General features: G+C 43.1%; 3 protein-coding genes across 3 annotated transcripts; 1 reads left to right on the forward strand and 2 right to left on the reverse strand.

The window, feature by feature from the left end:
• Positions 1-8,227: 8,227 nt before the first annotated feature.
• LOC122021270 (APETALA2-like protein 3) lies at positions 8,228-13,098 on the reverse strand. The gene is made up of 10 exons (XM_042579376.1): positions 12,440-13,098; positions 12,328-12,353; positions 12,202-12,232; positions 12,015-12,102; positions 11,764-11,909; positions 11,275-11,319; positions 11,070-11,173; positions 10,848-10,969; positions 9,242-9,343; positions 8,228-8,688 (listed from the first exon to the last, which is right to left on the reverse strand). Exons 1-10 carry the CDS (start codon positions 12,946-12,948, stop codon positions 8,455-8,457), a joined length of 1,407 nt encoding a protein of 468 aa, XP_042435310.1. The 5' UTR covers positions 12,949-13,098; the 3' UTR covers positions 8,228-8,454.
• Positions 13,099-37,564: 24,466 nt separating this feature from the next.
• Positions 37,565-41,457, reverse strand: LOC122021282 (mRNA turnover protein 4 homolog). Its single transcript, XM_042579386.1, has 8 exons — positions 41,303-41,457; positions 41,022-41,187; positions 40,835-40,925; positions 40,707-40,765; positions 38,437-38,497; positions 38,277-38,367; positions 38,072-38,148; positions 37,565-37,927 (listed from the first exon to the last, which is right to left on the reverse strand). The coding sequence occupies exons 1-8, from the start codon at positions 41,328-41,330 to the stop codon at positions 37,814-37,816; spliced, it is 687 nt and encodes a 228-aa protein (XP_042435320.1). The 5' UTR covers positions 41,331-41,457; the 3' UTR covers positions 37,565-37,813.
• Positions 41,458-59,093: 17,636 nt separating this feature from the next.
• Positions 59,094-60,086, forward strand: LOC122021291 (PRA1 family protein B1-like). Its single transcript, XM_042579396.1, has one exon. It carries the CDS (start codon positions 59,164-59,166, stop codon positions 59,830-59,832), a length of 669 nt encoding a protein of 222 aa, XP_042435330.1. The 5' UTR covers positions 59,094-59,163; the 3' UTR covers positions 59,833-60,086.
• The last annotated feature ends 12,003 nt before the right edge of the window (positions 60,087-72,089 follow it).

Below are 72,089 nucleotides of genomic sequence, written 5' to 3' on the forward strand. Positions count from 1 at the left end.
AGTAGTAAACACTTAAATTAATTTTCTTGTAAATATTTAAAGCTTAAGTGTATTTTTCAGTTTTTGGAGCAGATTTTGAAATGATTTTCAACATCATTTTTAAAGGGTTTCAAAATGAGTTTCAAAATATTTTTCAAAGTATTTTTAATAAGTTTTTCAAATATTTTCAAATATTTAAGTTTTTAAATATTTTTAGTGATAAAGCGTATTGGTATTTGAATAAGTTTTCAAATGATTCCTTGTATTTTTAATAAGTTTATTCAAATATGGCGGTTTCAAGGGAAGAAGTTTTGGCCAAATATTTTTCAAAATAAGTTTTTCAAATATTTTTTAAAAGATTTTGAATAAGTTTTTCAAATATTTTTCAAAGTATTTTTAATAAGTTTTTTCAAATATTTTTCAAAAGATTTTGAATAAGTTTTTCAAATATTTTTCAAAATAAGTTTTTCAAATATTTTTCAAAATAAGTTTTTCAAAAGATTTTTAAAGTGATGGTTGATTGAGTTTAGTTGATTATAATTAAATTTGTTTAAATTTTGATCAATCTGAACTTATTTGAACATAGATCCATCTCACCCGATTCTAAATTATCAATCAGGTAATCTTAAGTAATTTTGTGAGATGGTTATCTTGAATTTAGGTTATTTCTAATGAGTAATTTACATTTGAGTTAAACTTAGGTTTTCCAAATATTCAATTAAATATATCTTTCCATGATTGATTCCCAGGTCAGGGCGAGGCTCTAGGCCTTCTTGGGTATGAGATCATCCACCCCTTCCTAGACAGAATTGCTCAAAGAAATATATATTTAATTTTCTTTTTTAAACTCCTAGATTTAACTAGCAAGTGTAAATTACGCCTAGATCCTTAAGCTATCCTAGTCTAAGCATGTATATTGCAAGAAAATAAATAAACAAGCATCAATCAATTTATATATTTATTGAGATGGTTTTTCTATTGGCTCCCCCTGGATCATAGCCTTGATATGATCTATCAAGGAAATGGATCTGATCCTTAGGGACCCAATAGTGACCAGGTCCAACTTGATTAACTAAGTTTGACTTAGGGACCCATGCTTGAATTATGCTTCTATTCTTTCTGTTTACTAAAGATAGATATGATTTATACTTACTTTTGGTTCTAAATCCAAGTCCGAATTTGTTGTACACGGCTTGCTGTTTTCCAAGAATCAGATCCAAATTCTTGGAACTAGGTGAATCGTTCAATGCTCTTGAGTTCTTTAATTTGAGCTTTCAGATTAAATTTTTTTCCTCAAGTTGTTGGACTTGAGTTGAGTTTCAATTTGAGTGGTTAGAGTCGAAGTCGTACCGCCTTAAGAGATGTTACCTCCTTTAGCGACTTAACTTGGATGTTGGATTTAGCCAACTTTTACTAAGTAAGGTAATAATTCATGCAAGTTATCTAATTGAAATGCGAGTAGTGAACTTAGGTGGGGTTTGGTCCTCGGAAATGAATGCGATTCATGGCTTTGCTCTCGCTCGACTCGGCTTGAGCTACGCCTTAAATTCGGTGTACTTACTCAATGACTCGGTTTCAATGTCTGCGAGGAAGCTCGGTTCTTCTTTGTCGGACTCGGATTGCGTCGACGACTTGGACCGTCAAGTCGCCTTCTTTCTTTTCTTCTTGTTTGACTCGATCCCTTTAGTGAGTGGTGCAGACGCAGACTCCGTCTTGTCCTTCTTGGTTGTTTGAGTTTCCTTTTGACTTGCATATTTTCCACAAGCTTTATCGGTTTGGAAATAACCGATCTTTTTTGGACTTGGGCAAATGCTGCAAATTGGCTCACAGACTGAGGAGGTTGTCATGAAACACATGGGAAATATCATGGGTTTATAGAGAAAAGATATCTCCATTGGCATGGGCCTTTTGGGAGAGCCCAAGGCAAAACCATGAGGCTTAGGCCAAAGTGGACAATATCATGCTATTGTGGGATATCTAAATTCTTCGATCCTACAATTGGTATGTAGGTTCGCGAAGGTACATGCGCCTGGCACAAAGATGGTCATTGAACCATGTGGATACAATATTGACCTCAAACAAAAGTGGGGCTCTATGTTCGGATCAAGAGGACCAGACGAGGCGAAGTCTAGTTGCGGCTAGGCGAAGTCCTAGTAGGTCGGGGGTGGGTGGGTCGAGATCGGGCGGATGAAGCCTGGTCCTTTGTTTGGGGATTGTTGTTAAGGTTGCAAACATAGTCCCATTGAAACACATGGAAGATCATGGGTTTATAAGAGAAAAGATATCTCCATTGGTGAGAGCGGGAGGAGCCGAGCAACAAACCATGAGGGCTTAGGCCCAAAGTGGACAATATCATGCTATTGTGAGATATCTAAATTCTTTTCGATCTACAAGCAACACCTTTCGACGGTATTAATTGCCGCTCATGCAATTCTAATTCGGAAAATAATTCATCAAGTTTTATTGAAGATAAATCTTGGAAACTTTGTAAGCATCCACCATGGATGCCAAAGCGTTCTTGAAAGCGCTTACACGTATTACATGCGGTTTTCCACCCGATGCATAGCTCTGTGAGGGTTGAGCCCTGTGCATGAAGGCGGTTCGCCATCTCACCTTCCTGCATTTTAATATTATACAATTTATTTAAAATTAAATCACGCTACTTACTTTAGCGTCGCGCGTGCTCGCATGCATGTTCGATTAGTTTGTTCGGCGCGCCGAAAATGGTCCGACTCTATTCGGTTCTTCTTTTGTCAACCGCATTGTAGCATGCAAGTGGCTTTGGCATCTGCTTCCACCTTCTTCCCGATCTGGTGTCCCGGTTGGTGCAGGCGAAACGCTCCCGGTGTCGCGTAGTAGCTCGAGACCGGTGCGGATGATGATCCACATCTCAACTCTGCCTTGAGATGGTAGAGCATCCGGTTCTTCCAATAGGCAAAGTCTTCGCGGGAGAAGGAGGCGGGGCGGTAGTGCTCGAGCCTTCTGAAAGGCCATTAAAAACTTGCACAAGGAAGAAGAGAAAATGTGTAGGGACTTGATCTGGATTAGCGATCGGTAAAAAAATAACTCAGTGATGTTGCACCAACCTCGCGAAATTAATCTGACGATAAAAAGCGGAATATATCAATAATACTAATTTGATTGACGAAAAAAAATAAAAATACCACGACAAAGATGCGTGATTGGTGGTTGCACCGGATCAACGCGACCCGCTCCGATACCAATTGTTGGATCGAGGCGCGCTAGTGAATAGCGCTCGTGGCTATTTCGTTCGATTTGTAAAACTATCGGAGTTAAAAAAGCAGCGGAATAAATAAACACAAACACAGAGACACGATGGAATTACTTTTTGAGCCTTGATCGACTCCTACTCGAAGGCCCGCGATCCTTGATCGCTCGGTGGGCAACAATTATAAGCTCGATAATTACAAACTAATTACAATGAAAGAATAATAACTTTATACGCAACTAAAGAAGAAGCAAAGCTCGTCGGGTCGGAGGTTGTTGCAACACTACGGATCGGTATGTTTAGCGACTATATGCAAAGGAATCGCTTGGAGTGAATTGTTGAAACTCTCTTATAAAGGGTGTTCACGCCCATCCAGGCTCTAAGGCGGATCCCTAAGTATTATCCGTAAATAATCTGATGAAGCTTTGACCTGCCTCTTATCGACAGGCACCTTCATCGGTGTCAGGCGCCTTAAACTACTCCTTGGCGCTCCAAGCCTGCCAAATTGCGCTGGCGCCTCCAAGCTCCATGGGCGCCTGACCTCCTGCTCAATGAGGTTAACTTGTGCTCCTTTGGTCTGCAAAAGTGTTAGTCCCAAACACTTACCCTACAAAACAAAGTTAGCACAAAATAACGGTAAATATGATAATATGATATAATGACAGTCTCGGCGCGTCTGCGGTCGACTTGCCACGGCATCTCGGCGGCTTCAGGGAAGCTCGAGCTACTCACTGATCCTTCGGGTTTCTTTACCTGGCGCAGATCCCGGACCCGGCGAGGCCGACCACGGCTACCCGGCCTTCATCGGCGTCAGGTCCTCGCCCTTCTTGCTGGCCGGATGCAATTTTCTCGGGTTACTCTGCACCTTCTTCGTGCCCGAGTCGAAGCGAAGACTCTGGCATAGGGTTACCACCCCCTATGACCTAGGGTTACCACCCCTAGGGTTTTTCACCTACCTAACCACAGTTAGGACTTTCCTAAAACACTCACTCAAATACATTAGATAACAAGTAAGCTTAACTTTGAACCCTTTGTCATTATCAAAACTCAGGTTCGATCGTCGGATGCTTCCTGCACCAACACACACACACATATATATGTATATTAGCTTGCTGTGACGAATCCATGGATTCGACGTAGAATAATTTTTTTTATTTTTTTATAAATTTAAATTTTCTGAAGCCGGTTGAGGTACCTAAAATTTCGGAATAACATGAACACAGTTTCTATAGGTTCATATTGTTAGGGTTAAATATAGTCTCATATTGAAAATACATGGGAAATATCATAGATTTATTTTAAAAAAATATCTCCATTGGTATGAGGCCTTTTGGGTAGATCCTAAAAATAAAACCATGAGGGCTTAGGTCCAAAGTGGATAATATTATACCATTATAGAAATATCTTAAATTTTTTTTTGTCCTAATACCTATAAATCACCAAATTATATAAAATACCCTCAAATACTAATTTGACTTAATTGATTATTTTTTAAACGCAAATGTGCCCAAAAAATCTAAATGGAACTCATAGAAATTGATTTCGTGTCATTTCGAGCTTTCTAAACTGGCTTTGAAAAGTTTAAATTAAAAAGAAATATTATTCTGTGACAAATTCCACATTTGTCGTAGATGTTGCGACGAATCCTAGATTCATAACAGATTTTATGATGAACTAATTATTTGTCATAAAATCTGCAATGAATCCGTGATTCTTCGATCTTAATATATTAGGTCAAATAAATATTTGATGATATTATTTAATTAGGAGATTTATACGAACTCATAGAAACTAATTTCATGTCATTTCGAGCTCTCTAAACTGGCTTTGAAAATCTTAAATTAAAAAAAAAAATTATTATCATGTGACAAATCCAGAATTTGTCATAGATGTTGCGACGAATCCTAGATTCATAACAGATTTTACGATGAACTAATTATTTGTCACAAAAACTTCGATGAATCTGGGATTCGTCTCAAAAACTACGACGAATCCTAGATTTGTCGCAAAATCTGGGATGAACTAATTATTTGTCGCAAAAGCTACGACAAATATTAAATTTGGTCGCTAATCTCTAATGACTTTTTCGATAAAATATATTGTAACGAAAATATTTAGTTACAAAATTTATTACTAATTTACTATAATTTATATTTTTATCGTTTTATTTTAGTGCAATTTATATTTACTCCCTACTTTTCTTGACCTTAAATTTATTGGTTTCAGTTTATATATATATATAAACATATTTGATGAAATTCTTGATTTTATATAATTTCTAAATTTCTTTTATTATACTGATGAAGCGGGATATAAGAATTATATCTTCAGTCCATCACTACTAAAGTTATGGAATCTATATCATTGTGGCCTTCAAAAAGTAAATGTTTAAGAGTTCTTCCACCAGAATTATCCCTACCATTTTTGAATTCTCGAATTTGAATCTAAATTAGAGGCTCAAATCATCCATATTTCTTTTATCTATTTTGAATAAAATTGAAGCTCCAACTCTAAGCTAGATTAGTAATTCGTGAATAGAAGGAAAACCACAACCATTTCTCCAATAATAACCGCCTTCACTGCTATAAAATCGACCTCTCCTCGATTTCAAGAACAACAAGCTCTCTCGACATCCTCAGAACCGACCCAACCGGAAAGACCAGAGTAGCAATAAGCTGCAATCAATGGCGGCAGCCGTTTTGAAAACGAACTCCTTCGTGGCCCTGATGATGTGTTTGCTTCTCTTGACAACGCTGGCAACCTCAAACACCGTCTCACTGGCGCCGGCGCCGGCCTCCCTCTCTGATTGCCATGAATAGTGCGTCGCTAACGGTCAATGGAAAATCATCTGTAATATTAAATGCTTCAGCAAGCACACCGGCTCCCATTTAATATTACAGATAATTTTCCATTAGCCATCGGTGATGCACTGTTCATGGCAATCAGAGAGGAAGGCTAAGCACCAGTCCTCATGATGTAGTGCAATTGAAAATGTATAGTCTTGTGACTGAGAGATCCAGAGTTCGATTTTTAGAGTGTCACGGCCTAGGTTAACATTCTGGTATGCTCTTTCAATTGTGTATCTGAATTTATTTCTCTTTATATTCATGGGACCGATTTTATGGGGATAACTGATGTGACGATTATACAAGGAACGTAAGTTGACTAAATGCACGCTCTCTGTGCCAATCTCCGGCCGGCTTTCTCAAATGATCTCTGCAACTTTAGTTGATTGTACAAACAGAAAGCCATTCGATTTATTTAATCTTTGCTATGACTGCTTGTAGATCACCATGCTTCTGATGAGGCCAAGGGTCCAAGCCCGAGCTCAAATGAAGGATCTTATTGAAGGTATATGGAGCTTTGATTCAATTTATTTGTTGATGTTGAGCGTGATTTTCTTTTTACTGAATTCATTATTTGTGTTAATTAATTCCTATAAAAGAAATATATGAGAGTGTATCTTCTTTATCTTTCGTACATTTTTCTATGCATCCGAATGATGGATGCAAATTTGAAGGGCATTTTAAATTTAATAAAACATCAAAAGGAATTTTTTTTTTTAAGATAAAAGGGCACCGTAAGATATTTTATTTCATTTTTCAACGTTATTAAAATAGCTACCACTAACGGCTAAAATATGTAAAAATTATTAAGTATTTACTATCATGTCTAACATTATAGATCAGCTATTTAGTTTTACAGTAAATGATGATTACATTTATGTTAGATATTTTTTACAGTCTATTTTTAAATTATATGGAAAGAAATAAATCATGAAATTAATTAGTTTATAACCGACCACTAAATAATTAGGAGGTGGGAGGAATCTTTTTTCTCGAGGACATGTATCCATCGAAAATTGATCCCTTGCGTAAGTATATTCTATGGGGATTGTATGAGCTACTTTGTAGTTTTCACATGTTGTAGCAACTATTAAATAATTATTATAATTATGTTTAAGTGATTTTAATTAATTTTAAATGATTTTGATGATATGTAAGTTTGTGTCCCCATGCAAACGACGAAGAGAAAACTCACAACTTCTCTCGGAATTAGTGGAAAGAAGATCTGGCATAACTGCAACGGTGGTGAGGCTAAAGGTTGTCACTGGACCTATCGTAATCCATCCATCACTTATCACTTCAGTGGATTTAACTTGACGTCTTCATGCAGTGTTGTAGGATTTATAGGTTCATGTGTTCACTGAGGTGGTACAGACGAACAGTGCAACGTATTCTTTCCAGACAATTGGGTGCTCAATTGCTTAAAAGGATTGAATTTCTATCAAATATGGTCTTCCTATTCCTATTTCTTAAGCCACACATTAAAGTTATCAGATATCTAACATACATAGTTAGTCTTGTGCCAATGAAATATTATAATTCAGTTCTATTGATACATACCAAACATTTGTATAAATATGATTTGGAAAGATAAAATAAAATACAAGAGTTTAAAGTTTCTTTGCTTTGACAAGATATAGCGACTTAGAAATAAATAGTAGCTGGTAGTTATGATAGTTTAAGCAGTGGCGTACATCACATAAAGCTACTGTTCATGAAATTTAACTAGTCACAAGAAGGCATGTGTAGCCCTCGTTTGCACGTAGGACAAAAGACTCCGAGGGCACGCAGGACAAAAGACTCCCCTTAGCCCATTAATGAAGATAAAGGATTACCTTCAGATCAATGGAGGAGTTTCGTGCTCATCCAGGAAAAGGCCTCTGGAATCCAGACAGGCCACAGCCCCTCACAATTTCCAAACAGCATGCAATGCAAGCACATAACTCCTAGGAAGGGACACCGACAGCACCAGCGGACCAGGAGCAGGTTGTAAAGTCACACTACCACAATAGCCAGTCTTTTCTTCGGGCCCAAAGACTGCTTGAGCCTCAATCTGCCATGAGTTAATGAGCAAAGAACCAAAGAGAGGCGCCCAAGAAGGAACAGTGCAGCTTTTTGAAATCCACATGTAATTAAGCTGCAGGTGCAGGTAAACAAGACAAATGACACCGAGTTGAAGGGATAGCCATAGCAGGTTCAAAGCATACTATTTTACTACATTGGAATATAAAAGGAGAGCCCACTCCAATGTCTACTTGGCATATTAAGGCAGCTCTTTGCTTGAGCTAACCAGCTAGAGTGCAATATCATACAATTCAAGTACTACCCACACCAAGAACACAGTGCCAAAGCTCGCAAATGGTAAACGGCAACCTTTGATATTCATCATCGGATGGGTAATTAATTTCTGCAGTAGTAACTAGTAGTGGTTGCTGATGGAAGGAAATGGAGCCGACCGGAGTTTGGAAGTGGTTGCACAGGCGGCAGCGACGGATAGGCAGCCGCAACAGTGGCAGTAGAGAATCCTGATGATGCTGCAGAAAAGCCTAATGGCAATATAGGTCGGCCACGGATGTGCCATGTCCAGTTGGGGAGCATTTGGGAACCTACCATAGGCCTCTGTGTGCTCCTTTCCTGCATCAATGAAGACTGTCTATTGACATTGATGTCTCAGAAGACTTGCAGGTGAACTTAAAAATGGATGGATAGTGATGAAATATGTGCAAAGCACTGGTAACCCCTTTTCTAGGAAGAATTAAATGCTTATATGTAAAAGGGGTGTCTTCATAATGATATCTGAGGAAGTAGGCTGATTTAGAATACAAGAAAGCCAAGGTACAAAGCCACATAGGGGCGCATTTACCCACTCAGTTCAGGTCTGAAATGATATTCTTCGATTCCAACCCTGTTTTTTTCTCAAAGAAAAATAGAAAGAATAGAAGCCCATAAAATGTCAAGAGCGCATAACAGTTCGTCGCCTTGATTAATATTTATATGAACTAATGTAAGAATCATTCTTATGCAGGAACAGAGCTAAAATGCTGGGGAAAATTTCTCTAAAATGGCATACAGATGATAAAATTTGAACTAAGAAAAACTAGTGAGAAGGAAGAAAGAGAACAGCAACAAGAACATAGCTGTTACTCTGAAAATTTTCCAGAATGAGGAATAAAACAAACTAAAATACCTCAGTGGAAGGAGAGAAGCCCAGGTAATAATTCCAAGAATGAGGGTGCTGAGATGCCATAGCCAAACGAGGATCAGTAGCAAGTTGAATGGGGTTTTGAGTCTGCAAAAGCAGAAAAGAAATCGCAAAGCAATATGACTGATTAAAATTTTTTCAGTAAAAAATGTGATGAAAAGATAATTTTACATCATTAACATTGAAGAAAAGAATTTGTTTCCTACACATCACAGCAAGGACGAATTGATGAGAGCCTCTACTATTATATCTCCACTTCTTATGGAAACCAAACACAATTTAAATCGAACAAGAACAACAATGAAAGTATCATGAAGTTGTGGAAACCAATTCCTGAAAGTAATATTCCAAAAATAAGTCTAGACGCGCCCCCTTTTTGTGATTGTGTGTTTAAAAAATCTGTAGTCCATACAGGGTGCCTAGTTAGTTAGAGGGTGACAGCTTTGCTATAATAGGACAAAGGGTCAATTCCCACCGAGCGTGTGCCCTCGGATAAAAAAAATCTATCCCACCCTCTAACCACTTGGTTATCAACTATAAACTAACCCGTGATTTACCTCGGGCACCTGGAGTGAGCGTAATCATCTTTCGCTACAAAAGTATTTAAAAATTAATGTATAACTAGATCAAGCGGTTAATTTATTCCCTTAGATCAGTCCACAATCATGAAAATTCAAACGGGCAATCTCTAGATCCAGTTAAAGTAAGCTTCGTTTGTTCTTTAACTTATAATGATGCAGGAATAGCTTTTGCGCTGCAAGCCATTGGGGAAAGGAAATTGCACCTGGACACTCAAGAGTTTCAGTGCCACTCATCTAAAATTGACTCACAATGGTTGAAGGTTAAGCAGTACTAAGGCATACAATAGTGTCGTAAAGAGAATTGGGTAAACCACACCACACGCAATGAATATCTGAAATTGGTAAAGATACCTGAAGGTCAAGCTCTATGTAGATGATGCTTACAAGACTGTTTATATTTTGCAGCCATCATTTCTATCAAAAACTGGAACCATCTCTGAGAATTGACACACATACATTGAACAATTGGCACTTCATCGTAACAGATTTGCAGCAAAAAAGGTTGAATCCGCCACCCTAGCGGCCCCACACAGTCGGCCCTACAACCATCTGTGAGGAGGTAAATCGGAAAGCTGTAATTGGCTAGTACAAGGGAGGGTTTTTTCCTCGACTTTGCCGAAATTCGAACCCTTGCCCTATTGTAGCAACTCTACCCCGCACTAGCCAACACAACCTTGCCCCGGGGGCTAAATCAAGTGCCTAAGACACTTCATCGTAACAGAGGATCAACATCTGATTGATTTTGTACCTAATTTCAGTTAATTTAATATATTTTTCTTTCAAAAAACTTCAGAATTTCGACTAAGGTGCTAGGTTGTTCATTTCAAAAAAAAAAATTCTAAAGCTATTCTGAGTAATTCTGGATGCATAAAACACAAACCTAAAAAAATTTATGGTTCACAAGTATGGTGTTTTGAAACATTTTCACACCAACAGAGGAACAACTCTACAAGCCTGCATTTCTCAGAAAATATAAACATGGAATATCCTGATAATGGAATATTATTTACCTGAGCATTTGCAGAATCCATTGAGCCACAACTGATATTGGTTCTAGTGTTACCGCACCTCTTTGGGCTATGGATATTAGGTTGAGAAATTCTCAAACTTAAATCAACATCTTCCATTGCATCTATCCAAAATAAAAGATCAGTTCCGTCAAGTAACGACTACCTAAAAGAAACAAAGGGAGACAAGCAAAGAACAAAAAAAAAACAAATAACAATAGGCACCTTCATTCTCAGTCTCAAGGAGCAACTCCCCCTCATATAGGCTCGGCTCGAAATTGGTGATAGCTTCTCTTCCATTGCATCTGATAGCAGCCTTGTCATATGCTCTAAAGTTCAAAATATGGAAAGAATTTCAAATATAATAAGTTTACAAGTCATTAATGTGTTCAGCAGCACAATACTTATCACAGCCAAAGAGAAATGAAACCTTGCAGCTTCAATTTCACTATCAAATAAGCCGAGATATATATACCTGCACAATAGACAACTCTTTTAGGTAACCAAATAAGAAGATCAAATTGTCTATTTGCATCAAGTTAAATGTTCTCTTTCAAGAAATTTCATGGGGTACTTCTGCTTATTTATTGAGAGCATCAAACTATAAATAAGAAGATATTTCGAAAAAAAATTCTCTCAAAGAATACATTACATGTTATTGAAGAACAAGTGTTGTTATTCTTTCAGGTATTTCATTATTTGTATGACATTTTCCCCCATTGGATTTTTGCACTATGGAATTTCGATGCCAATTTTTTTTTATTAGCAAAATTCTATTTCTTCAAATTATATAAACTGGACAGTAAGTTCAATAATAAGTAAACACCTGGAATACATTTGGCTAAACTTAAATGGACATATTGCGTCAGTAATGTTTGAAAATAAAGAAAGGGCATCAAAATATGCCACCACTCCATACTTTTTTCCAAGGAACTGCCCCATGCGAGCCTCCCAACGGCCACACTTGTGAAGTGTCACCCCTCTGTATTTGGAACTTCCCCTTGCAAATCCAGTGCTTTGCCTACGAAGAATATGCACAAACTCTTCCTTGGAAAGGTTCCTCATCTAAAATTAAACGGAAACAGAAAGCGTAAGTCAAATGATGCGTCCTACATATGATTTTGAATAATATAGCATCAACACCTGCATCCACATACGTGGTGTAGTTACCTGCTTCAAATCCTCATCATAATCACTGAGAGTAAAGTTGATGTCAGCATCAATCCCCCGGAACTTGATTGCTGCACGATCGTATGCTCTGAAATGCATTTACAGTACTATAGCTGATTTTCAATCCATGAACTACCATGTAAAGTAGATAAAAAGAAACCGTGTTTAAGCGGAGGGGAAAGGAAACCTTGCTGCAGCATGAGCAGTATCGAAGCCTCCTGCAGTTTCCGTCAAACGTACAACTACAGCTCAGAATCAGTGGGAAAAAAAGACAATCTTTCCTCAGTTTAAGCCAAAGGAGTTGAATTCTTACCCAAATAGACCTGCTTGCCGCAATCCCTGGTCAAAATCAAAGGACAAAAAACATTTCATATCAAACAAGGAAACCTTGAAAGATTAAAGAGCAATAAACAAAACGTGCGAACCATATGTGGGATTCCCATCTCCCAGTCCTCCTGTAGAAGGTAACTCCGCGATACTGCGAACTGCGGGACCTCGGTCCTCGTCTGCTCTTCTTCTCCAGTTGTTGCTGCCTCAGCATCAATGCGTTCATCTCCACCTCCACCGTAGCCCCGGGACCCACCTTCTCCTTATCCTTACCAAAGCCAAGTTCGCCCCGGCGCAAGGTCGACGAAATGGCTGCGGGTTCGTGAAGGTGCTGGGCCGAAGATAGGGGGAAAAGCTGCCGAGTCACCTTGCTCGTCTCCAGAGATAAACAACCAACCTCCACCACCTCATTTTCGTCTTCGTCGTCGTCAACATCAGCGACCGTCTGTTTTAGGCGGCTCGCAAGAACGTCGAAACGGCAGCTACCCTCGTTGGCTGAGTGGGAATCCTCGTCGCAGGCGGAGGATACGTTGCTCGAAGATTCAAATGCATTAGGCAGCGGAGTGTGGGACTCGTCGGCAGAGACAACATTTAGATCAAACTCCATCTTCCCTTCCAACCTCTTCCCGAATCCGATGCAAGATTACGTGCTGTACCGATCGGAGAGGAATCGGGCGGAGGCGAAAACGACACTTCGAACTGAGGCGATCCCTGACGACGGTGGACGGGGCGATGGATTGGTGGGGAAGATGAGAAGACGCGCAGAGAGAGAAATCAGGTAAACAATTGATATTTAAATAATTTAATCCAAATATTTTATTTTATTTTAGTTTTCTTTCTTTCTTTTTGGTGGGAAAAAATATATAATCCTGAGTACTGCGTTTCAGGTACGTACGGAGTCTACAGGTGACCGCCGGTCATTCGGTTTGGGTTCTTGTTTTGCCCGGTCCCATGTCACGTGCCGCGATGCCCTGGCTGACCCTTCGTAGGTTGTTTCACGATATTCGTGCCAGTATCACCATGGACGGAAAAACTGCACGGCTGTCCGTTTTCCTATTTTCTTAAAAAAATTAAATGTTTTTTTTATCTTACAAGTTAACATGGCCTGATATTTATTATTATTTTTATTATTATTATATTTACTTACATTTAAATGAATTTTATTCGATTAATTTTTTTTTTATTTTGCTTTCTTAATTAGTGTTTATTTCTCGTATAGGTTTATATTAATAGTCTAAATGCATCCTCAACTTTTTCTTAATTTTTTTTAATAGATATAATTTTTATTTCCTTTTTAATATTTTGTTTTTATTTTATCCATTCTTGTATCCACTTATCCTCATTGTTATATATATATATATATATATATATATATATATATATATATATATATATATATAACCTTTTTAATTAAGTTTGAATATATTTTTTCTACAAATATATCGTTTGATCTTATATCAAAAGTAACAAATTGTATAAGATAATCTAGCAAGTATAGTACCAACAAGTATGATAAAATGAAAAAATTATATTAAAGTACTCGAGAGGAAAAAAAAATATGGTATTTAACCCCTTACAACTCTTTTATAAGAGAGATTTGAGAGAGAGTTTAGAGACCCACAGATGATAAAATTCTCTATCAAAATTTAACCCTTAAACTATTACAATCATTATCTCATATATTTATCAACTGAATCCGTCCTAAGAACATATTAAAATACATAAGAGGAAAAGTAAGAAGGTGACAAATAACTTGATTGTCATTTTTCAAATGTGCATAAATTTTACTTTAAATTTATTTAATAGATAATTTATTGTCTATGCCTATGATTAATCGAATAAAACTTAAACACCTATAATATTAAAAAAAAGTCAACAGGTTATATCAAAACCTATGCGTTTAAAAGCGGTTCAATAGCTAAACCAACCATTGCATAACTGTTCTACTGCAAAACTTCATATGGGAACTATTAATTCAGAGTTCAAGTAAAAAAAAAGTATACATAACTCGATCCTTTTACAGCTACAATTGCTACTCATCAATCATCCCACCAAGTGCTTGTTGCTTCACCAAAAGCAAAACTAAATGGATGCTTTCTCGCCCCCATGGGTATAGTGTGGCTAAGGTATAATGGAGATAAAGTGAATATCATGGTTCGATCCTCTGTTGGGATATTTGTTGGCAGTGAATTTAGTAGAAAAATTTGGATTGAGCAGTCTTAACCGAGGTACCCATGAGCAGAAAAAGCCTACGAGTTTACCTTCACGAATGTATTGATTCAACATTGGATGGTCACAAGGACTGTAACGACCACGGGAGTCAACTACCGACAACTTACTATAGTGCTTTACCCTTAGGGGACTGGTAAGAAATTTCCGTGAAACAGAATTAGTCCCTCCAAATTAATCAAATCTTAGGAATTAGATACCTAAATTATATATATATATATATATATATATATATATATATATATATATATATATATATATATATATATATAAAGAATTCTTTCTCTCTATCGTTTTCTAAATAGGTATAAACCATGCTATGAATTTACCACCTGATAAAGGAAAAAAAATCCTCTATCTTGAAAATTAGAAGAAAAAAAAAAGGAAAAATAAATACTAACCTATCACATGAGATCGGTTAAAGATGCCAACCATTATAAATAGCAAAAAAAAAGCACAGATACAGTATCCTTTAATAGAAGGAAACATCAAAGCCATGTTGAGGAAAAGGAAGTGGGCACCCAGGGCTGTAAATTTCTAACCCTTTTTGTTTTTTACAGCAATTTGTATCGAAATAATTACAAAATCACAAGACGTGGTGGCAGTGCCAACATAACCAGTTGCAGGTAACTGTTCTAACCAGAAGGAAGAGCTTGCTTCCACACTTTCCATCGTTTTCCACAATTGTTATATCTTGAACGGATTGATGGAGACTGCACTGGTTAAATATTAAGAGATCAATGAAACCTGAAAGCTACTTGTCGTACTGTAAACAGATATCGACCCTTCCAGTGATGGATCCTGATCGCCAAAAACATAAGCGTCGTCACATGGGTCCTTCATCGTTGCATGATCCCTGTTTCTATAATTCCATTCTTCCCTAAGCTCTTAGCTTGAGGTAGGTGATACGTTGGCCCTCATTTGGCACGGCTCATTTTGACAAGTTACAAGGCATATATAATAGTCTCGAACCATGGTCTATTGCCTATTTGTTATTGTAAAACCGGAGGAAAATAAATCAAAGCAACATAGTGAAGGATAAGTATAAAGTCTTCTTTTCACGAGAAATGAAAAATTTTCCCTGCATCCAAAATCACGTACAAGATCACATTTAAAGATTCAGGTTGCCAGCTCAAACTTTTTCATTTGAATAAAGTTGGTACACTGGCTTTCTCCAATTTGCTTTCGAAAATGTCATATCAAAGCGACAGAAACTTTTAATGAGAATGATGATCGAGAGCACGAGTCCAACAAACCTCAAATTCTTACAAATACTTTAATTTCAATGGTTCATCGCAGGTGATCCTATTCAAAATCTAAGTCAAACATATAATCAAATGAGATAAATAGAATATTGATCGAATTATGATAATTTAGAGTGAGGTATATTGAGATATTTTTTATGTTGATCAAATAGATAGAAATCTTCTTATTAACACTACCTGCAGTCAATATCGGGTCGTCCCGGTCCCTGGTACCCCGATCCTTAAGGTAGATCCATTGAGTATATAAGTAACAAACTAAGACGTATAATAATGAAATGAATGTAGAATGAGTACGGAGAACGTACCATGGCCCAGGGGGCGCCCTCGGGTGGATCGATGAGCTGGTCGGGACATTGCTCGAGTTGTCGTGACCCGGAAGAGCAGATGACTCTAAACCAGATGAAGAGCTGAATGTGACAACGCAGAGCCGGATACAGTGGCACGAAACCAGATGTGACCTCGGCACGCAGGCCGGGATATAATATCGGCGCGCAGGTTGGAATACGATAGCGGCACATAGGTCGGGATAGGACACTGGCACATAAATCGAGATAGGACATTAGCGCGTAGGCTGAAATAGGAACTCGGCACGTAGGCCGGGAAATAACAACAATAAGAAGGCTGAACACAAAGCACACAATCCGAAATACAACCGCGGCTCGAAGGTTGGAACACAACAATGGCTCAATGGCCGGAACACAGCGGCAGTCCGATCGGAGCACAATGACAACGAGGGCTCAGGGGCCCGATGGTGTATACAATGCAGATGACCAGAGGTGGCCTACGATGAGGTGGCAAGAGAGGTGGTGGGTTGTCGCTGTTGAGGCTGTGCAAGGGAGGAGAAGGCGGCGCTTAGTTGCTAACGACCCGAAAGGCAACGACCATGTGAAGCGGTTATGGACGCCGGCACGCCAAGGGAGAGGGAGGCCTCGTGTATGGCAACGACTCGACATAAAGTGAGGCTGAGAGGCCTGCTAGCGTCGGTAGCAAGAGTGACATGAGGAGGAAGGAAAGGCGCTCTCATAGGCAACAGCGGTGGGGTGGAGCCGATGGTGTCGAGAAGGGCCAAGAGATAGTGATGCTTGAGATTGTGCCAAAGCCATGAGGGAGGTTGACCAGAGGGGAATCGATCGGGGTCAGAGGCGAGGGAAGAAAGGAGGCATCAGCTAGCAGGCGATGGCAGTGGCTACGCGACGAGGGAGGCGGCGATGGGAGCTGTCGATCGATGTCTTACAGGAGCGTGAGAGGGGGAGAAGAGGTCGTAGGCGACAAAGACGGCGTCGGCAGGAACCTCCCTCAGTGGAAATGGCGATGGAGAGCACGAAAGGAGGGCAACCAGCCTCGGCAAGGAGAGAGGAGCATCAGAGGGAGGAGTTGGCGAAGTCCTTGACAATGTCAAGCTGCGTCCGCCGGCGTCAGCTGATGGGTTCCGGCGGAGCTCGTGTTCCCCCTGTGGCGGCGCCCCAAACTCAGCCGACCCCCTAGCGGCGACGAAGAAGAACCCGAAGAAGGAAAACGCAACCCCCCTTGCTACAATGTCTCCTCACCCTATTAATGCTCTAACAGTGATTTGACCAAATTACCCCTCCCTTTCTCTCTAATTCCTTCTGGGCCCTTAATCAATATCCGCATCACAAGCCTCCCCTTCAAGTTTAGTCGAAGGAAGTGCAAGTTTGACTGACTAGACCAAGCCCAACGTAAAATAGTCACTACTGAATGCGGAACCAGATCACTGTGCTCGCCTTATAACGTAGAACAAGTAGCTATGGTGATGCCGAGCAAATGACTAAAATAGTATCAAGCGAGCGACAAGAAATAGTGCAAAGTGCATGCCGAGCAAGCGATCAATCAGATGCTGAGGGAGACCGAGTGATATTGAGAAGACAATCGAGCGATGCTGAGCAGAGCGATCGGGCGATTATGCAAATGCTAAGTAAAAAAACAGATGCCGACCAAGCAGCGAATGCGGGGCTAAGCAACGAGTGAGTGGCGAGTACCAAACAGAATGACGAGTAAGATGCAAACGATGAGTGCCAAGTAGAGTGACAAATGAGGCACGAGTGATAAATGAGATGAATGTCGACCAGGCAACAAGAGTCGAATAGAGTGGCAAGTGAGATCAACACCTAATCAGGGAGAGAATCCGACTGACTAGTCATTGTGCCCGACCGAGAGGTTGTGGCCATGAGAACCTTACTCGGTTATAACTCGCTATCGGGTGAGAATCTGGAAAGCCGACGGAGAGAATTCAATCGAACGGTCAAATGGTACCCAGCGGATCCCACGCGAAAGAATGCCAAGCATGCATATAAACGGAACAAAGCAAAAGACCGAGTAGCGCCGAGTGAGCAATCAAAGAAATGTCGATTAAGCGACCAAAAAATATCGAGCGATGTAAAGCGAACGACCAAGCAATGCCAAGCGGGCGGCTGAGAGAATGTCGACTAAGTAACAACAAACCGCGACCGGGCGATCGAAAATTATTGACCAGGCAATAGGGAGAATGTCGAGCGGGTCGAAAGAGGATGGGCGATCGGTGTCGAGCGCAAGACCGAGAAAATGTCAACTGAGCAGCAGTAAACCGCGATCGAAAAAATGTAGACTGACCAACAATAAACCGCGACCGGGTGATCGAAAAATACTGACCAAGCAATAGGGAGAATACCGAGCGGGTCAAAAGAGGATGGACAATTGGTGTCGAGCGCTCGACCGAGAAAATGTCTACTGAGCAACAGTAAACTGTGACCGAAAAAATGTCGACCGAGCAACAATAAATCGCGATCGGGCGATCGAAAATTACCGATTAGGTAATAGGGAGAATGTCGAGCGGGTCAAACGAGGATGGGCGATCGGTGTCGAGTGCATGATCGAGAAAATGTCGATCGAGCGACAATAAATCATAACTGGGCAATCGAACAATGTCGACCAAGCAATTAGGAGAATGGCGAGCGAGTAGAAAGACGATGGGCGAGCGGTGTCAAGCGCGCGACCAAGAAAATGTCAACCGAGCGATAATAACCGTGATCGGGCGATCGAAAAATGTCGATCAGGCAATCGAACAATGCCGACCGGGTGATCGGGAGAATGGCGACTGGCAATAGGGAGAAACCCGAGTTGGTAGAAAGACGACGGGCAATCGGTGTTGAGCAAGCAACCAAGAAAATGTCCGTTGATCGACAATAAATCGTGACCAGGCGACCGAACCATGCCAACCGGGCAATAGGGAGAACCCCGAGCGAGCGGCAAGACGACAAGCAAGCAGTGTCGAGCGAGCAACTGAGCAGATGGTCAATCGATACTGATCGGTCGACTAAGAGAAGGTCGACCGGGTGATCGAAAAAATGTCAAGTGGGCGCGAAGCCTATGCGCTAGATAGACACGGAGTTTATGAGACCAAATGAGAATGGGAGCAGAGCCCGTGGATTAAGCGCGAACGTGAGCAGAGCCTGTGGATGGAGTGCGAACGGGAGCAGAACAACCAGGCGGTTATAAGAATGCCAAGCAAGGAGGAAAGCTGGTATCAATCGAGCAACAAATGCAGAGCAAAGCGATGAGTGAGACGCGAGGGACGAGTTCCGGGCAAAGCGGCAAGTGAGGCAAGAGCGGTGAGTGTCGGGCAAAGCGGCGAGTGAGGCAAGAGCAGTGAGTGCCGAGCAGAGTAGTGATTGAGACGAGAATGTGAGTGACGGGTACAGCGGCAAGTGAGTCACGAACAATGAGTGTCGGGCAGAGTGGCGAGTGGAGTGAGTGTGATGAGTGTCGAGCAAAGCGGCGAGTGAAGCGAGTCCCTGACTAGGGGGGAACCCATCCGACTAGTAGTTGATCGTGAGAGCTTGACCGGGAAGCCGTTAGTCGTGAGAGCATGCTCACTTATAACTCACCCTAGGGCGAGAGTCTGGAACCCGACTGAGAGGTCGATGGTCACGAGAGCATGCTCGCTTATAACTCGCACTCGGGTGAGAGTCTGGACGCGTGAGAGCATGCTCACTTATAACTCACCCTAGGGCGAGAGTTTGGAACCCGACCGGGAGGTCGTTGGTCGCGAGAGCATGCTCGCTTATAACTCGTACTGGGGCGAGAGTCTGGAGGAATGAGAGCATGCTCACTTATAACTCGTGCTGGGGTGAGAGTCTAGAATCCTAACCGAGAGATCATTGGTCGTGAGAGCATGCTCACTTATAACTCGCACTGGGGCGAGAGTCTGGAGCCCGACCGGGAGGTCGTTGGTCGCGAGAGAATGCTCACTTATAACTCGCATTGGGGCGAGAGTCTGGAGGCGTGAGAGCATGCTCACTTATAACTCGCGTTGGGGCAAGAGTCTAGAACCTGACCAGGAGGTCGTTGGTCGCGAGAGCATGCTTCCTTATAATTCGTGTTGGGACAAGAGTCTGGAGCCGTGAGAGCATGCTCACTTATAACTCGTGCTAGGACGAGAGTCTGGGAAGTCCGATCGAGAGGTCGGTAGTGATATTCCAGTCCGAGACCGGTGGCGATACTCTGGTCCGAGACCAGTGACGATACTCTGGTCCAAAACCAGTGGTGATACTCCTGTCCGAGACCGGTGGCGATAATCCGGTCCGAGACCGGTGGCGATACTCTGGTTCGAGACCAGTGGCGAAACTCTGGTCCGAGACCAGTAGCGATACTCTGGTCCGAGATCGGTGGCGATACTCTAGCCCGAGACCAGTGGAGATACTCCGGTCTGACACCAGTGGCGATAGCTCAACCCCGAACGGGGGAGATAAGAAATCCAATAAACTGGTCCGGCACTAGTGAAGACTGCTTGACTCCGAACGGGGGAGATAAGACATGAAGTCCGTAGAAGCGGAGCCTGTAGAAATAAGAGGGAGCAAAACCTTTATCATACCTGATCATGAAGTGGTGTCGACCAGTTGAGGATCTGACTTGATTCCTTAACTCTGAAATGCAGGTGAAGTCGAAGAGAGAAATAGTGTCAATCCCTTAACCCCCAAATGTCCGCAGAGTCAGGGAGAGAATAATCTGAGCCCTGACCGTCAAAGGGAGTAAAGCCCATAGCTGTATAAGGGAGCAGAGTCCGTAACAATAGAAGGAAGTAGAGCACCGTGGGTGAAGGAGCAGAGCCTTCAGACTTAAGAGGATGAAAAATAGGTGGAGGATGCAAATCATATAGTAGTAATAGAGTGAAGCGCTTATAGCAGTAATAGGATGCAGAGCCTCATGGTGAAAGGTGCAGAGCCTGTAACACACCTGATCAGGGAGCTATGTCCCTAATCGCTGATCGAAGAGTAAGGCCCCTAACCTGTAATCAAAGAGCAAGGCCCCTAAATCCTGATCAGGAAGTTGTACTGCGAGTCATTGATCAGGAAGCTGTGTCCCTAGTGTCTGATCGGGGAGTTGTGCCCCTAATGTCTTATTGGGGAGTTGGGCCCTTAGTGTCCGATAAAAAATCGAAAGCCCTAGTCTTTGATCAAGGAACTAAGATCTTACTCTCTTATCAGGGAGCTATAGCAGATCCTATAATCGTAAAATGGGAGCAGAGCCTGTAACGTACCTGATCAAGGAGTTGTGTCAACCGGTTGAGGGTTGGTCTCAGTCCCTTGACTCCCGAATACCCGTGGAGTCAGAGAAAATACATAATGGAAAAACTAACCTGTCAACTAGCTGAACCTCCAACTCAATCCCTCGACTCCCGAATACCCGTGAAACGAGAGTAGAAAATAGTATGTTCGTCAGGATCCTCCGGGACTGTGATAATGGAAGAGAACCTCCCAACATCGTCCATCTTCACATTCCAGAACAGGTGGAGAAGAATCCTACAGACAATACCAAATTGATCCTGTCCAGAATCTAAGTCATATGAAGGTCGGATGAGCTATTGCTGGCATTGACAGAGAGGCGACTGGGACATCCTTCTCGTATGCGCCTACAAGAATGGACCCCCACGTGGTGTTGAGGACGACGATGACTGAACCGGTGGTACTTGAACTCTGCACATACTCAGACAAGCACACGGAACGTTAGAGGCCAGAAACCAGGAAAAAAGTCCTCGGAGCAGACCCTCCAACACTCAAGTCGGGTACTTTTTCCCCATAAGAACAGTGTATGGAGAAAGAAAAGTAGAAGACAAGTGGGAATGTGCGAGAGAGCGTACCTGCGCAAGAGAGAGGACCTCCCTTTTTATATGATAGTGCGTACCTCTGGAGCCTGATTGATATCAGGGAATGTCAAGTGGCAGGACCTGTCTGGTGATGGAGGACGTATGACACCCTTTTGTGGGTTGGAAGAAGGTTCCATTCGTAGATGACCGCAGACCGTTAGGATATTCCCTGACATACATCAGTTATTCTCTGACAGACAGTTACGATTCCATGACCTTGTTATCATGTAGCACATTCTCTCCCGACCATCTGTCTCGACTAGGTATGAATAAGGCATCTCAGGATAATCTATCAGGTATAACACCTGGCCTAAACCTTGAGGGGCCAGGAGCTATGGTGAGATTGTCCAAGAGCCGAACAGGAGTTGGCTGATCGGGAGTTAGTTGATCGAGAGTTAGCTAACTGAGAGAACCAGGCTTGGATATAACCGAGCCGTGAGAACCCGACCGGTCAGATCTAGGTCAGGTATCACCCCGACTATCCACCATATCTTAGATCAGGGTATCTTAGATCTGGGATCTTGATCTGTGAGAACCTGACCAAGAACAATGTTGTTGACGTCGTCATACGGTCCTACTTCCTCTTTCCCTACCTGCTGACTGCCACATCGCCTTGACCTCTGACTGTCATGTCCCCTGACTTCTGACTGTCACATCCCTTGATTCTGACTACCATGTCTCCTTGACTTCTGACTGTCACTGACTGTCCGGCTTTATTGAACTCTACCATTATGCACCGTATCAACAGACTTAATAACCTTGTAGCTTCTTAGTGTCCACCACCCAAATTAGCAAATATAATATCACAAAAGTAGAATCAATATGCTGGAAAACCAACAATAAGACTCCTTTATGTATGGATTTAGTTTTACATTGGAAGTTTTAAGGTATTATGGTTAGTTTATATTATTGCACATGCATTGATGATATGAATAAATGCATAAGGAGAAGCTCTCTGTCACACATGGGTGCGTAGGGGGTGCAAATCCAGGGCCTAGATTACACTGAACCAAGTTGACTTATGTGCGAGCATGACATGCTTGCGTCGAATGTCAGACTGATCGAGGCAAAATTTGTCCAAGCGAATGAACCAACGTTTTGTCTTTTAAGTTGGATGAGTTAATAGGTAGTAAATGGCTTTAATTCGGTCATTAAATACTGCAAGGGTATAAGCTCCTATATAAAAAGGTTGTGACCAAGAGAAATAAGAGAGCTAATCAATCGGGTACTTCCTTAGTTCTCCATGAACAATCCGTTCTTGGTTGTATATGTGGTTCTGTCATTGTATTCTGAGAAACAGATGTAGACATCTTCTTTTTAGCACTCAGGACTCTTCAATAGGGATTCTACAATCAGGAGTCTGCAGTCTTTTACAACTCGAACTCTACAATCTTCTACAACTCAGACTCTCAAGTCAGAAGCCTCCGGTCAAGACTCTTAAGTCAAGAGCCTCCAGTCGGGAGCCTTCAATCAGGACTCTTCAGTCGGGACTCCATACTCGGGAGTCTCAAGTTGGGAGTCTGTACTCTAGAGTCTGCACTTAGACTCTACACTTGGGAGTCTGTACTCTATTCCATCCAACTCAGTCATCCTAAGCAACTCTTCCTTCCCTACTTGGTAGCCTAAGATTATCAGCTCAGGTCAACTCAATAGATATATCTGATTTGATTTTGTAATTTCAATTTAGACTACCCTCTATCTTCGGCAAGATTGTCCAACAATCTTAAAATATATTTGTTTTGTTGAGATTGTCACAGAAAGTATTGAGGCGCAACAAACTCATCATGTGAAGGCCCCCTCCGCCCCCATTAGGAATGTTCCAATCAACCGCAGGGAAAGGCTAGAGAAGTTCACTTGATTGAACTTTAAGAGGTGGCAGCGGAAGATGCTCTTCTACTTGACCATGTTCAATCTAGCCGTGTTCTTGACCGAGAGCCCTCCCATCTATGTTAAGGCTGATGCAACATCAGTGAAGTGGAGGCATGGACTCATTCTGAGTTTCTTTGCCAAAACTACATTCTCAACTATCTTGCCAACTCGTTATATGTTGTGTATAGCACTAAGAGAATAACTAAGGAACCGTGGAAGTCCTTAGATAAGAAGTACAAGATGGAGGATGCGAGAGTCAAGAAGTTCATTGTGGGTTGATTCTTAGACTACAAGATGATTGACTCCAAGATAGTGATCAACTAAGTCTAGGAGTTTTAGATGATCTTACACGAGATCTACTCAAAAGGTATGGTTCTTAGTAAAACCTTCCAATTTCCAAGTGGTTGCTATCATTGATAAGTTGTCTCCAGGCTGGAAGGACTTTAAGCACTACTTGCAGCACAAATGGAAGGCGATGAACGTGGAAGAATTCATTGTTAAAATTTAAATTGAAGAAGACAACAAGAGTTCAAAGAGAAAATTGTTCTCTTAGGATATTGTGAAAGCAAATGCGGTTAAGCACGTCAAAACTCAAAACGAAAGAACGCCAAGACTTCCAAAATGGGACCTAGAGGAGGCATAAGCAAGAAATTCTTTGGGAAGTACTTTAATTGTGGCATAGTTGGTCACAAATCTTCAGAGTAAAAAAAGTTGAAGAAGAAGAAGGACGTCAACCTAAACGAGAGACCAGAAATGGATGCCTTCTGCGTCGTGGTCTATGAATTAAACCTGGTAGGTTCAAACCCGCGACAATGATGAATCAATACTTATGCCACCAAACATATGTGTTGTAATAAGGAACTGTTGGGGCAATCCTAATGGTCTGTGCGACCATGTGTTTTGGTGTTTGGGAAAAAAATTTAAGTTAAGTTCACCCTTGTATTTGATATGTGTATTTGAGTTGTGTAGGTTTGCAGGATATACATATGACTCAGGTTGATGGCTTTGAGTCTAATGAAGGATGGAGCATTCAGGTGTAGGGGATCGGTGGCCGGCTAGAAGGGGGTTGGATAGCTAGGTCACCCCCAATTTTGATTCTTCTCTACAAGGTTAGTTACGCAAGCGGAATACGAAAACTAAAGCAATGAAAATAAACAAGTAAGAGCAAACGCTAACACAAATCCTTTATGTTGTTCGGAGATTGCTTGCTCCTACTCCACGGCATGTTCTTGAGGTGGACGAACCCTTGATCCTTCGGTGGATCAATCCCTGGTAATCTCTGGCTAGCTCTTACTCCTTCTCGGTGGAGTACAACCTCTCACAAAGCTCTCTTCTTCTTACAAGAAGAAGACTTAGATTAAGAGGAAGAGAATGGCTTGGAAGCTTTGAACAATTGCTAAGGAGTTATTCAACAAGCATGAGTAACCTCCTTCAAGCCCCAAAGCTTCCTATAAATAAAAGGAGAGAGTTGATCATCATATCAACTCATCTCGGCACCAGTCTACTGGCAAAATCATCAGTCAACTGGTGTTACCGTTAGAGGTAGCCAACGGCTACTTCGTAGCACCAACAGTATGCCAACGGTCATTTACTAGTTGATTGCTAAAATATGCAGTCGACTGGTCCAGTCGACTGGTGTAGTCGACTGCTAAAACATGCAGTCGACTGATTCACACTGACCGAACGAATAGAACCATTCTATTCTCACCCAGTCGACTGCTAAAACATGCAGTCGGCTGCTACAGTAATGCTACAGTACTGCTACAGTAAAATCCTAAAAATAGGATTTTGCTCCGAGTACAATTTCTCATGAACTCGTACCCTCACCCTTACGACTCATTTGACGCTTCCTTTGCAGCTTTAACCTCTTGCCTTCAAGCCTACTCCTTTGGCTCTCGTCCCTCGGATGCATTCAAGCCCGTGGCTCGTCCCCAATATCATCCTTCACATATGTCTCAAAGTTTCTTCCCTCGACCCTTGTCCTCGCTGCCTTGTCCACGGTCCCTCGGATGCTTCATCCTTTACCGGACCCGAAGCCATCAACCTGAGTCGCATGTGTATCCTACAAACCTGTACAACTCAAATACACATATCAAATACAAGGGTGAACCTAACTTAAACTCTTTGACACACACATCAAAACTATGATCGTACCGATCAAAACCTAGGTCGATTGCACCAACACCAGGGACCATGGACAAGGCAGCAAGGACAAGAGCCGAGGGAAGCAACTTCGAGGCATACGCGAAAGATGACATTGGGGGCAAGCTGCGGGCTTGGATGCATCCAAGGGACGAGAGGCAAAGGAAGTAGATTTGAAGACAAGAGGTCAAGGCTGCAACGAAGAAGAGTCAAGTGAGTCGTAAGGGTGAGGGTCCGAGTGCTGAGAGACTGTACTTAGGATACCAGTAGACTGATGGAAATAGCAGTCGATTGGTATAATTGACTGGGCAGTCGACTTGAAGCAAACAGAATATTTCTATTCTCTCAGTCAGTGTGGAGCGATCGACTAGTACTTTCACCAGTCGACTGGTATCGAGTCATTGGGTTGTAACTGTCGAATCTCCACAGAAACCAGCCGACTGGCACTTTCACCAATCGACTGGTAGGCGGGGATTTTCAACCCATGACCTATATAACCAAGGCTTAGAAGCTTGGTTAAGGTTGATAAAATAGAGGTGGTTAACCCCTATTAGTAGTCTACCAAAGTTGTGATTGGTGTGTGGTATATTAATCAAGGTTGTGCGAGGTTTACTCCATCAAGAAGGAGTTCGTGCTAGCCGGAGATCCGGGGTTTGATCCACCGAAGGATCACAAGGATCGTCCACCTTATGGACAACGGTGAAGTAGGAGCAAGTTATCTCTGAACCACGTTAAACGGGCGTGTTAGCAATTTGCTTGTCTTTAACTTTCCTATTTACATTTCTTTGTATTTCCGTTGCGCAAGCTAACCATTGTAGAAAGCTATCGATTTGGGGGCACCGACTATTCAACCCCCCTTCTAGCTGGTCATATACAAGATCTCCAACAATTGGTATCAGAGCGAGGACGCTCTTCATTAGACTAATCGCCATGGAAGCAAAAGATGACCGATTTGATAGCACCTCCAAAGTTTGAAGGAGGAAGCTTAGGGGGCATCACATTTTGGATGATGAAGATGGAGGTCTTCTTCGACACGGATTGGGACACCATGATGGTGATCAAGGACTTGTTTGAAGTCCCAAGAGACAAGAAGGGAAAAAGACTCCAACCGTGATATTGGACGAAAGAGCAACGATCATGATCAAAGGTAAATTCAAAGGTAATATCTATTTTAATTAATATTTTGCCTAATGATGTTGTGAGTTGTGTAGGTGAGTATGAGAACACCTACGAGTTGTGGAGCAAGGTGAAAATGGTTCTACGAGAAGAAACTAAGCCTCCATAAGAAGAAGAAGAACCCAAGGAGATGAGTTTAATTGCTCAAGTAGAGGAGGAGCAAACGGAAGTTGAGCCATGCTCAACATCCGAGGAGGAAAAGGAAGATGAGGTATCATCTACATCCTCAAGGGTTGAAGAATCCAAGACAATTGAAGAGGAAGTCTTGGAAGTCAACATAGCAAGCACCTCCATCGAAGTGAAGTCAAAGGACCACATAATATGCTTCGGGTGCAATGAAAAGGGACACTACAAGAGTAGGTGTCCAATGGGTAAGAAGAATGTATCTCCTAAACTCAATCAAATTATTTTAAATACTAACATGGGTTGTAGGAATGAAGAAGTCCAAAAGTGGAGAATGTGCATCATATGTTTCACGTGTAGGGAGAAAGGTCACTACCACACCAAATGCCCCAAGAAGAGGGAGATCAAGAAGCTAGCGCATCTAAAGAAATGGGAGAAGAAGAGTGGCTCATGTCAAGGGAGAGCTTCAAGGGTAAGGGAGGTATTCCCTAATTTGAATTGTAATTCAAATTCTTATGTTCCCATGCATGTTAGGAAAAATAATAATTATCATTATGTAGCAATGAAAAATTTTGGTTTTAAGTATCATGATAGTGTTAGAATGTATACTAAAAGTCTAGATTTTTGTATAAACACTTAGTTTGAAATAAGAATCACATTGGTCAAATATCTACATTTATGTTAAATGCAGTTGTCTATTTAATTTATATTGTAGATAACATGGTGTGAGGTGTCACACAGAAGATCATGTTATCAGTTCCTTATAAATTATAAATAGTAGCTCACAACCAAGATGGAATGGGGCAAACCATTAGAGTGGTTGTAGTGTAATTTGGTATTAGTTTATCTTAACTATAAAATTACACTAGTACACTAGGTGTGTATTGAGCAGGACCATTTGAGGTAGTTCTTTTTATACTGACTTAATATAATAGAACAAGATTGTTATTATTATCAGTATATATCTTAACCGATGCATCGATACTTAGTATTTATATTTATGGGTGAGATTTAGTTCGATAAATCAATGAAGGGAAATAATATTATTTATATAGTAGAAGAAAATGTCTTGATAATCTAGGTTGATAATGTCCCTTGAGGAGCTCATAAGGATTGTCATGTAAACTCTGCAGGTGGACTTGGTCGACATGATAATAAAGTTTTGTGGTACTACTGAGCTAGATATTAATTAAGTGAGTTGTCGGAATTCATTTAATTAATGGACATTCGATATCTTAAACATAGGAGATTAATGCACATGATAAGAAAGAGCTCATAATGTAATTTGGGATTGATGTGGTTTCAATAATAAATAATCTTTAGTGGTATGAGTTATTATTGATGAACTTGAGTTGGGTGTTCGGCAACACAGAGACTAAGCTCATCGGGAGACCAAACCAATTTCTCTTCTTCCCTTAGCCTTTATAATGCCTTGTATCCACAAAGTTCACTTCTTACCCAAGTAATGGGTCGGATATCCTCTTAGCAAGGGGCCAAGCATTATTTTGAGTTCATGTAGTGTCATGTATAGTCGGCTGCCATTCTTGGTGGCCGCATATAATATAAAGTAAAAAGGAAGTTTTGTTTAAAATAAAATTTTGTTAAAATCTTTCCTTATTTGTAGTTATCTACAATGGTTAAAAGAAGAATTTTATTTTGTTAAAATCTTTCCTTTTTTGTAGTTATCTACAATGGTTAAAGAAAGATTTTAATTTCCTTTTATAATCATCCTCATGGTTTTAAAAGAGAGTTTTAAAATTTTAAAATCTTTCCTTTTATAGCTATCTATAAAAGATTAAAGAGTGATTTTAATTTTGTTAAAATCTTTCCTTATTTGTAGTTATCTATAATGTTTAAAAGAGATATTTTAATTTTTGATAAAACTTTCTCTTTTTGTAACCATGATTTAAAAATGAGAAGTTTTAATTAATCTTTCCTTTTTTATAGTTGTCTATATGTTTTAAAAGAGAGAGATTAATTTTAAAACTTTCCTTTATTGTCATGTACAATAGGAAATTTAGAAAAGAGAGATTTTAATTATTGTTAAAATTTCCTTTTTTAAATGGGAGGCCACAAATAAGGAAATTTTAATTATGTTTAAGACTTTCATTTTTTGCCGTGACCAAGGATTAAAGAAGAGAGGTAGAAGGTGTCTTATGAGGATGGATCTCTCTTAGCTCCTCTCTTTTCCTTGGTGTGGTCGGCCCATGCTTCTCATCTTTCTCCTTGGTTTCTTTCTCTTGTGGTCGGCGGCACCCTTTCTTCATCCTCCCTTTCTTATCTCTAGGGTCGGCGTCTCATCTACTCATAGTGGCTGGAGCTTGGAGAAGAAGAAGAAAAGGAGAAGGAGCACATAGGTGGTCGGTTGCTTGGAGGAGAAGAAGAGGAAGAAAATTTCCTATTTTGGCATCCCTTGGTGGCTCGAGAGTCTTGGAGGAGAAGAAGTGTTTTGAGTGGATTCCATCTTGGTAGATCATTGCCCAAACAACGTCCAAGAGGAGGAGAGGAATACAACAGAAGATCAAGAGGTCTTTAGCTACAAAGAAAGGTATAACTAGTTATTTGTTTCCGCATCATAACTAGTTCATGTTCTTTGTGTAGATCTTGAAAAAACAAACACAAGAGGCTATCGATTTTATGCTATCATTTTTGTTATCGATTTTGTGTTTCGATTTCATGTTTCGATATTGTGCTTCTATTGAGGTCTCTATAGTTAAGCCTAGTTTACTGTAAGAAGTTAAATATCTGATTTCTTTGAAAGGCTTTGTCTAGGAAGTGGTGGATGATCTCATACCCAAGAAGACCTAGTGTCTCGCCAAGTTTAACCTGAAAGCCGATCTTTGAAATAGATATTTAATTAACTTATGTAATATGGTTTAACTTAAGAAGATCACATCGATTAAACTTGAAGTAAAAATGTTAAGTATCGTTTTCAATCCAAGTTTAACTTCTAAAGAGCAACTTGGATTAATAATGTTAAGCATCGTTTGCAATCCAAGTTTAACTTCAGTAGAGCACATGGGTAGCTAGGTTAAGTTCTATGCTTGTACAAATTTTTGTACAGGGGAACTAGAACGGTATTCTGAGTAGCAACCAACAATTGTTATCAGAGCTAGGTTTTAGCCTCTGTGTTTGGTTTTTAGTTTAATTATACACATGTCATACATAATTTAGGCATGATAATAGTAGGATGTGCAAATAGATTAACTCTGTGGTTGCAGACATCCTAGATCCAACTATTATGGTCATGTTGTGTTTGTGTGTGATTGGACCCTCGGACATGTCGAGGGCATTTTATGTGTGTGCATGATTGTAATATTAAATACAGCATGAGCTGTATTAGTTATTAGAATTTTACATTTTGTTCGATCTAGATTATATTTACATTCCTTCGTGGAATATAAGATCGATAAATGTAAAATTTTATTTTTGTCGCGGATTGTATCCTTGCGAGGCGTGAGACTATTTGAGAACCAGAGGCACAGCGGAAAAAGAAGCCAGATAGGTGCGACGACTAGACCCGATGGCGGTGGCTAAAGATGGCAGTAGCTAAGGTTGATGGCACACAGACGACAGCTATGGATAAAGATCATAATAGTTGAAAAATTATTTTTCTTATTTATTGCCTTTTATGCTGTGTGTGCTTATGTTTATGTGCTTGTGTGCGTGTTAAAATTCCTCGTTCTAAATAACTAAGTGGAGAGAAATTTAATTAAATTTCATGGTCTCCATTACTGGTTTGTAAGTTATGCATTCAAACTTGCGCGTTGGCTCTGAGTGTCTTCCTCCACATCAGATGAGTTTGTTTGCGGATCACTAGATCAAACTTCCTTAATGGATGATTATAGGAAATTATTTAGGATGTGTGTGATCTTCTCTATCTGAAGGGGCACAATTCTATTTAGTGGACTGAGTATCAAGTAATGGTATACACTTAGGCACATTTAATAGTATCCTCCCCATCGGAGTCACTGCTATTATTTGTGTGATCGAAGAAAAACCAACTATTAATTTATCATAAAGCTAGGTAAAACCTCCTCTTACAAATTATTGAATTTGTATATGTCCACACTATCGTGGCATACCAAATTCATGATGTTTGAGGTAATTTTATTTGTCATAAAGTTAGGTTGACAAAATAAAATTATTGGTAAAACCTCCTCTTACAAATGATTGAATTTGTATACGTTCACACTATCGTGACATACAAAATTCATGGTGTTTGATGTAATTTTAGGTTGACAAGATAATTAATGGGTAAGACCCTCCTCTTACAAATGTTTGAATTTGTATACGTCCGCACTATCGTGGCATACAAAATTCATGGTGTTTGAGGTATTGGTGAATTTAAATGATATTGTTTGAGGAATCAATATTATTTTAAATTCTAAAGTTTTGACTAAATATTTGATCGAAGACAGACCAACTATTAATTTTATTTGTCATAAAGTTAGGTTGACAAGATAATAAAATTAATGGATAAAATCTCCTCTTATAAATGTTTGAATTTGTATACGTCCACACTAACGTGGCATACAAAATTCACGGGGATTTTGAGGTGTTGGTCTTGACCAAATATTTTGTGATTATTAGGATTTCAAATGGTTTTCAATTCCCTAGTTGAGAATACACTTACAAGTCCCAATTATAATGATTGGAAACAAAACTTAGACACTAAGATGGGTTGTCCTCTCATAAATGAGAACAATAAAGGTGTATCTTATTCATTAGTTATTGAAACATGTTTAGTGGTGTTATATACTGGTACCTGGTGTGTAGATACGAGAACCACTGATCATGTCTGTAATTCATTGCAGGGGTGCCAGGAAACCCGACGACTACATGTGGGCCAAGAAAAAGTGGTGCTAAATATGATCTCGGGTAAAGAGTTGACTCTCAACAATATATTATATGTTTTGGAGATTCATAAGAATCTAGTGTCCGGATCACTTCTGAGCAAGCATGACTTTCACATTATTTTTGAGTCGGACATAGTTGTTCTATCTAAGAATGGAATATTTTTAGAAAAGAGTTATGTAACTGATGAGCTATTTAAGCTCAATGTAATGACGATTACACATAAGATTAATAAAATTGCAAACTTTTCATTTATATGCTTGAACTACAATGTATTGTGTAAATTAATTAACATGCAAAGCATACCAACATTCCACCTTGACCCAAAACATAAATGTGAATTTTGTGTTGAAGCAAAAATGGCAAGGTCATCTTTTCAACATGTTGAAAGACGCAATGAACCACTCGACTTAATTCACACTAACGTGTGTGATTTTAAAGGTACACCGACTCATGATGGAAATAAATACTTCATCACTTTTGTAGATGATAACACAAAATCCTATTATATGTATCTTTTCAAAAGTAAGAATGAAACTATAGAGAAATTAATTCTCTATACAAATATAGTTGAAAACTAACTTAATAAGAAGATTAAGGTGGTTCAAAGTTACCGAGACGGTGAGTATGTTTCACCATTCGCTAAGTTGTGTGCTGAACATGAAATCGAACACAAAACAATAGCTCTTTATACTCCTTAGCAAAATGGAGTTGCTGAGTGAAAGAATTAAACTCTAAACGAGATGATGAATGCTCTTCTATTGAGATTTGGACTACCAGAGTTTATATAGGGTGAAGTTGTCTTAACAGCTAATTACCTTTTAAATAAGGTGCCAAAAAAAATAGATAAGAACTCTTATGAGTTGTGGAATGGAAGATAATCGTCCTACAAGTATTTGTGTATATAGGGGTATCTTGCCAAAGTTTTGGTGTCTGATCCGAAAAAAATTAAGATAGGACTAAAAACTATTGATTGTATATTTATTGGATATCCACATAATAGCAGTGCATATCAATTTTTTATGTATGAGTTATAAATATCGGATATACACAAGAACTCGATAATAGAATTTCGAAATGCCTCATTCTTTTAGCATGTGTTTCTGTATAAAATTTGAGAGGAAGCAAGCTCCTCAAAACGGACATATGAAACACAAGAAGAAGATGATGATGATGAACTAGTTGAGGCTGAATTTAGACGAAATAAAAGAGCTCAGGTGGAAAAATCATATGGAATAAATTTTATCACTTTCATATTGAAAAGTGAGCCTCATAATTACTCAAAAGCAGTCAGTTCTTATGATTGACCTCACTGGAAGGAGGTAATTGCATCTGAAATAGAGTCTATCTTGTAAAATCACACCTGGAAACTTATGGATCTTTTTCAGGAAAGAAAACCACTAGGTTGCAAGTGGATTTTCAAGAAGAAAATGAAATCAAATGACACGATTGATAAGTATAAGGCCGGATTGGTAATCAAAAGATATTGACAATGAGAATGTCCTGATTACTTTGATATGTATTTTCTGATGTCAAGAATAACTTCCATTAGAGTATTATTGGCTAGCGCTGCTCTATGGAATTTAGAAATACATCAGATGAATATAAAGACAACTTTTCTAAACGATGATTTAGAAGAAGAAATCTATATGGAACAACCTAAAAAATTTTCTGTGCCAGGGTAGGAAAATAAGGTTTGTAGATTGGTGAACTTATTGTACGGTTTGAAACAAACACCAAAGCAGTGACATAAAAAAATTAATAATGTCATGAAGGAATGTGGATTCAAAATCAATAAATGTGATAAATGTGTCTACATGAAAGCCACAAAAAATGACTATGTCATGTTATGCCTATATGTAGATGACATATTTATCATTAGGAGTAATGATAAGATAATTAAATCTACTAAAGACACGTTCAACTCAAGATTTGACATGAAAGACATGAGCCTAGCTGATGTGATTTTAGGAATCAAAATTCTTAGAATAACAAGAAGACTTATTCTCAATCAGTCCTATTACGTGGGCAAGATTCTTGAAAGATTTATCAAGGGTGATACTGCGTTGGCACGAACACTGATAGATAATTGTCAATATATATCAAAGAATTAAGGTGAAAGTATCTCTCAGATAAAGTACTCTTGAGTGATCAAAAGTCTGATGTACATGATAAATTGTACATGACGAGACTTAGCCTACGCAGTGAGTAACTGAGTAAATGCACAAGTAATCATGGTGTTCAGCACTGGAAAGGGATAACAAAAGTGCTGAGGTACTTGAAGTATACTCGTGAATATGGACTTCACTATATGAGTATCATGCTGTAATTGAAGGATACAACGATGCTAATTGAATATCTGACATGAAAGAATTGAAATCTACTAGTGGATATATATTCACTTTGAGAAGTGTAACCATTCATGGAAATCTTTTAAGCAAACTGTAATAACTAGATCCACAATGGAATATGAGTTTGCAGCTCTTGATAAATATGGTAAAGAGGTTGAATGGTTATAACAATTCTTAGAAGATATTCTGAGATGACTAAAATGGGTGTTGATAATTTGCATACATTATGATAGTCCATCATCAATTGGTCAGGCACAAAGTCATCTGTATAATGGTAACCCTAGACATATATGTTGTAGACATAATATTATTAAACAACTACTCTCAACGGGAGTTATTATTGTTGACTATATGAAGTCAAAGGATATCTTAGCAGATCTGTTAACCAAAAGGTTAAACAGAGAGTTGTTGCAAGCACATCACGAGGGATAGGCTTGATGCCAATAAGAAATGCTGATGCAAAGAAAACCCAACCTATGTAGACTTGAGATCCCAAGAACTAAGTTCAAAGGGATAACCTAACTACACTGACAAAGTTACTCACTATGGGCGAACAATCTAATAGATCAGTGAAGGATGAAGATTAAGCACATGACTTTTAATGATCTAATAGAGTAATGTGGAATGCTCTTAAAAGATCACCTATGTGAGAAAAAAGTGGGGTTGCTTCGAAGAAAATTGGAGGCACAATTCTTTGAGCTTCTCACAGAATCAGACATATTTATAGCTAAGAACAAATACACTAATGAGAATTAAGTTGTATCAGAGAGAGTTCTTAATGAGATATGTCAATACATACACAAACGGCAGAATAGTTCAAGGACATCGTGTCTACTGTCAGCCAGTAAACAAACAAATCTATTCATGTGGGGGATTGTTAGAAATGTGAATGGAAAAAGGAGGAAAGTGACTCCTTTATGTATGGGTTTAGTCCCACATTAGAAGTTTCAAGACACTATGTTGGTTTATATTGTTGCACATGTATTGATGATATGAACAAATGCATGGAGAGGAGCTCTCTCTCACGCGTGGGTGTGCAAAGGGATGCAAATGTAGGGCTCGGATTGCACTAAACCAAGTTCACTCGTGTACGAGTACGATCTATGCTCGTCGAATGTTGGACCATCAGGGCAAAATTTGCCCAAGCGAATGAACCAACGTTTTGCCACCAGAATATTTTGCTTATTGCTTAAATGTAATAGATGCATTAATCAATAATTAATAAAAAATTTATAACCTCTAGCCATTGAGCTGAAGGGGTTAATAGACAATAAATGACTTTAATTTGATCATTGAATACTGCAAAGGTCTAAGCTTCTATATAAGAAGATTGTGATCAAGAGCAAGAAGAGAGCTAATAGCAAAGTTTTTCCTCCACCTTCGTTCCCCCAAATTCTCTCTTCGCCAAGCATTTCCGCCCGGTGATTTTCCCATGAAAGTAATCAGGTACTTTCTCAGTTCATCATGAATAATCAATGTTTGGTTGTGTACATGGTTCTACTGTTGTATCCTGACAAATAGGCATCCATCATAACCTCAAAACATAGCCAGAGGAGGACGAATCTGTTTTAAGGAAACTGCTTGAAACAGTCCTCGGCATGTTCTTTTCAACACTTGGGACTCTCCAATCAAGATTCTCTAGTCGAGATTCTGCAGTCGGGATTCTACAGTTAGGAGTCAGCACTCGAAAGTATGCAGTCTTCTATAACTCGGACTCTCAAGTCAGGAGCCTCCAATTGGAACTCTTAAGTCAGGAGCCTTCAATCGGGACTCTTCAGTCGAGAACCTCTAAACGAGAGCCTCTAGTCAGGAACCTCTAGACGGGAGCCTCCAGTTGGGAACCTCCAATCGGGACTCCGTATCTAGGAGTATCAAGTCAGAAGTCTCAAGTCAGGAGTTTGTACTCTGGAGTCTACACTTGGACTCTGCACTTGGGAGTCTGCACTCTGGTTCTGGTCAACTCAGCCATCCCAAGCAACTCTTCCTTTCTTGCTTGGCAGTATGAGATTATCAACTCAGGTCAACTCAACAGATAAGTCTGATTTGATTTTATAATTTTAATTCGGACTATTCCTCTATCTCCGATAAGATTCCGATAAGATTATCCAACCTAATATCAAACATAGCAATTAACTAATGGGACTCTTAATAATTCTCAGAACACCTTAATTAGATGGCAAAAATCTTCCACTCTCGAGTCATCGTATTGAGTATCTAGGACGCAAGGAAATTCAATATCCTTATTCCAAAAAATTATATTGTCTAAGCCATATGGACTGGCTAATTAAAAAGAATTCAGAATATGAATACGATTGATAACTGCCTAATTATATAATCATCACACAAAGAATCCAAAATATATTAATTCACAGAAGATCATTGTTAATTACGGAGTTGGGCAATAAAAAAATGATAATCCTAGTTACCCTCATTGACTATCTCTAAGGTGACCGGTCCGGTCCCACGGAAATTTCTTACCGATCACTAGGATAAATCGGGAAACACACGTAATGACCAACCCAAAAACCTAGCATCCTTTGATTGCACTCCCCATTTGGAGAAAAATGGAGTTGAGCAATAAGCATAAAGATTGAGTTGTAAATGAGAGCGCAAATTCATGGGAAAAACTGTAGTTTTAGTTTGGATAACTTTGGACCAAGCTTTCTCCATCTAGTCTCTCTAGCCATCCTCTCTAATTAAAACCTGGAGGCAGGAAGTTAAACAAGCATTTCATCACAACATCAAGAATTAGGCGAACTGCTAGCGGAAGAAAATGGCCATCAACTACTAAATAGCACAATTGGATCACACGGAATAGTGTAACATTCAAAATGGAACCATCGGATCATTAAATAGAATAAAACCTAGATTTACCTCCTATATATAATGACTAATAAGCGCCTGGAGTCATTATATAAAACCTCTAATGATATCACTAAGCAATGACTACATATTAATGACAATTACATTTAGTAATCTTTTTAAATAAAGGATGGCGTTGTAATTTTTATCCTAACTAGATGTTTGATTGTTTCCTAGAGTAAGACATCACAGAAGGGAATCACGAACAAATATTAATAAATAGTAGATAATTAGCGCAAAGAAGATCTACAATTTAACTGGATCACTCAGATCACTCCTAATTGGAGTAGGAAAATTCTGCATTGCTACACAACGCAGTACACATATGTTAATGATACACAATAACATAGCATATTTTGTTTCCTAAGAAACAAGCAAGCCCAACTAAAACAATTTCCTATAGTGACAATCTCTCAGTAGACTTCAATAATCTTGATGCTGATTGTAGGAGTGCCGCAGTTAAGACTCCATATCAGAGTGATCCAAGTCCTCTCTGTAAACCTCAAAATCTTCAGGTGTCCAACGACACAAAAGATGAAGGCGAAAAGTTGCCATCTTAATGTCAAGCAACCTCTGCAAGTATTTACAATGTGTTTCAATTAGTATGCGTCTTCCAACTTTTTAATCAAAGAATAAAAGGTCCCCTGCTTAGTTAGCAGCCATTTAGTGCTATAAGTAGCAAGTAAAATATTGTTGATGGTATGAATATAGATTTACCAATGTGCGAGCTGCTTCTGGTGACAAAGACATGCCTTCTTCACACACAACAAAGTCCGAAACCAGTTCGACAATTCCTAAGTTTAAAGGTAAAAAAAAAGCCCTCGGCATTATTTATAATCATCAGAAAACATCAGTGTTTAAATTTTAAAATAACTTAAAACAAACACATGAGAAAGCATATATATATGAGAAGCACAAGAACCTTTATTTAAGCGAACTGGAACACCCTGTTTCCGAAGATATGGCTCCATTTCATGTGTGAACTGCTCCAATGGACCTTCTTTCAAGTCAACCTGCAATTTTATGGAACAGGAAAGTCAGATATGAACATTTCTGTACTACAGCAATAATAACTTCCTCGCCTTTTCAGTAGCTATGAACCCCATCCTTGCAAAATCATATCCTTCATACTCCCTGAATACTCTGCATAAGTATTGAGGAAAGATTTGATAAATAGTAAGTCTGAAGTTTCATCAATGACATAGTGTTGCTGTGATCAAGATAACTTTCCTTCGTCAGATATATAAATTTTAGTTATGCATCTGCCTATAAGCAACTACGTTGCAAGGTCAAAAATTTCTAGACAAATATTGTGTCACTATAATTTTATATTCTTTGTTAAATGCCTTAATTGGTTGTAAGGAAGCATAAAGGTAAACGTTTGGAGTCTGCAAACCTTAAAGACAGATTCACAAATGCTTAGAAGACTAGCTATTTGATTTATCTGATTTAAAGCTGTGACAACAATAATATGAAATATGCATAGTTCAAGTACAAAATATAAAAATAAATCAATTAATTAGTCTTTTATCAGAATTATATACTGAATACAAATAAATTTGACCAGTTTTAGTCACTAAAAGACAACTATATTGGACCAGCCAAAAGCCTTAATTTTAATCAAGTATCATAATGCCAATATATTATAAGATTCATATCATGAATCCATAACTGGAGACGAAATAGAATATTCCTTCTATCATTTTAGTAAAGAAATTTGGTTGCTTTGTTCACTATAAAAGAAAAATGATTTATCAAAACATAATATACCAACATGAATTATCCTCAACTTGCTCGATTAAAAAGAACACAAAATCATAGTAAATAAGTAAATAGTTTAACATGATAATTATTCAGAACATAAGAACTCCCGTTTCTTGTTTTCAAGAACCTTAAGATATTAACAATTGTTAAGTAACTTAGATAAGTAGAGACGTAGCTATTTCTTTACTAGATTTCATGACAAACAAGGGAACAGAACTTCTAGTCAAATAAAACGTATTTCTTCCTATCTCCACCTTTAAGAAAGGTACGATGATTGCTTAATTGGTAATAGAATCATTGTTACATGATTTTATCAGCATTTAAAAAAGGCTTTCCAAGGCATCAAAGTGTACAACTTAGTTTTGCCAGCAATTTGTGTCAAAGACAGGGAGGTAACTTAGACTAGATACCGTCCAACTTGTGGTCAAATTCTAAAAGTAATTACACAAAAAAGGTAACACCCTTGCATTTATTTTAATGCAGCAAGAAGAAATAAGAAAAACATAAAGAACCACAAATTATGTATAAAACCATGAGGTAAAATATGTAAAGCTAATAAAACCTCTACTCTCTCTTTATTCCTCTCATTTCTATCTTCACATTTGCTTTCATGTACACTTGCCTGCCAGAATGATATTCAGTAGGAAGTGATAATCCTATAATTAGTTCACTCTTATGAATTTGATGAGGTAATTTAAAGTGAAACTTTGCCACATGAACCATCCATGGGTTTTTCAAGGTGTGACAAATGAACTTTGACTAACGTAAGACCAAAATATTGAAGCAGCAAAGATTCAAACATACAAGATATGTAGACTTGCAGAGCAATTCAATTCTGAAATATCCAAATTGACTCAAAAACAATGTTTATTTAAAAATTAAGAAACAGCCAAATTAATAAGCCTACTAGATAAGTAGTGACTGTGGGGTGACTTCTAAGTAGACAAGCCCCTAGTTCTAGATTTATAAAAAGGAATCCCTTCTTATGAAGTGAAACACATGAAGTGCAGATGGAGCAATCAGAGTGAAGGAAAAAAACATATCTAACAACCATTGCCTAAAATGCAAGATATTGAAGTGGACTATAAATATTGAAGTGAACTATAAAAGACAAAATTTTCAAATCTAGGCTCTAATAGTGGTGTCAAGTCAACCAAGTGAGTCATCGCAGAATAGTTATTGATCATTGTTTTTTAAATTGTAAATAAGCATTGAATAAATAATAAAATGAAAAGAATGAGATCCATTATTTCCCCTAGCTCTTCCATAGATTAAATCATTAAACTCAATTTTCAATTATATAGACGATCCACTTATCGTTGGTAGCTGCTATTGTTACTAAAAATGACTTGCATTGATAAAAACTAGGGTAAATTGCAGCCTACACGTTTGTTACTTGAGATATTATGCCATTTTTTTAGCCTTTGAATTTCACATCATAGGTAAATCATCTACATTGCTTTGTTGTACAATAACATGCTAATGTAAACCTTGTACTAATGAAAGCTAAGTCTACCTCACTAATGTTTATTATAATTTAGAATTGAAGTATATAAAAGTATGGTGAAGCAGGTCAAAAAAGGATTACCTCTCAACTTCTTCTTTAGAGAGATTAGTGAAGAGAAGCCCAGCATCATGACGAATAAACTGACAAAGAATATATCTCGGCATGAACAATGGAATGATTAATTAATAAAGCAAAACAAAAAATCTCACTTTAGAAAGTTTATAAATGCCAGGCTTGACTTCATCAGCTACGGACCGCCCTAAAGCTAACTGCATCACTTTGTTTGATCCGAGAAAAAATCTGCACCAAGAGATTTTATCGTCTAGCCATCATTAGTAAAGAATAACAAGAAATGACATCAAATTTTCTACAACCAGAATAATCTCAACAGAATACCTGCTGTTGGACTTGAGCTGATCTCTGAACTCCTTGAATTTCTGATTCCTCATATTCTCGAAAGTAAATACGTAAGCAGAAGGGTAACATTCAACCGCCTCCTTGATAGCGTTCACGATGGCCTCTTTGTGCTCCCTCCCCTTCTTCTTCGTCTTCGACAGTGTCACTGCGCTCATCAAACAAAACAAGAATCACAAGTCGAAACACACCGAAAAATATCTTTTCGCTAAACAAGTAGATTGCTTGACAGTGAAATTGATCAGCTACAAGATTCGCCTCACCGGGCCGGTTGCGTTTAGATTTCGGCATCTTCGCGGGGAGGATTTGCCTCTCTACGCCGCCTTTTGCTCTTCGCCAAGGGTTTTAGAACGGCTGTCTCGGAATCGTTTATATAACAAATTAGGGCATCGGACAAAGAGTCAAATGTTGTGAGCGATGAAATTGGGCCACTTCGATTCCGAAGCAAAAGTAAGGCCAGTTACTCATGCCACAGGAGTTAAAATAATTGGGCCGTCGAAACAAAAAAAAATTATATTTCCTTTTAGTTTTCTTTAAAATATATATATATTAGAAATTAAAAATAAAAATGATTTTTAAAAAATAAAATAATTTTAATATTTCAACATCATTTTTTACTTCAGGATAAAATTTTGGAAAATATCATATTTGAGACGTAGTTTTCACATCTCGTACGATAAATAAAATGGTAAACTTGAAATTTCTTGTTTAATATTATTATCCTTCATCGTAAATATTAAATTCTGAAACGATTTTATAATAATTGATCTGGTGATGACCTAGGAGGGCCCCCTGCCGAGTAGGTTCAACGTTCAGATGGTCGTCAAAGTCAAAAAGTGGTCAGCTAAGAGACTAGCCGAGCCGAAGTTCCCATAGGCCGAGCGGCAGGAGGAGTTTGTGGCAGTGAGGCCGAGCCCACAACTCGATCAACCTAAAGAGTTCAAAGAAGGCGGGTTGAATCTAAGACGAGCTGAAGAAAGGAATACTCAAGCCGATCGGAATAGATATACCTGTAGAAGGCTAAAGAGTTGGCCGGCCGGATAGACCAAGGGAAGTGTCATCAGATTAGCGGCTGACACTTAAGAAGGGAGATATGTCTTAACATCCTTTTGGGAGTCAATGCCGCCGCCTGACGGCGCGAATGGACAAAAAATCGTACGGAAGAAGATTGCGCCGCCTTGACAGAAATGCGTCCGCCCCTTTATGGTAAGGTGTCAGGGATCCTTTCCCGATATTAGCTATTGAGGAAAGCTTAGGAAGTCGCGTCCACCCGGGAAGTGTGTAGTCAACCCGTCGAAGCTATATATAAGAAGAGGAGTAGCCACCCGCGGAGGTACGCGCAAAAAGACTCTCTAGAGCCACTATTCACTTCTCCTTTGTTTTCTCTATTCTCCACTTGCTGGTGTATGACTTGAGCGTCGGAGGGTCGTCGCCGGGAACCCCCTCCCGGCTTGGCACTAACGACTTTTGATCGCAGGAGCGGAGAACCTTCCTCGTAGCGGAGATCCACTTCAGCGTTATTTCCCGGTGGCCATTCATTTCCGACGGGGATCAGGTGTCGTGTCTGTGAGAAATCTAACTGAGAACAGGAGAGCAGGATGGAAGACATGGGATGATCAATGTAGTAACATTGACAAGCGGAAAGAGTTGGAGAGGTTAATCCGCGAGGCAGCGAGAGGTAGAAGAACGAAGGATAGCCGAGCTAGCCGACACGAGCGCACGAGCATATCTTAGGATCCGCGGTAGAGATCCAGAGATCGTGATGTGGCTGAACCATAGTCCCGGCCGGAGGCAAAGATCGAACCGACACGGCCAATACCAAACGCCGATCCTCCTTTCACGGCGTTGTTTAGGACACCCTCGGAGGAAGGGGCGGAGCCCTCAACAGGTTCCTCGTCGGATGAGGCGCAGAGGGATGCGAGGAAGGAAAATCAGAGGGGGACTCACTCACCCGAGCAGATCAATGGGCGGTTCTCGAGGAATCATGGAGGACCCTTACCTCATCATTACACCCCATTGGCGATTGGGGAATACAATGGGCCGATCGGATGATCACTTGGCCAAGTTATGACAACGGCCACTCATACAGATGGAGTGAAGTGCGGGTATTCTTGACAGCTTCGGGACCGACTCAGCGGTGGTTCACGCTAACCGGAGTCCATGTCGTAACCAAGGATTTCGGGTGTCGCTTTCTTGCACCACTGCAGTAGCCGACTGGGAGCCAACTTGTTTTCATTGAAACAAGGTCCTCGAGAAGCACTAAGGGGCGCGATCCATGATATAACGGATGGCGATGGACATACGATCCTTGTAAATGCCTTCACTCGAGGCTCGTGGAGGGTGAGTTTTCGATCCTCATTCGTGACCAGAAGATTTTGCTCATCTTCAAAGGAAGGTCACGGAATACATCAACGTGAAGAAGGGCCGAAAGGAAAGAGGCGCGGTCGAGCCCAACCGAGATCGAATACCAGTAACCATCCCTCAACGGGTCTCGGCGCGGGTGTGCAACCGTATCCCGAGCCAAGAATGCATGCGGTCCGTATAGGAGCCCCGGCTAAAGAAAGGCAAAAGTGGACCCATGTTGTAAATTCCACCAATCGAGAGCGCACAACACGTGGGAGTGTCGGCGATCCTAATGGGCATCGACCGCCCAAGGAGTATAGGCGTCGCCCTATTGGATCGACATCCAGAGCACGAATCGACCGAAAAGTCGAGGTCGAAGGGCTCGGGAGGAGCATGGGAGCATCGTCCGAGAAAGAAGCGCATGCCGGCCATAGCCATGACGAGACATTCGGAAGAAGAGGAGAGCAGGAGGAGCTCCGTGGAGATTGGGATGATCTCGGTGGGCCCAGGGGAGATTCATAGGGGCAGAGGACCCATGACGGTGACCATCATCTGTTGATGGATGCGAAGAGGAAAGAGGGGCTCGAGATCAGCTTCGGCCCTAAGGACTTGGAGGGGGTCGAAATCCCTCATGATGACGCGTTGATCATCAAGGCGGTGATCGCAAACTACACCATCCGCCAGACTTTCATCGACACAGGAAGTTCGGTAAATATTATTTTCAAACAAGCATTTGATTTATTGCAGATTGATAGGGCTGAGCTCTTGCTCATGGCAACACCACTGTACGGCTTCAATGGCAATGAAGTCTCGCCAATCGGTCAGACAAGATTGGCCGTCTCGCTCGGAGAAGAGCCCCTGATTAGGACGCGCACCACGAACTTCATCGTGGTAGATGCGCCCTCAGCGTACAACGTAATATTGGGGTGACCAGCTCTCAATGAATTTCGAGCGGTGGGCGAAGTGCGAGGGGACCAGGTGGCAGCCCGGCGGTGTTATGTGGAGATGGTCAAGGCGGACGCTAAAGCTGCCAAGAAGTGCCCCCGATTGGAAGTAAACGCCATCAGAGAGAAGCCGCCCCCGCTGGTATACGACAATAAGGAGGAGGTGCAGATACATCCGAGTCAACCGGAGGCTACCACCTTCATAGCCTCCGATCTGATCGGCCCGCAAAAAGAGGAGCTGGTCACCTGCCTTCAAAAGAACCACGATGTGTTTGCCTGGTTGACGCACGAACTGCCTGGCATCGATCCAAGTGTGGCGTTGCATGAACTACACATTAGGCCAGACGCCCGACCGGTCAAGCAAAGGAAGCGTGACTTTAGCGCTGAGCAAGATTTGATTATCCGGGTCGAGGTAGAGAAGCTACTGGAGGCCGGACACATCAAGGAAATTCAGTTTCCGACCTGGCTCGCCAACGTAGTGCTGGTCTCCAAGCCAGGTAATAAATGGCGGGTGTGCATCGATTTCAAGGATTTAAACAAGGCCTGTCCCAAGGACTCCTACCCGTTACCCAGGATAGACCAGATGGTGGACTCGACGGTCGGATGCGAGCTGATTTGCATGCTTGATGCCTATCAAGGCTATCATCAGGTACCACTCGCGCGTGAAGACCAGGAGAAAGTCAGTTTTGTCACGCCCGACGGGACGTACTGTTATAAGGTCATGCCGTTCGGATTAAAGAACGCAGGCGCCACCTATCAGAGAATGATGAACAAGGTGTTCCAGAAGCAGATCGGACAGAATTTGGAGGTATATGTCGACGACATACTCATTAAGTCACTCCGATCTGTCGACCTGTGTGCAGATGTGGAAGAAACGTGCCGAACGCTGCGAAAGTGCGGGATCAAGCTAAACCCAGCCAAGTGCCTGTTCAGCGCTAAAGGTGGACGGTTTCTGGGATACATAGTCATTGAGCGGGGAATCGAAGCGAACCCGAGTAAAGTAAGAGCTCTCCAAGACATGGCACCGCCCCGCAACCTGAAGGAGGTATAAAGGCTGACTAGGAGAATCACGGCCCTATCAAGGTTCATATCAAAATCAGCTGACCGGAGCCTGACATTTTTCAAGATTTTAAGACGAGCAACCAAGTTCCAGTGGGATGGTGAATGTGACAGGGCATTCGAAGAACTCAAGCAATATCTCAGCTCCTTGCCCATCCTAGCCAAGCCAACTGTGGGGGAGCCGCTTTTAATTTATTTATCGTCCACCGAGCATGCCATAGGTTCAACGTTAATCACTGAGAAAGGGGGGAATCAGCAACCGGTGTATTTTTTAAGCTACATATTGAAAGACGCTGAGTCACGCTATACAGGTCTTGAGAAGCTCCCTTACGCTCTCGTCCTCGCTGCCCGGAGGCTTCGGCCCTATTTCTTGGCTCACCCCATAATCGTGATGACTAATAGCACCTTGAGTCGTGTCCTGCTCAACCCTGAAGCGTCTGGCCGGTTAATCAAATGGACCACTAAGCTCAGTGAGTTCGACATACAATACCGACCCCGGTCGGCTATCAAAGCACAGACGTTGGCAGATTTCATTATAGAAGTACCAGACCCTAAGTCAGAATCCCCATGGAGGGTATACGTTGACGGCTCGTCCGCCCGACCGGGTAGTGGAGTAGGTATCCTGCTTATTGTTGGTGCAACCTTAGGTCAAGGTTGACCTGGTTGACCCGACTCGAGTTGACTTGACTCGAGTTGTATTTTGATGTTTGACTTGGGAAGATTGTTGATGCAACCTTAGGTCAAGATTGACCTAGTTGAGTTGCATGTTGATGTTTGACACTCGTGGAAGAGTTGTATTCTTGATGTGAGACAAGAATAGATGGTTGGGAGATTATTGGTGCAACCTCTAGGTGAGTTGACCTGGTTCGAAAAGTCAAGTATGGAGACTTGTGAAGGAGCAGGAGCTTAGCAAGATCAAGCGTAGGAGCTTGGAAAAGTCAAGTATGGAGACTTGGAAAAGTCCAAGCGAGACTTGGCTCGGGGAAAAGTCCAAAGTCCAAGTACTGAGACTGGAAGAATCGGGAAAAAGGTGGTGGCAGCGCGTGGAAAGTCAAGTATGGAGACTTGCGGAGAGAAGTCAAGCAGGGAGTTTGGACAGGAGAAGAGTGAAGCGGAGGAAAGTCCAAGTCTGTGAGGTTGGAAGAAAGTCGGTGAGGGAAAGTCAGTGAGTGAGTGAAGCGGCGGGGAAAGAGTCCAGGTGAGGAAGGATGGTGAAACCGTGAGGCAGGTAAAGAACTGTGAGTGAAGCCGCGTTGGTGAGTGAAGTGAAGTGAGTGAAGCTAGGTGAATGAGAAAGTCCTAGCGGGATGTTAGGCGGTGTGAAACCACAGTTGGTGTGGAAAGTCTGGTGAGTGAAGCGGGGCGAGAAAATCCAGATGGATCGGGATGATCGGACATCGGTGTTGAGAAAGTCCTAGCGGTCAAGGGTGACCGGATGCTATTAAGTACCAGCAGTCGAGGTTGACCGAATGTTGGTTTGGGAGACTTGGGACTTGGTTTAGGCAAAAAGCTCGGATCGAACTCGGCGATCTTGCCTTCGGTTGCGGTGCGGTCGACCGGTGACCGGATCGATAACAACGGAAAGCAAGCTTCTTCGACGGCGGGATACAAACTCGGTCTCACACCGATCGGAGGCGGCCGAGGAGAGGTGGGATCGTCGTGGACCGATCATATGGTCTCGGATGACGATGATCAGAAGAAGCGCAGCAAGTTGGGCAACTTTCGAATGAGACTGATCGATGCGGGGCCGATCCGAGAGGATTCAGATCGGTCGGTGAGGCCGTTCAGTATAGAGGTTACCTCTTGTGTATAAAAGAATCGAGGGCATCTTACGCGACAACTCTCTTCTTACTCCTTTCGTTGCTAAGTCTGTTGTGCTTGAGTTTTGTTGAGCTCGTCCAAAGCTTCGCGTGAGCTCTGCTGCTTCATCCGGACTCAGTCGACGAGAAAGCAAGATTGGTAGAGTGCTTGTGTATTCTTATTGTATTTCTTGCTTACTCTTTGTTCTTGTACTCTTTGTTTGCTGTTGCAAACGTTTGTGGCGAGGTTTCTCCACCCACAAGGAGTTTGTTGTATTAGCCGGTTCTCCGGGGACTCATCCACCGACGGATTGAGTGGACTCGTCCACCTTACGGACACGCCGAGGAGTAGGAGCCCTAATCTCCGAACCTCGTTACATCCTTGCGTTGAGGTTTGGCTTTCTTCTCCTTAGTTTCTTCCTTGTATTTCCACTGCAACTAACCCTAATCGTAGGAAGAACGCGAGAGTTTGGGTCGGCTATTCACACCCCCTCTCTAGCCGTACGAAGGATCCTAACAAGTGGTATCAGAGCCAGGTTGCTCTTCGTCGGATTCACACCCGTGGGAGCAAAGCTAGAGATGGATCAATTCGGAGAAGACATCACCATTCCACCCTTCTACAACGACAACTTCGCATATTGGAAGGTAAGGATGATGTATTTTCTTAGGACTAATATGTTGAATTGGTTTTGTGTACAAGAAGGTTTTACTCCTCCAATGGATAAAGAAGGAGAGCCTCTAGAGAAGAACAAGTGGACGAAGGAACAAGTCCACCAATCTACAATCAACAATGAGGTAACTAAAACAATTGAATTTTCATTACCTACTAATATTTTGTGTAAGATAGGTAAGTACAACAATGCCAAGGAATTATGGGATAACTTGGCCAAGTACCATGAGGAGAGCTCCACTTCAAGCCATGAAGAGGAGCCTAGTGAGCCAAGTAGCTCACATCATGGAGGGAGCGAATTGGGAGTTGAGGGCTACTCAACATCCAAGGAAGAAGAGGAGGAGAGTTCCTCTTGTTCAAGATCGGAGCAAGAAGAAGATTCTACCTCCGGAAGGGATGAAGGAGAGAGTCATCCATCCCAAACCCTAGGTAACTCAAGCATTTTAGTTTCAAATAAATTACATATATTATGCTTTGAGTGTAGGGAGTATGGACATTACAAGAGCAAATGTCCAAAGAGAGTTAGGAAGACTCCACCGGCGCCAAAGGTCAAGGTAGCCGGAGTCCCAACACGCAAAGGCAAGAAGCACGTGGTGTGCTTTCAATGCAAGCAACGGGGACACTATCGGAGTCAATGTCCAAGGGGGAGGCAACCTCACAAGGGCAAGAGACCGGGCACATCGATAGGGGGAGCTAAGGCAAACCCTAAGGTAACATTTAAGTCTCATTCTTGCAATTCAAATAGAACACATGCTAGTAGTTTTATTGCAATTGTCAAGAATGATAAGCATGATAATCTTAGGAATCGATATATGTGCTTAGGTGCCAAGCATGTTAGTCTAGGTAAGGATAACACTAGAAATACCAACCCTAGGATTAACGCTTCTAAAGTTAAGGAAAACCTAGGTAGAAATCCCAAGAAGACTAGACATATGCCTAGGAATACCTCAAGGAAGAGTGATAAATCAAAAATTGAGGTATTAGAAACGGAGAATCAAGTCTTGAGGTCAAGGCTTGATACCCTAGAAAAGGCCCTTAAAAATTTAGAGAAGTCAACTCTAGGGCCTAAGGGTCAAATGTTCAAGGACAAGAAAGGTTTGGGTCACAAACCTAAGTCCCAAGTGGTCAAGCCCACTTATCATAGTGTTCCATTCGATTATGGAACAAAACCTAGGGCTAGGAAGACCACCACCAAGGTCACAAGGGAAGTCACCCCTATAGTTGACCTTGATGAGACCCAAATGACCAAGGCTTTAAAGCCTAAGAGGGTCATTAGGAGGGTTGCTAGGGAAGTTATCCTAGTGAATTTTTAGTGAACCCAATGAGCTCAAATAGGTATTGGGTTCCTAAGAGCATCTTCTCTACCCCATAGATGGGTTAGAGAGTGTCAACTCCAATAAGAAGGGTAGTTAACCCAACTTTGAGGAGATTGACACTCAAGGAGCATTTTCAAGGTTTTTGGGAACCTTTGAAAATGAAATGGAATAATCTTTATCATTCACTCCTTGGAAGAGTAAGGTGTGCCAAAGTGAGAATATATTAATCTTACTTTGAATTGACACAATTTGGAAAAACCTAGAGAAATGTCAAATTGGGATTTTGATATTCTCTTAGGTAATCAAGGCAATCCGGGCCTTAATTTAGAAGTGCTACTCTTGTAGAATTTCAAATGATATAAATCAAACAAGAGATCAAGAAATGCCAATTTGGGTTTTGACATTTTCTTGGAGCACTTTGGGCAATCAAGGGTTAAATTTTAGGTTAGCAAAGTGGTTAAGGATACTTAGATAGGTAATCTAGGTATATTTATTTATGCTAAATCTTGCCATGATTGTTTACCCTCACATGTCATGACATCATGTTTAGTTTTATTATCATTTGAAATGTCATGATAATGCTTAGGTTATCTATGTGTCATGTGTTAGTTTAGTTTCAAACTTTATGTCATGACATCATGACATTGGCACATGTTTTTACTTATGATATCATTATATGCCATGTCATCATCTCCTGCATTATAATCAATGAAATTGATTTAAGGACAAACATATAATTTGATATTGAGATCAAATTGATGTTTAGAAAATGCATGAGAACTTAGCCTAAGTTGACCTTAACCCATATCTCACATCAAATTGACTTGAATGTGGTTTGATACACCTTAGATGTGTGTGAGATATTAGGATCATGAGTTAGGATCAAGGTGCATAGTTTTTGTACCTAGATGAGCCTAATTCAAGAAAAGGAGGATCATAGGGAAAGCTTGTGTACAAGTCATGTACATTTAGCCCTAAGATTATGGTCCTAAATTCAAATGGTTTTAAAATCATTTTGAAATTGATTTGGAAAACCTTGATGAAGTCATCTTAGTGATTGCTTTCATCATTGAACATTGTGATACAAAGTTGAGTTAACTTTGAACTATTTCAAAGTTTTCGAATTTTGTATCAAGATTTGAAAATGGAAGTTATTTTCATAGAAAACTATTTCCTCTTGATAGTATATGTTATGAGGAGTGTATACTCAAAGTTTAATAATTTTTGAAATTTTCTGGAATTGTTTATGGGTTTGAATTTGGGTGCGATTCGAGGATCTTTGGACCGATCCGGAATGGACGATCGGAAAGAAATCGGTCGATCCGAATGACCGGATCGGAAAGTGGGATGGTGACAGGTCGTCAGCGATCGATCCGGTGGTGATGGATGGATGGTGCAGAGGGGATCATCGATGATGTGATCGGTGCGTGGTGACCGATCGAGGCGCACCAATTGAATGCATCTGAAATTCCGTTTGAGTTGTGATTTTGGATTTCTAAAGGTTTGGAACTCTCAAAGACATTGTTGGTGCAATGGTCGGAGGGAGTTGGGGTTTTTACCTAATTGTCAGGGGAGTTGACTTTTGGGAGTTTTACTCCTTAAAACTTTTGAGGATTAGTGATATGATTATCACTAAGTTGATTGTTGAGTTTAGTATCAAGGGGAAATTAAGAGTTTCAATGAAAGGTATGGGACTTTCATTAAACTTTGACCTTGATATCCTCCTTTTACTTTTGATGTGTGGGAGGAAGTGTTTATTGGAGGCCCAGTTAGGTTATCGGGTTAACCTAAGCTAGGGAAGAATGTCAAGGAATGTTCAAGGGAGAACATTGGAATTCTTTTGATGTGTGAAGGGGAGAACTATGGAGAACAAGTTAGGTTATGGGTTAACCTAAGGGAGAATGTCAGGAGAATGTTCAAGGAAAGAACATTGGACATTGGAAGATGGTTGGAAAACCTAAGTTAGGTTATCGGGTTAACCTAACTTGATTATAGTTTTGTCAAACATCAAAGGGAGATTGTTGTGCAACCTTGAGTCGGTGAGTTGAGTTGACTTGACTCAGCTGACTCGAGTTGTATTTTGATGTTTGACTTGGGAAGATTGTTGATGCAACCTTAGGTCGAGATTGACCTAGTTGAGTTGCATGTTGATGGTTGACACTCGTGGAAGAGTTGTATTCTTGATGTGAGACAAGAATAGATGGTTGGGAGATTATTGGTGCAACCTAGGTCAAGGTTGACTGGTTGACTGAAAAGTCCAAGTATGGAGACTTGTGACGGAAAAGTGTGGCACGGAGTATGTCAAGCGGGGGAAAGCTTGCGCGAGTCGAAGCTGAGCTTGTAGCATCACGCGAAAATCAAGATCTTGGCGGAAATCAGCGAGCAACTTTGCGCGGGAGAAGCGGGTAATAAAGCTGTGGCTCGTGGGGGAAAGAAGCACGTGGCGCGGAGCATCACGGTGGACGCGCAAAGAGTCAGAAAGTGGAGACTAGCAGAAAGTCAACGGCGGTCGAGTTTGGCACGGAAGTCAAGTGAGGAAGGGTACGTGCAGAGTCTGGAGTCTGGTGAGTGAAGCTGCGAGAGGTGAAGCGGTGAGGCCGTCACAGTGTGTGAGAGAAAGTCGTGAGGCGGAAGATTTTAGTCTGAGGTGAGTGAAAGCGCGTAGGTTAAAAGGAAATCTGTAAGGTAGGTGAGTGATGATTGGATCCAGTCAGTGAAAATCCTAGCCAGTGAAGCGGTGAGATGAATGAGAAAGTCTAGGCGCGTGAAACAGTGTTATAAAGGCGCAAAGCCGTGGAAAGTCACAGTCGAGTGGTGGAAAGGAGCAAGAGCTGCAAATCGATGTGGGGGACATCGGTCGGAGATCTGGTCAAGGGTCGTTACGAGGATAGTCAGGGTTGACGATGATGCTAGGAAAGTGGAGGCAGTTTGGGGACTTAGGGGAGACCGGTCTAGGACTTGACTCGAAACGACTTGGTTTTAAAGCAATCGATTCTGCCATGAGCATCCGATTCAGAATACCGTTGGTATCGTACCCGATGTGGCGGAGATATAGGCGAAGGACCAAGATCGTCGCAGGGGAACCACAACGTATCTTGAGCATACGTGATCGACCGGTCTGTCTTGTCAGGCACTCGAAGTTGGCCGCAGTTTACGATGCAGAAGTTGGGGACCGTGGATCCGGTCAGAGGGCCAGTCACTCACGATCGAGTCGAATACCGATATGCGATTACCTTAACATTACAGCGCCAGCGTGGCACCGTCCCGTATATAAGATAATCGTGGTCTTACGAACTTACATTCTGCCTACTACCTGTTGGCTGCTTGGTTTTGGTCGTTGACTCGTCGTCGATGAGAGCGCGAGCTAAAGCCCGTTGTTAAGTTTTAATTCTTCTTCATCAGTTCGACGAGAGAAAGCGAAGAATGGAAGTTAGGTTTAAATGCCTAGAGTTCGACGAAAGCAAGATTGAGCGAATTGGTAGAGTGCTGTGTTCATTGCTCATCTCATCTTGAGAAGTCTGGTTAAACGAGTGGCGAGGTTGCTTATTGTATTTCCTTACTCAGACAGGGAGTTGCAAGTTTCGTTGGGTGGGTGGGTTCTCGTGTGAGTTTCTCCAGAGTTTATTATTTATTGTGTCCACCTTATCGGACTACCGCGTTGGCCCCTCAACCTCCCATCATCCTACCTATCACATGGGAGTAGGAGCCTAATTCTCGAACGAACCTAGGTTGAGGTTTGCATTCATCAAACTGCGCACTTTCCGGCGCAACTGAGTTTAGTCCCTTGTAGCTCTTCAGGATAACATTATCGTAGGAGTTTAGGCGAAGATGAGATTCGGACAAGCTCCTCTGCGTATGTACATCCTACCCGACGCCGAGATCTGCTAGCGTTGCTCGTGGCATCGGCTTCTGATCTGCCACTCTTCTCTACATGGTCATGAAGTGACATGAGCCGCTCAGAATCGTACTCCACAGAATACCGGTACTGGCGGGTACCTTAGTTTGATCGGACTGACAATGGAAAGCTTGCCTTTGAAAAGGCGCTCAGTGAACTCTTATATGAAAAGCAAAAAGGTGTTAAAAATACTCCGTCATTATTCAGCGCGTCTGAAATGGCTGGCTGTGTCCAGTGGCGAGATTCATTGTCCGGCGCGCGGGTCTCCAGTGCGTTCGACGATCATGAGAAATATCAGCACCCATCATAGGTTCCTCATCGGAACTGGTGTTTAACAATTTTAGGAGGTCGTGAGTCGTGGTCGAATAGTTTAAAGAAGGAATTGCAAAAAAGCTTGGTTTCACCCTATCTCGGTTGGTTTGTACATCCTGAGGACCAGCGGAAGGACATCGTGCGCTCTTGATTGAGAAGTACATCGTGACATCTCTGGATCAGGAGGGCGAGGCGGGCGATCGCTGCGAAGAAAATCCTAGCGGGGTATATTTTTGGCCAACTGAGAATCGAGCGACGAGGCGGTGGCTTCTTGTCACCCATCCTGAGTATCGACTCCCGAACATATTGAGGAGATGTTGCATGTTAAACATTGGGAATCGTTTCTATTATCACACCGAAATTGTTGTTGTTGATTATTTTCACCATGCGGTGGTCAGCGCGGTGGGCAAGGCCAACGCCACAGAGGTCGAGAAAATTCTGCAGGGTAATTCAGTAATCGTATTAGAGAAGGCGGGCGAGCATTGATCAGTCAACCTGGTCAGGAGTGGCGATGTGACCACGCATACTAATCTCCACTAGCCACAATAATCTGTAGTCCGGTCAATCGACAATTTGTTGAATTTGCGATCTGATACCTGCGACTTGATGTTGCGAGGAGCCAGATTAGTGTATCGTTACGTATTCGGATGACCTCCAAAGGTCAGCTGTTCGCCAATCGGAGATCCTGCATACCGGGTTGACTTGACTCATGGCGGTGGTGAGCGCGGTCATGTGGGATGACAGTCGTAATTTAGTACCCGTGGAGCGGTTCATCGTGCGGAAACGTCCGGACGGAATGGGGAGCGGCGGAGAGCACATGGCGAGGGCACTGCGGAAGGATAAAGCATGCGGCAAACTATAATGGCCGGGGTAATCCCTGTGATCTTCGGTGGGCGACCTAGTACCGAAAAATTCAATGGGTCGTTTAGGGGCCGTCCACGGGGGCGGGGCGTCAATCATAAAGGCGGTGGGCGGTTATTAAAGTACTACTTGGACGGAGGGGCTTGAAGGCTGGAAGGGAGGTGGGCGAAAAATCACCTCAACCTTAGAGTCCGGATGAGAGGTGGCGAATGAATCATGCATGTACGCGTGTACATGTTTTTTCTCGGGGAGAAAACAATTGGATCTCTCACTGACCTTCTATCAAGCGTCTAAGCAATCGTCGCGTAGGCGCCTGGGCGGCGACCTTAAACGGTCGTCGAAAGCGGTGCGACGCGACCAAACCCTCGTCATCGCCACGAAACAGCAAACCTAACCTGTGATCATTATCACGTGACGGTCCCTCGGTGCTCTTAACGCCGTCGTCGGTCGGTCGCGTACAAACCTCGCGTCGTCCGCGGCGGCCGATGGTCAACGATAAACCTCAGTAGATCGGGAAAACTTAACCCTCACCGTGTGGCACAATAAAATCTCGATGGAACAATTAAAGCGTGTGATCAAGTAAGTATATCATCAGATAAAGACACGAGGCGAGTCCAAATATCGAAAGAAAATCACGGTGGCGAGATAGATACAGGAGCAAGCAGCGAAAAGTTATGCCAATGCCACATGCGTGTACATAATCGATCGCGGTCAACAAAAATCGGTCAGAGAAGCTTCGAGGTTCCTTCGATCGTAGGCGCTTTCGAGTTAAAATGAGTCCTCAGATAATCGCGATGTTGATGCAATGACGATCTGCATCTGCCCTTGTGAGTAAAAATGTGTCCTACGGCAAAAGTGAGATTCGCAGTGCGGTAACTATCCAATTATCAGTGGTCGATCTGGATCGGATGTAAGCCACCTTCATCATGAACTGCCGTTGCTGCTCGCTCTTTATGAGTCTCGAATTCGGTAGCGCAAGGCTCCCCGTCGGAAAAATTCGAATCTACTGCCATGATAAGCGTTCCGCTGGACTAGAGCTTCGCTTTAGAGTGGCTTCCTCGGACTGCGAGCCATGCACCCGCCACTTGGAGACATGTTAACATGTACATGCCTTACATGTTTAATTTAAACAGCCGAGAACCCGAGGAGCCACCATTTCTTCTCGGGATCCACGCGGCCCTGCCCCTGCTGCAAGCTGGTGCCGTGATCTTGCCTTCAGAGGTGGATATCTTTCTTGAGTCGGTCCAATATGCAGAACGCGGTTTCTTTAGCTTTTGCCGCTCTTCACTCTTAGCCAGTCATTGAGCACACCGGGTGTCATTTAAACCATGACAGGTGCCCTAAAACAGAGGCGTTTCTACCAGTTTCTCATCCTCCAAGGTGAGCCTCAGCTCATAGTCCACCAAAAAAGCGAGAGTATGGATCAAAAGCAAGCTAAATTATAAGTGCAAAAACTCACGTGATCGGTATGTTGCGCTGAGTTGTTTGAAGCGCGAGGCATACCCAGAGGGCTTGCTTGCATCTTCCCATATCTCAGCCAATTGACCCCGAATGATAATCCGGGTTCAGTCTGATTGACCGAGTCACCCGACGCCAAAAGATCTTCGGTAAGAAGGTGGAGTGTGGCTGTGACATGTCTTCGATGAGTCGTGGCCGAATGGGAAGAGGTCGATCGACCCGCGCGAGAGGAGGAGGGTATGGGGTTGATGCTTGACCTCAAGATGCGGCCCTGAGCCGATAAAGGTGACAGACTAACGGCAGGAGAGGCGATGAGAGGGTCGGAAGGTGTTCGGTCGGACGAGACGTGGATGACCTTCGACGATATCGGGCCAGAAGCGCCAGTCCGATCGACTACCCTCTCAACTGAAGACGCAGAGCAAGCAACTTTTTTCGCTCGACGCCTCTTCCGTGCGTTCTTGAGTGACGCCTCAGATTGCGAGCCCTCCTCCAGAACAAGTTGAGCCGTCGGAGGCTCTGCGATTGGCGCTCCCACCACCGCTGATCCAACCGACACCAGGTTCGACTCCCCACCAGCTTCCTGAGTGAGCCCCTGCTCGGGCATTAGCGGTTCGGGGAGATCTTCCAGCTGAAACCCTCGCTCAGCTAAGACTTCAACCACTACCTTGTCAACATCGGCAATGGTAAGCTTCGATTGTCCGACCAAGCGTGCCCTCATCATGATGTCAGCTGTAAAATAAAAAGAGAAATCAGTTAGATAAAGATGAAAAAGGTAAAGGGATGATGTACCTATGTTGACTGGCTCGGACGGGCTGATCGGGCTAAGGCCAAAAAGTGCCAAAACTCCCCCCTCCAACAACTTGTGAATGTTGAACTTCTGGCCAGCCAGCATGGAGGCAACAAGCAAGTAGGCAGGAGTATTCTTGTACCGAGGCAACGAAGGCTGAGGCCCCAGCGAAAGTTGTCAAGTGGTTTGTAAGGAAGGCCGATCGGGGGAGCGAACAAAAAAGAAGTATTCTCGCCAATGCTTATTAGAAGAAGGTATCCTGTCAAAAAAGACCAGGCCCGGTCGAGCTTGCAAGAGAAAGGTGCCTGGCTGATCGGAAAGCTTCGGGTAGTAAAAAAAAGTGAAAAATCGAGGGGGTCAAGGGGATGCGAGGTAAACGGAATAAGATGATTACCCCACACAAAAGGCGAAAGGAGTTCGGGACTAGCTGAGAAATGGATAAGCCAAAGTATTTACAAACATCCAGGATGAACGGATGGAGAGGAAGCCGTAGGCCGACAACAAATTGGTCGCGGAAAAAGCAGACACAGCCGGTCGGCGGAATAGAAGGCCAATCGGTGGACAGCGGGACATGGATCTCGTAGCCAGGAGGAAATTCTAAGGTGTTGGCTAAAGTTCTAAGCGTCCTACTCGTCAAACCTAGACTCCATAGTATCGTACCAAGGGCCAGGGGCATAAGAGGAGGGCTCGGATGTGCCGGCCATAGCAAAAGGAATGAAGTGAAAGAAGACGGGAAGAAAAACAAGCCGGAAAAGGAAGACAGGGGCAAAGAAAGGAGTTCGCCGGAAAAGCAAAGAAGGTATAACAAAAAGGAGCCACAGAAGAGGGCGATAAACTCACCCGAGATGGAAGTAGCAAGGGAAGTAGAAAGAGTCGCCGAAGAACACGGAAGAAATCGCTGAGGGGAACAGACGAAGCCACCAGAAACAAAAGCACGAAAGAAGACGACGATGTTAAGCTTATAAACACCCAGAGATCTCGCTTGGCCGTCCAATAGACCGCACGAACATCTAGAGGCAGATATGGCCGTTCAAATTCAAAAAGCCCAAAGGTCACATCCCAACGGGTCACGTCAAATGTGTGTCAACAGAGGGAGACGCGTGGCGTGCCTCGATAGGGCAACTGCCAGAGTAATTAAGGAAGCATGCGGCGCATCAATGCGTCAGGGTGATACGATTTCCAAGAGAGATCGCCCAGGCAACGGCTCCCTGAGCCGATTAAGCAAGTTATATAGCTCAGACAGTCCTTCGTTCCTGCCGATCGGCTAGCCGAGAGCACCCCGTCGAAAGGAAAATCAAGGCCAGATAACCGAGCGCTAAAGAATTGTCTTTTCACGGGTGTCGGTCGGTCGATCGGTCGGACTTATAGGCTCCTGACTAGATTTAAAGGGAGGCGTGTGATCGAATGACGACCTAGGAGGGTCCTAGCTAAGATGTAGGTTCAAGGCGTTGATGATCGCGTCAAAGATGGTCTAAAGTGACTGATAAGTAGAGTCCCTGGTATAGTAGGCGCGCGGGACGGAAGATTTGTGGCGGAGGTGGTGGTAAGGGCCGGCCCTCGATCCCTAAAGAGTTGGTTGAGAATCTAAGGCTTGGAAAAAGGGATACCAAGCCGGATCGAATAGATATACACATAGGGCCAAGAGGTTCATAGATAAAAGCTGTCATGATTAATAGACACTTAGAAGGGAGGAATGTCTTAACATCCTTTTCGGGAGGTCGAACTGGCACTGTGAAATAGAAATGAAACTTACGGAAGATGCGCCGCCTTTGCCTTGGCTACCGCCGCGAAAATCGGCTCGTAGTCGGCCGTCGGTCGAAGAAGCGACTCTATATAGAGTATGCAGTGCAGCGTAAATCTCTCTAGAGCCACTATTCACTTCTCCTTTGCTTTCTCTATTCTCCACTTGCTGGTGTGTGACTTGAGCGTCGGAGGGTCGTCGTCGGGAACCCTCTCTCGGCTTGGCACTAACAACTTTTGATCGCAGAAGCGGAGAACCTTCCTCGTAGCGGAGATCCACTTCAGCGTTATTTTCCGGTGGCCATTCATTTCGCTTCAGGGCAAGATCAATAATTATAATTTTAAAGTTATTATAATACATATTTTTATATGTAAAAATACTTATATTGTAACAATTATATTTTATAATTATTAGAATGTAAATTCAATCTACTATATTTATATTACAAGAGCTATGATTTATAATTGTTAAAAGTATTTTATAGTGATGGAGTGGGATGCCTCGTGGGATGCCTCTTGATTTAAAATGATTAAAGATAAAAAAAGATTAGCCATTCTATGATTTCAAAAAATAAGGGCGGTGTTTTGATTTTTTGTCCCTAAAAAATTGCAAAGGTAACTTATAAAATTGCAAGCATAACGCCACCCACTTTATTGGATTTTACGCCACCGACGATCCTTTGTGCACACGCGAAGCGGATCGGCCACTGCCCCGCGGGCTGGATCAACTGGTTAAGGCGTGGCATCCTTACACAATGAGTTGTAGGGTCGAAGGTCCACAGATGCGTACCGGCCTAGGGGGTCGCTGGGCGGCGGGACCCGCCTTTTGCACAGCGAAGCGGATCGGCCACCGACGGCCTCACAACTGAAAACACTTTTTAAAACGTCCGAGTCCCTTCTGTTTCGGTCGCAGCTCGAAAACCCTTAGCAGGATCCGGCGATGATGTCCTCCGCCGCCGCCACTCCGTCGACTCTCCCCATCTCGAACCCAACTCCTTCCACCGCCGCCCCTACCGCCCCGGTCGCCACCCCGGCCTTCCGTCTCTTCCTCTCCCGCCTCTCCGATTCCGTCCAACGCTCGCTTTCCAACCGACGCCCGTGGTCGGAACTTGTCGACCGATCCGCCTTCTTCCGCCCGGAATCCCTCTCCGACGCCGCCTCCCGCCTCCGCAAAAACCTCTCCTACTTCCGCGTCAACTACGCGGCCATCATCGCCGCCGTTCTTGCCATCTCCCTCATCACTAATCCGTTCTCCCTCGCCGTCCTACTCGCCCTACTCGCTGCCTGGTGCCTTCTCTACCTCTTCCGCCCGTCAGATTCGCCACTGGTAATCTTCGACCGCACCATCTCTGATCGCGAGACCCTCGCCAGCCTCGTCCTCGCCACCGTCTTTGTCCTCTTCCTTACCTCGGTCGGATCTCTTCTGATCTCGGCTCTAGTTGCCGGTTCTGTCATCGTCGGAGTCCATGGGGCTTTCCACGTCCCGGATGATTTGTTCCTCGATGAGCGGGAGGCGGGCGCCTCTAGTGGGCTCCTATCCTTTCTTGGTGGAACTGCTCCATCCTTCGCCTCGGCGGCTCCTGCCGTCATAGCGACTGCCCGAGTCTGATAAAGCGATACACTGCTCAGTGAGGCCCTCATGATCTTTCCATTTCGTACTTTTGTTGGCAGGATAAGAAGTATAGAAGCATCGTCGAATTTTTTAAGGTATCTGTGAGGTTTCCCTTTTGTTCTTGTTTTCTTTCTAATGAATGCCTGGATTGATAATGTTCTGTGGATCTGTGGAAGTAGTTTCACATCGAATTGACCTGCATATTATTTGTATATATGTTGTTTGTGGAAATGCTAATTGTCATTTTGTTATCACAAGTGTTGATAGCAATAGATGTAGATCTTAGTTTTTGATAATATTTTCCCTCTTCTTAAGTTCTGGTCTATAATGCAAAAAATGTAGAGGGAAAATTAGATCTGGTGCTGCATAATCAAGTTCTTTCTATTAACTGTATAGAGAAATACAAAAGAATAAAAGTAAGAGACTTTTCTTTCCTAGGAGGATCCTTAGTGATGGCCATTTGATGTTAAAGTTGGAGTTTCTTGTACATCTTTTGCTCTTTGTAGTCTGTTATTGTTGAGCACCTACTTATCTTTGAGTCCCTTGATAATGTTTGATGAAAAGATTTATTCTTTGAAATTAACATATGCTATGAACACTGAGGTTTTAGCCCTACTAGTCCTCAAGAATATATTTCTGATATGGGATTATCGCCATTAAGGTTTATCCTGCTCAACTTCTTGTTGCTTTCCCATAGAAATTCTCTCTGATCCTGGGGACGTGGCACGCTCCGGTGGGGGTAGCTCTCGAAGCCGGCAAGGCCGGTGGGGGGGTTTCTGGCACGACCTCGGCGCGTCTCGAGCGAGGCGAGGCCTTGGTATGCGATCTGTTCAGCATGACCGAAGTGCGGATTATATGGCCGGGAAAGAGCACACGCTTTGCGCGCCGAACCCGAACTTACATGCCACATATCGTGCACCGTTGTCAATCCAGGCCGATATCACAGGATGTGGGTGGAGCTTCGTAGTAGTATGATCATGCTTGTACTTCTATATGCATTCGCCGGTGTCTCGGAGATGATGTTATCCCCGTCTCCTTTGTCCTCTTCCCTGGCCAATCTATGCGCATTCGAGGGCTGCCGACCTATCATGGTAGTCACCTCCGCATATGCATACATCATCGTGTGGTCCCGGTGGGCTACCTCATTGCATTGCTGGTGGGAGGTTTCTATGGGCGGACATTCGTTCTTGAACTCCTTCGCGCTTGGATGCATGGCGACCCCAGTTCCGTCTTTCATCGTTGTTCACAGCATGCGGTAGGCAGACATATTGGGTTGACGACACCGCCCGACCTTCCCACCTTGGGTTGAGTCATCACATAAGATCATTGCCTCCCCTAATCTAGTAAGAAGAGGCGCTGAAGCCCGCCCGAATCCATAGGGAGGTGATCGGTCGTCTGCATTTGCGGTGGAATGATAAGTCAAATCATCTGCCACCCTCAGAATATTCCTCCTCCACACAGAGTCGCCCCCCGGGTTTCTTCTCCGCGTCGACACCGGGACACCTCTTCTGGTCTGATTCATCCTCCATTAAGAGCCGACCGACCGTGTCTGCGTTCAATGCCGCTCGATGCCACGTGGCGCCTGTTCGGCCCTTATGCAGCCTCGGCGGCTCGATTCCGATTGGTGTTGTTGGCTTGGTCCGCGCGGGACCATCGTGCGGTTGGGTCGCCTGGCCGGCATCGGCCGGATTAAAATGAACTGCAAGGGTCAGGTGCGACTGGCCGGTAGGTCTTCAAAAATCTTCCTTCCTCCTTGCATACGCCTTCCGTTCGTGTGTGGTGTCTTGTGACGACCCGTTTTCGCTTTCTCCGTTTCAAGCTCGATTTTCCTTCGCGTTTGATTTTCTTATGCCATTCCTCCTCTTCCTCCTCTATTTCCTCGTTTCTGAGTTCCCCATCCTTACACGTGTTTCTCCCGTCTCGCTCGTCACGGTCGTGTGTCTTTTCCATTCTCCTGCTTTGCTTGCCCCATCGGATAACGTGCCCAATCACTTGCGGTCGCTTTGGTCCTTGTCCTTGGTCCTCGTATACTACTCTCACTGACCGGCCTCCGCGGCGTGCCAAAGGAGCTGTTGAACTTATTCTCTATATTCACGCCTCGACACACATACACTCCTCCTGACCTCGAGTGCCGTCGCCGTGACTATTCATGTTTTCGAGACCAATTCACGGCTGGCAAGGCTCTCTTCATCTAACCTCCTTCTTAGATGTTTCGCAATTTCTGTCTTAGCCGTGATGACTAGTTCATACCGCCTATGTGGAGTGGTTATACTATTGATACACCGTCCCTCTCATAGGGATGATTTTTTACTATTTTTATCCCATCGAGCAATCATGCTCTATCTATTCGATCTCGACGGTCAGGTCTCGATAAACTCCTTCGATAAACTCTGGAAGAGTACTACTATTGTATGTTTCCCGGCGAGAGAGCCCTTCCTAGACTACGATGGGGCCTGGACCGCCACTCTGAGTTAAAATGATTGGCGCCGTAGGACTATCTCGAGGGCCTTGTACGCCTTGCGCCCTGATATCAATCAACCCACGCAAACCGCAGGCGTTCTGTATGTGTGCCAGTCCGTCAGAAATGTGACTCCACTTAGGCAGTCCACCAGAAGGTCGGATTTCACTTGTACTTGGTGGGTTCTTTTTTCCTTCTGGCAAATGAACAAATGCGCGTGGGATTTTGAGAAGAAAAGGAACCGGCCGCCCTTGAACGGAGCGATCGCGACGGGCATCACGGCTTGGCTCTCCGCGGGTGAGAAGACCACGAAGTAGTGAGTCGCTCGTGCTCCCTCGTGCCTCGTGAGGCCATGTCGCCGCGTAGCTAGTGCGAAGGCTCGGTCGAGGCGGTCGGCGAAGGAGGCGGCGACTCGAGAGACATTTGACGACGGAGGAGCCTGAGATACTTACTTGGCCGGTATCGTGTATCGTCGTGGCGCGGCGAAGTGGATCGATTCTGGTAAAACTCCAACTGGTGGGGCGATATCCTCCGTCGGACTCGTCTCGATTGAATCGCGTCGCCATCTATCAAATTTGTCTCTCTCGCTACACATGGGTCAGCTGCTTGTCTATGTGTCCAAGTTCTCGTCCACTCCTCTGCGTCTGCCTCCTATACGCTCGCGATCAGTCGCTGAGCCGTTAGGCACAGCCTGCTTCCCTGGGAGGAGCTTGCGGGAGTTTGCGGGTGTCGTGACCAACAGCGAGCGTGTCCCGTGGAGGCCCCTCGGCAGAGTGCTCCGCGCGGTGTGATCGATTCCCGACTTTAACCGGCGCGGGCGGAGGGTAAGTATGTTTTTCTTGAAGTCTTCTCGCACTTTCCTCGATCAATTTATTAATAATCTTGTTTATGTCGGTGGGTAGAGATGGAATTGTCTCGATCGTGCGGTATGGTGGACGTGGGCTCGAAGGGCTGAGAGCTCGGTGGCATCCCTCGGGGGTCCCTCATCGTCGAGGTTGAAGAGCTCGAAGACCGGAGGACTTGTTGGAGGGTGGCCCGAAGGCAATGACGGGGCCGGCCCTACCTTAGAGACTCGAGCAGCCCAATTAGTCATGGACGAGAAAAATAAGCACAGCGGCCGTCGGAAGAAAGCGGTATCGCCGATCTGGAGAGAAGAAAAGCGTCGAGGGCTGGGGCTGGAGGCAATAGTCGAAGAGTTGGTCTGGAGCAATTTTGGGCCGGCGGAAGGCGAGCCACTCGGTAAGGCGATTAAACATCAGGATGAGCCCGAAGACTTTCTGATCTCGGAAGCTTCTCGAGCTACCTTGAGGAATGTCAGAGAATTTGGTAGTAGGTTCGTCGTCTTCGTAGCTCACGTCCATTTCGGTGAGTTCTTGAGAAGGTTCTGGCCGGTTGGTCGAGGCCTTGAGCCCAACAATGTTGCCGCGTCGGATTACTTGAAGGCGAGGTCCTCCTCGACCGGTGAAATTCCATGGGGAGCGTCGGCGCTCCTTCTGACCATTCAGCGTATCTTTAATTATTTTGGGTGAATGTGTTTTTAGGAATGATTCGATCCCGGTACTGTCAGTAGCGTCTGTAACCCTTAAGCAATAATTAAATGAATGCCCACTCTTGTTGTGTTATCCTCTTATTTACGTGTTCTTTTTGATATATCGGTAGGTGGTAGACCTTTTTTTACCCATGAGGAATTTCTTAACCTACTTTTCTTGGTCGATCGAGCGCCGTCAAATGCCTGGGATCTCTGTAGGGCTTTTAAACTCACAAGTGTTTCTTTGCCTCGTCGATCGGCTGACGACCGTCACAGCTGAAGTGGTTCCATGATTTTGGTGTTTTTCCTTCTGGCGCGTTGGTCGTAATTAGTTCTTCCTTGGACTCTCTTGTGATGCGTCGTTGAGTAATTCGGTGACGTTAGCCATTGGGAGTTTATAGTCGCCCAGGGGTCATTCTCTGGGTTCATAATCATTCTCGTGATCTTGGCAAAGTTTAATCAATAGGATTCGACTCTAGGGTTTAATGTCGAAGGTAAATGATGTCTTGAGCAGAGGGTTTATAATGTTAGGATTCGACTCACAGGGTTTAACGTCGGAGTTGGCGGTCTTCAAGCCGGAGGTTTATAATCGCCGGTTGACTCTAAGGGTTTAATCAGACTCGGCCCGGTCTTAATGGGGGTTTATAGTCGGTAGAATCGACTCTAGGATAACGTCATAGCTCAGCAGTCTTCCGGTAGGGGTTTATAGTGCCGGTCCCAGGCTCTAGGTTTAACTGTCAGCCAGTCTTCAGTAGGGGTTTAAGTAGCTCGGCAGGTCTTATTGGGGGTTTATAGTGGTAGTCCACGACTCTGAGAGTTTAACCTCGCCCGCTCGGCGGTCTTCCGGTGGGGTTTATAGTCATGGGTCCGACTCACAGGGGATTACTTGTGCCGCTCGGCGGTCTTGGTAGGGGTTTATAGTCAGCGGTCCGACCTAAAGTTTACTTGTCGTGGCAGATTCGGCGGTCTTGAAATGAGCATTTGGCTGGATCTTATACTCGTAGAAACGACACGGGTCTTCGTTGTCGGCGTTTAGCTCGGATAATATATTCGGCGACATGCAGGAGTCTTAAATCGCATCGGCATTTGGCTCGAATGTCTCTCCCGTGGAAACGGCCCGAGTCTTGTCGTGATATTTGGCTCGGATACTATACTCGATCGAGCGGCACAGTCTTCATCGTGGCGTTTGGCTGGATAATATACCGAAGCGAGCGGCGTGGGGTCTTCTCATTGTCTTTATCTGACTATCCGTTAGGCGCGGTATTCGTATGCGCTTTGTTCTTATAACTTTCATTCCTGCTGACCCGCAGATCGTCAAAGGCGAATAATCATGAAAATACATCACATTGGTACTTTTTCATCCGGCGGTAAAACTGGAGATGGTTGTACTCCGGCTGTATCGGCCCGCGTCCGTCCTCGTCCTCGAGTAGTAGGCTCGGATCAGGCTTCTCGGCGATCTTGAAGGGTCCCGCCCGAGCCTCGGCTTGCGTATCCTGCGGCCGGCTTCACTTTCTTCGGACAGTCGCCCCACACGAATGCTGGGAATCACGCGGCGATTGTAGTTCCGCTTCATTCTTTGCCTATGGGTAAATCTGACGAGCGGGCGCTTTGGCTCGCTCCTCGTCGTCGTGATTAGCCTCGCTCGGCATTGCTCTTACGTCGTAGTTCTGGATCGAGACGGACTCGCCCGACTTCGTGGGAATGACACCTACTTCGTACAAAGGTAGGAAAGGTGTTACTCCCGTTCCCTCTTTAGAGGTACGTGCGGATACGCCCGTAGGACCCTACAAGCATTTCGTCCACCCGGCTTCCTCCCGTATGGTGGCCAGGAGCCCAGGTGGTCTCCCGATTAGCTACTTGACTTGGCCGTTGCTGGGGATCTGTATGAATGAAGTGCTACTCGTGCCATATCCCTTGCACCCGTTTCTAGGAGTTGATTTTTCGTGACGCCATACATTGCCAAACACGGCCGTCGCGAATCTTACGACCGACGGATGATGTTTTTATCGGATGAATTTTTTGACCGTGCTCGGTTATCTTGTCCAGTGGCTCGGCCTCCACCCATTGGAAGTAATCTCGCCACCGATAAAACTTCCTTTGTCAGGTTGCCATGGGGAAGGGTCTATGATGTCCATTTTGCTGATGAGCAGGCGAGGCAATGGGCGCTTTTCGTTTCCTCAAATCGGCTTATGCGAGAAATTATGGTATACGGCGGGAGAGACACGTTGAAGCGGTCAAAGCGGCAGCCCTCGTGTAGCGTTGGCGAAGTATCCGGCGTGAGATCTTCCTCGCTGGTCGGCGCTGGATGACCTCATGAGATCATGGTGTACCTCTTATAGAATGCACTCTGTCTTACGAGCTAACACATTTTAGCCGGTGGGAGAATGCCTTTTTGTAAAAGGCGATCTTGATGAGAGTGAACCGTAGGCTCTCACCTTGTCGTGACTTCATCCCGTCGGGGCAGTGAGGCACTGGCCGTAGAAACTCCGTGGCTGTCACTCGATATTTCGAGATACTTGAGGCCTTCCATCCGTCTATATCGCTACGAGGATACACCTTTCGATTGGTTCTTTGGATGACGGCCATTGATATTGAACACGACTTAGCTGGTCGTCTGGGTTCTTCGGTATCTTACGGACCACTACCTCGGTGGAAAATTTGGTCTTGAGTTTTTGAAAAGTGATAACGTCTGACTTGAGTCTTCGTTGTTTATCTCAGATGCCATTGAGTTGTTAGTAGTTAGGAATCTGGTGAATATGACCCATTTGGCTCCATTGTCTTGTAGTCATGACTGTAATCCCAATTTATGGGGTTCCGTACTCCATACCTCGTTATTTGTTGCGGGTATTGTGGGACCCGAACGGATCGTCGGATTTATACTCCTTGGGCGGTAGCGGGATCCAGGTTCCGGCTTCGAGGCAGGTGAATGATGATCGTATATTTCCGTAAACTTCGGACTTGGACTTTTGTACCTCGGTCATGAAATCACCAGGGCTGTGCTTTGATCGCCGAGCGAGGTTGATATTGGATGTCAAATTAAAACAAACCCGTTGTCCGTGATGAGCCGGCCAGGATGTTCATGGTTGAGTACTCTTGCTAGCGGGCTATCGTCATCACAATCCTGATAATGCGCAAAGCTCAGGGCTTAGAGGAAGCCGACGAGGGCGATTAATAGCGAGACTCGATATACTCGGCAAAAAGAAATACAGCTGGCTTCATGTTCCTCTCCGGGCTTACTAGTCTTTGAGCCCACAGCATCTCGATTGAAGATAAATATATGTGGGCGGCTCACCTGTGGTTTCGTGACCTGGGTAAGGATTTGAGATAAGTCTTCAATGCCGATCGCGCTCCTCGTCCGATCGACTTGGTGCTTATACGGAGAATCTTGAAAATGGGCGATCCGGTCGTGGTCTTAGAGATAAACCTTGGCAGTAGTAGCGTTATTCGACGGTGAGCGAACCTCGAGATTCTTAGGAGGCGGCGTGTCTATGATGTCTTTATCTTCTTTGGAGTCATACTGCCTCGCACAACCCCGAAGCACCCTCACTCTTGCGACGAGGCGCCCGTTGGGTATGGCCGCCCGTACCTTCTCGATGTTGGAAGGTCTCCTCCGTATCCAGCGTGATCGCTGCGGAAGGACTTGATAAGTATATCCCATACACTTCAAGCGATCCGATCCTGAAGACCTTATTCGTAGAATTTGGTAGGTGGCTCCAGCGTTGATCGAGCGGTATTCATAGCGAGGTAAATCGCGTGACAAAGTGACCTTCTCTTGGTCTTCTCTAAGGGCACTTGCCATGATGTATAGTAGCCATCAACATATATTAGCTACTTTACCGTGGAAGTCCACCACCGGCTGATCGATTGGGAAGGGTAGGAAGTCCTTCTGTTCAAGTCCTTGTTAGATCAGTCCACTTGACTCTCCACTTGTTGCAGCAGGGCAGAACCACATTGGCCAACTCGGGGTATGCTACTTCCCGTGGCCCGACCTCTAGAAGCTTTCGACCTCCGCTCGGATGATTACATTTTCTCATATTGAGTCCCTCTTCGCTTTGCTGAGCATCAGGCGGACGAGAAGTGTCAGCGCTTCGCTGGCTTTCGTCGTCGGTCATGACGTCCATCGCACTTCGCGCAATACTTTCATACTTCTCCTCGGATCGGATCACATGAGCGGGTGGCCTCCGATCGGGGTCAATCTACACTTCCTCCTTTCTTCATAAACTAAAAGGTGGTTTTGTGATAGCATGTACCTCGACGCGACATTTTAAGCCTTGGCTTCGGCTCGGACCATCTGACTTGGCTCCCCTCCTACTACTTCCTCCTCAGTGATGAAATTTGATCTTTTGGCGGGAGCAGCCGCCGGGTCGTTGAGTGATAGTCATTCGTTGTAGGAGATGACGCCGACCACGATGAAGGTGGTGGTCCTTCAGCTTTTCTGACCCAGCAGGGACAGGATAGCCGGACGCGGCCGAGACTTCGTTCCCGTGAATGTCAGTGGGGGGTAAATGCGTTTAGCGATTGGTCGATTTCGATTCTTCTTGAATATTATGTTGGCAAATTTGTCGAGGAAAATCGATGGATAGTATAATTGGCTATTCCGAATGATCGTATGCCATCGTGAGGGACTTCAACTCCGAGGTCCACGGGCCGAAGCTAATCTGTGTCCGCTCGACCTTCCTTCTTACCTGTAGATAGCCGTAATGCTTGCAGCTCTGTTGAAATCTCCGCGGTGGGGCCCAGCGATGATGTTGATCTCTCACGAGATGTGTTGCCCTATTTTCCTCCTCTCGAAAGGTCGAGGGTCGTTCATTGACCTTGGTGGTGGGCTCCGTCCTGCGGTGATGTCGCTCGAGGATCGCCTTTGCTGGGGCTTTCGATGTTGATCCGTCTGGCGTGAGGCGTGTAACTCCTCACGGGATGCGGGAGATGATGGTGGCTCCTCTGATTCGCGGGTATTGTAAGTGGTCGTGATGGAGTAAACAAAACATTAAGTCCATACCTTCCTGTGCTTGGGTCGATCAACGACTTGTTGGACGGCGGCGGCCGAGTCTTGAATGAGGACGAGAGGCTTCGCCCTCTGGTCCTGGGTGGTGACGATGGGTTTGCTTTCGCTCGTGATAGAGCTGGTTGGTCGCTGGGCTTTTTCCTTCTTGCCACCGGGCTTCCTCCACATTGATGTATTCGTTGGCTATAGTGGTCGGTCAAGTCGGTCCTGACTAAGATCGGAAGATCACCGTCTCCACGAGCGTGAACGCTGCTTCATTGTTTCCGTGGAATGTCCATGGCCACCGTTTGAAGCGAATATGCTCGCGGCTCCCTCGCACCTTGCTTAATGGCAAAGCTTGTCTTACGCTTCGCGCTTGCAAAATGATGGAGGAACGTCGTTCGAAAGTTCTTGAAGCTTGTGATGGAGCCGTCCGGCAGTCTTCGAAACCACCGATGCGTCGATCCCGAAAGTGTAGTGAGTTCTTTTTTTACAGGATACTGTCCATTCAATGTCTTCAAGATGGGCTCTGAGTTCTTTTTTTTTAGGTCCATGGATTGGGCCGTGGCCCTGACTGAGTTCTTCATACTGGTCCAGTAATGGATAAGGCCCAGTAGGTGTTGGGATATTTTGGAATCTGGCTTCGTCTGAAGTTGTGCCAGTAACTCCGAGATTTGAAGGAAAATAGAATAATCTTGCTCTTGAGGTGTCCATGGGCCTGTCATAAAACATACAAGTCGAGAGAGTGCGTCAGCTAAAATGTTATCTTTACCTTCTATATGCTGAAATTGCACTGTAATGCCAAGTCCTGTAATGAAGTCAGTGAAAGCTATCCAGCGGACCCTGGAAGGCTTATTTTGTGCTGACTTATTAAAAAAACTGATAATTGCTTGGCAGTCTGTTCTAATTAGCACCTCCTCCTTGTCTAGGTAATAAATTTTGAAGTTGTTAAGGCTATTCATGACAGCATAAATCTCAGCGTCAATAGTAGACTTTGGAGGTGAGAATTTTCCGCTTGCATAGGCACTGATTAACTCTGTAGTCTTGGAGTCATATTTTTGTGGCTTTCATTTGAGAATACCACCCCATCCTTCCATGCAACCATCAGATTCAATGATCACATAACAGTCTACTGGAGGGACGTGAAGTTCAGGAAGTTTCTTAATCGTTTCCTTCATTTGCTTAATGAGGGCCCAATCTTGAGTATTTAAGCGTCTTTCACCTGTTGGGGAGGTCTTGGAATATAAAGGTCCAAGAATTTTGCCTAGATTAGGAACATAAGCTCTGGCGTAATTAAGAAGTCCTAACCAGGATCTGAGTCCCTTGACAGTCTGTAATTCCTTTTCACTAAAATCAGCTACCTTGGAGATAATATGTGGCTGAAGTTTGATTTTTGACTGTCCAATGGAGGCCCCTAAGAATTCAATTGTTGGGCTTCCAATCTTCATTTTAGTAGGGCTCAATATTAGGCCATTTCTTTTGCAGATATCAAGAAGAACTTGTAAATGCTCTTTGTGTACTGCTTCATTTTCTGAGAAAACCAGGATGTCATCAATATAAACAGCAATAAATTGTTCCGTACCTTTGAAGCAGAAATCCATTTTTCGTTGAAACACTGCTGGAGCATTTTTAAGACCAAACGGCATTACAAGCCATTCATAGAGCCCATTTGGAACCCAAAAGGCGGTCCAAGGAATTGACTCAGGACTCATCGCTACTTGATGAAATCCGCTCTTTAGGTCGAACTTTGAGTAGATTTTGCTCCGATCGATTCTCTGGATGATAGTGTTGATATCGGGTAGGCTGTATTGATCCTTGTGCGTATTATCATTTAGCCTTTTGTAATTAAAAACCATTCATTCCTTTCCTTTGGTTTCTTTGCCCGTTTTTGGATCCATCGTTGTCCCAGAGTACACAATTATTGCTGTGGTTCTGTGTTGACTCTGACTAGGCCTGATAACCTGTAGCTTAAGCAAAGCATTAACATGATTTTGAAAGGAATCTTGCATTTTAGGAGTTATATGCTTCAGAGGTCGGTCTTCTATTATTAAATCTGGATTTTTCAGTTCCAGCTTGCAAGAGATTTTATTAGAAGTCCAGTACTTCATTGGGTTATCACCGATATAACCAATATCCTGTAGTTCCTTAATAAAGTTTTGAAGGCCCTGCCCAGGAGTCCATGTGCACACTTGCTCTTGAATTTGGTTGTATTCTTCTTCTTCTAATTCAAGTTCTTCTATTGCCGGTGTCATAGGAACAATTTGCTGGGTTCTAATAGTTGTTACATTTTTATAAAATGTAACTTCATCTCCTTCAATCCTAACACCACCATGCTTCTAACTGAAAATACTTTCTCCTTTCCTGAATTGATAAGGACATTCAGGCTCTCTTCCAGAATTTCCTCCTCAAGTTCTGGTTCTTCAAAAGCCCTTTTTAGGTCTTCTTGTTGTTGAGCAGCTACGGCTGTTATTCTGACTATTTCTTGTTGTAATCTTTCCATCTCCGTCTTTGCCCAATTAATATAATTTTGTTGTTCTTGGATGAGGTTATTTGGAACAAAGGGAATAGGAGTAGATCTTTCAACTGGTATAGTCATGTCGAAATAATTTCTAGTACACATACCGCATGATGTGATCTTGCAGATACTGCAGTGCATACGATGTTTCTTCATAGTTTCTCTTCTGCAACATGTGCATCTGCAAAATGTAGGAGCTATCTCCCCATTTATTTCCCAAACATGAATGCAGTCATGCTGGTTTTTGGGTATTCGTACCATAGGCTGCCATCCTCCATTTTTGCCTATCATATAAGAGTTGGTTTGTTCTATAAAAACAAAAAGGAATTCTGTTTTGAGGATAGAATTAACCTGGTGCTCTTCCCCTTCTGAGATGCTATAAATGACATTCGATTGATCATCACCTTCTTGAACAGATAGTATTTCATAATCATCTGGTAATTCTAATCCTTCAAAAAGGGCAACTCTTCTTACATTTTTGTACTCTTTTGGGCAATCTCTGGCGAAATGCCCTTCTTCACCGCACAGAAAACATTTACATTTCTTATTTCTGAGCAAGTGCTTCTTCTTCTCTATCCTTGCATGGGATTGGTGTGGTTTTCCTTTATACGTTGTTGATTTCCTTACCCCGTATTTTTTCTTTGAATCTTGGTAATATCTTGGGATGGGAATCTGACTGTAAAAGGATAGATCTTTAAGGGACCTGCTGAAAGCAGCTCTTTTACACTCTTCTTCCAAATATTTGTAGGTGAATATAACCCTGGGATGT

This window comes from Zingiber officinale, chromosome 1A (genome assembly GCF_018446385.1).
Source record: "Zingiber officinale cultivar Zhangliang chromosome 1A, Zo_v1.1, whole genome shotgun sequence".
Lineage (NCBI taxonomy): Eukaryota > Viridiplantae > Streptophyta > Magnoliopsida > Zingiberales > Zingiberaceae > Zingiber > Zingiber officinale.

Bases quoted from the DNA above. Each gene is read 5' to 3' on its own strand.
- LOC122021291 (XM_042579396.1), top strand. From the start codon at position 59,164: ATGATGTCCTCCGCCGCCGCCACTCCGTCGACTCTCCCCATCTCGAAC.
- LOC122021270 (XM_042579376.1), bottom strand. From the start codon at position 12,948: ATGGAGTTTGATCTAAATGTTGTCTCTGCCGACGAGTCCCACACTCCG. The intron at 11,320-11,763 runs GTATGGAGTGGT...TCTATTGTGCAG, and splicing joins GGGCAGTTCCTTGGAAAAAA to GTATATATATCTCGGCTTAT. The intron at 9,344-10,847 runs GTAAATAATATT...CTGCTTTTGCAG, and splicing joins TGGATTCTGCAAATGCTCAG to ACTCAAAACCCCATTCAACT.
- LOC122021282 (XM_042579386.1), bottom strand. From the start codon at position 41,330: ATGCCGAAATCTAAACGCAACCGGCCCG. The intron at 38,498-40,706 runs GTAATCCTTTTT...ATACTTATGCAG, and splicing joins TCTAAAGAAGAAGTTGAGAG to AGTATTCAGGGAGTATGAAG. The intron at 38,368-38,436 runs GCGAGGAAGTTA...ATAAAATTGCAG, and splicing joins GGTTCATAGCTACTGAAAAG to GTTGACTTGAAAGAAGGTCC.